General features: G+C 44.7%; 1 protein-coding gene across 1 annotated transcript; it reads left to right on the forward strand.

Annotated features, from left to right (window-relative positions):
* Positions 1-36,510: 36,510 nt before the first annotated feature.
* Positions 36,511-37,170, forward strand: DNAJB8 (DnaJ heat shock protein family (Hsp40) member B8; the record flags this gene model as incomplete). Its single annotated transcript, XM_083869267.1, has 1 exon — positions 36,511-37,170. The coding sequence occupies one exon, from the start codon at positions 36,511-36,513 to the stop codon at positions 37,168-37,170; it is 660 nt and encodes a 219-aa protein (XP_083725393.1).
* Positions 37,171-72,089: the final 34,919 nt, after the last annotated feature.

Below are 72,089 nucleotides of genomic sequence, written 5' to 3' on the forward strand. Positions count from 1 at the left end.
GGAGACAGAGGAGAAATGTGTCTACAGGCTCTCTGGATGTGACTCGGAGTGTTGAGTAGGTGGAGTTGGAGAAGAAAAGCCATTTCTATTCCAGATACCAAATAAGCTCTCAGGAAATTTCCTTCTAGAGCTTAATTAATTTAAAAAGAGAACACCTTTGCCTCCCAGCTTTCAAGAGGTTTTGGCATCCTCTACAACCAGCACAGTCAGTTGTTCCAGAATCAACAGTTTTGGTCAATGACTGACAAGGAAAGGCTGCTTTGCCTCAGTGCACCGGGAAGAAACCAGCAGAGACACGGCAGAAACCTTATTTGCACTGGTGGGACTAATGCCTTTGAGTAAGCTTGCAAAAGGTGAGCTGGCAGGATGTTAGCATACTGCACGCTTTGACAAACCCCTGGTGATGAGAGAGCTGCTGGAGACCAGAGCAATGTGGCCCAGGAGGAATGTTTGTCTCCTTTCCACCAGACCGTGCCTATTAATGGCGCAAATTCCAAAATTAAAACTACAAAAAGCACCTTCCTGTGCTCCAAGGCAGGGGTCAGAACATATGGTGCTTAAGCTCTAAAGCTGCCTGGTGCTGTCTTTAGGATGGAGAACATAAAAAGACACAGATAGTGGAGATGTGCAATGGCCCATGCTGAGGACTCTGAAACGCTGCCATTGATGGGAATCCTTGTCAAATAATTCTGATCATATGAGCAGACATGAGGCTTGTAGCTGCCCCTCATTGTTTTTCTTCTTTGCAACAAGCTGTGTTATTTCTCTTCTCTACTGCCAATTGGTATCAGAGACCAACTTATCCACAGCAAACACAAAGATTTGGGTTGTCTGAAGGCAGGCAGGACCCTCATCTAGGGAACTCTCTGGGGCTGTTTAATAAAGTTAAGAGACCAGAGAAGCATCCAAGTTTTCCCACTGTAGCAGGAGAAGATGAAATTCTTTAATTGTTTGTGTTTGAGTGAAACTCATATAAAAAGAGGATTTGAGATTCTGGGGAAGCTTTAGAGTGGAGTCTGACCTTAAGCCATGTTTCTGAACAGCATCACACGCTCTCACACTGTGCTCCCTGCACCCACTCTGGGAACTCAGCCCTCACTCACATCCCTCTTACTCAGGCGCATGGAGGGATTCAGGGAGGCAATAGATATTTTGTCCTATAGTTAGTACAAGATCTTTTGGGGCCTGTAGTCCAGGCAACTTAAAAGAAGCTGTGCCTCTCTTGGGCAGACAAACATGCAAACGCTCTGCATCCCATTACAGCTCAATTATCCAGTTATGCAGGAGTCATAAAGTGGTTTGGATCCCAGGTTGGGGTCTGTCCTTAACCCCAATTTAAGCACATATGCAACGTTTAACCTATTCTGCTCTCATTCTACTCCACACAGTCCTTATCACAGTGCTCAGACGTTTCCAAAGAGTAGTAAAAGGAATAGACAAATTAAGTTTAGCATGTGAATTTGACTTTGAATGGCAGAAATATCATAGGACAATCAGTTTTCACAATTCTGTCCTCATTTGGAATTGAAGTTCTGTGAGCCTGCTAAATTAGCTGCTATTTAGACCCAAAATCCTACCTGCTAAAATCCACCCAAATTTGGAACTAGTAGTGGTCACATGAAATCTAAGAACACAGTTACCAGCTCAGATGCATACTGGAAACAACATAGAAGGATCTGAACCTTCCTAAACCACAGACAAGGTCATTAATGCTGTCGTCAGCTTTGTGTCATCTCTTAATCTTGACAAAAACAAAGTGGGTTTTGGTGGTGTTGGTTTTTAGTTGGTTGGGTTTTTATTTGCTTTAATTGGGAGATACAGGGACCACTAAGAGCTGTTTTAACTTTTTAATCTTGAAAGTCCTTATGGGGTGGGGACTCTGCCTTCCATCTTTCACCACCTCACAAGTCACTTGTAGAGATGATGAAGAGCCTTTCCCTCACAGACTGCATGAGTTTTGTTGTCATTTGAAATATTGTAGCTTTGGCTATCATCAAAGCTGTGGCACAAGCACAGACTTGAAGGTGAAACACAGAATATTTGTTTGGCTCAAAAGATGCCAGAATACTTGCCCTCAAATGCCATCTGGCACAGTGGAAATATCACTAACAAAAAGAGCAAGTAACCAAATGGACAACAGAGGGGAAAAAAAAGCCCAGCCATAACAGCATTTACTGCTTACTGCTTTTCCTAAAAATTCCCTATTTTAACTTACCTCTATGAGGAACAACTAAAGAGACTGGGGCATTTCAGTCTGGGAAGTAAATGAGAGAGTAAATGATCACAGAGGGCTATAAAATGCTGTGTGGAACTGACAAAGGTGAATCAGGAACAATTGCTGGGCAGCTTTAATGGCAAAGGTAGGGAGCAACTGGGGAAGCTGGGAGGAGGCAGGCTCAGAAGAAACAGAAGGCAGTGTCTGGGCCCTGTATGCTACAGCCTGGCCCCACTGAGTCTCTGTTTTGAAAAATAATCCTGAGGGCTACCAGCCCTGACAAAGCCAGGCTGAACAAGCACCAAATCTCTGCACGCTCAACTGAAGGGCAGGTCTGGTTAATGACAGGGAGCCTTTGTGAGGGGTCGTCTCAACTGCAGGGAAGACAGATACTTTCAGTCAACCCTAAAAAAATAACTGTAGCTTTTTCCCCCCTGGAAGTGACATACAAGTGGATTAAGAGCCTTCCACCTTCTCATAATCCTGGATGGCAGGAATGTTTAGCAGTCAAAGCATGGCACAAGGCCAGTTCAAATTCTCATGCTGCAATCCTGGTTTAACCACCAGTTTATTGCATGGCATTACAAAACACATCTAAGGTCTTGGCATGTATATGATGGGTGTCAGTCAAGCAATAGCCAGGGTTCTGTAGTCTAAACTTTGGCTCGACTTGGGAATGTCACTCTTTGTATGCTGGTGTCTCAGGAGAGTGGGACTTCCCTTAACACTGCAAAGGTTTAAGGGTGCCCAAGTGTTAATTGTGCACATTTGAATCAAACTGAGTAAATTAACCCCAGTTTTTCAGGGTAAGTTGGCAGAAGGCAGAACCATACACAAATGGAGAAATGCAAACAAGGAGGAAAAATGTTAAGTTTTGCATCCTGAAAGAAAATGCAAATCTTAGGGTTTGAGTTTTTTGTTTCTACTTGAGTTTCAGTGCTGGTCTTCTCTGATTCCACACCTTCTGGCACAGGAATGAAACCAGTCTAATTTCAGTAACTGACCAGGGAATGCTCAGGCTTTCTGAAGTCCCCGTCTACTTGGTTAGCTCTGTTTCCGAGACAGAGAAACAGCAATCTTTCTACTTTTAACATCAATAACACCAGTTATTCTCCCCAAGAATTATTATCAACAATTCCTTTGCTATATTTACAAAGAAGCGGGGCTATTCTTAGAGAAAACATTAAAAAAGCCATTTTATTTAGCTTTCTTGGCAGTTATACAAAAATGTAAGGAATGCAGTTGAGTTAAAAACATCAAATCCCCAGCACGAGCCTATAAGAGCTTTCTAATGCATATTTACAGTATAGAAAGCAACCACTTTCCTATTCTGTAGAACAAACAGGGAACCTTCTCTTTTCCTCCTGGCTGTTCCTGAAGACCAAACATTAAGTTAGACACAGAATGTATCTTTTAATGGTGTGGGTTGTAAACTTTTAACACCTAGAAAATGGGGCTTTATGTTACAGCCTTCTTTTCCTAAAAAGGAATCGGAGGCAAATTTTACTGCTGGTTTTAGGAAAGTTCTGAATTGGCAGCCCAGGGTATCCAAAGACTCCTTTAGCCACAGCTTGGTTTGGCATAGGGAACAGCAGTGCTAACTTCTTCCATACTGGTGTTGGCATGCAAGGGCATGCACCCCAGAGAGGCGGGGACTGGGGAAAACACTGTATTCCCACAGAGACTCAGCTCAGTGTGGGGACACCGGCATTTGGAAACACCAGCAGGGGACCACTCCATTGTCTCCATCTGTGCAACAGCATCTCAGTACTTCGCTCCAGCCTCTGAATACCATTAGGAAGAATCTCTTAGAGGCATTTCTTACTGCTTAGGAAGGAGACTGTGTGGTACATCCAGATCACAGCTTTCCTGATGATGCTGAAAATAAAACAAACAAAAGACAGGGATTATTGCTTCATATTTTGGAGTGAGGGTTAATGAGTTCATCTCTTAGTTGATGAAAATGGACAAATGCCAGCAGTGTTACTTGTATTTCATGTAGCCCAAAAGATTCCCAAATAGTTGCGTCAATTCCTCCCTTGAAGAATATTCTTTCTCACTTTCTTTACGATAAAACTCAGTCATCGGGATTTCGTAAATTAACTGGTATAGACAAAATACTGCAAGGGATAATCCTCTACAGGTAAGGGTTTTTTTTTTTTTTTTTTTTTTTTTTTTTTTTTTTTATTATTATTTTTTTTTTTTTTTTTTTTTTTTTTTTTATTTTTTTTTCCCAGCTATAACTAAAAAAGCCCCCTCCATTTATCTCTTAAGCTTGCCAGTGTTGGAGACCTGCTGGTCTCCTGAGCCAGCTTGAAACTGAAGATCTGAAAAAGCTCCACATCCCATTCCCCATACATGAAATTAGCTCAGGTCTCCCAGGTTAGAAGGAGGCTGAAATCATACTGCCCTATCCCAGCCTCTGAACTGTCTCACCATTTGTTGCTATTCTGCTGCTAGAAAGCCTGTTGTTTAAGATACATTTTTCAGTGGGTCCCTCCTGAACCTTCCTCAGGATAGTGATGAAACTGCTCTGAAGTACTCTACAAGCTTTTATTTTTATAACCAATATTAATGGATTTTATTCGGATTATTATTTTTTCTTGTCTGATCCTTATGTAAGATAATGGCTGAAAAGGTCAAAATCATTCCTTGACCTACATTGAATCAGTGCCCCAATACTGGAAATGTATGTGGTTTCCTTTGCCCAAATGGAACTGGCCACAGTCCTGAGGGTTCTATCATCGTCCTCCCAACCAAGGGTGCAGTCTCCCTCTTCCCAGGCTGTCCCACTGTGCCACAGCCCTGACACTGCAGTGGAAAACAAATATATCATGCAATCATTTTGCAGAGTGACATACCAGGATCTGACAAATTAGCCCTTTACAACACCCTGCTGCTCCATTGGCATGAGCTAAAACCAGCAGGAGAGCAGCTTGGCTCTCACCACCCTGCCATGGAGCAAGGCAATGCCAGGTTGGAACAAAGCCTAATATGGCCAATAATCTCACTGCAGTGAGGGGATAGAACCTAGGAGAGTAACTACTCCTTGAAGCAGATGATGCAACTCCAGTCAGGTTTTCTATGGGCTTTTGTGATTTGTACCATAACCACATGTTTCTTTTTCTACTTCAGAGTGATCAGAACTGAGCAAGGCCTCACTCAGAGAAAACTAGACATGAAAACAACCACAGCTGAAGGCATTGAGAGGAAAGGAGAGACTCTTCAACCTCTGGCTTCCATTTGCTGTCATGTAACAGTCTCATCATTGTAAGAAGTGTCAATAAGATATCAACAGGGTAAACAATTTTCATTGAGCCAGTTGACTGGGCCATGGCTGCTTTGTACACTATGCCAATGCAGTGTCATTTCTAATGGGGGAATTTATACAGTATAATTATGTCAGAATTTGCTCCAGGCTACACACTGTTGTGTTATATAAACCTGGCCATTGCCTGTGATTAGTCAGAGCTTTAAATAACACTGAAAGTAATTATATCAAGTCAGAGGAAGAAAAGTGGTGCATTCCAATGCTTGCCACATACCAGCCCCTGAAGGGGGTTAGCTAACAACGATGTCCCCTTTATTGCTGGAAGTTTTGATACCTTAGATCACATCCTCATCACCTGGAGCACCTCACAAACCATTTAAAGACCTTAGCTTGGCCCTTGTAATTATGGAGCAGAGACCGACTTCATGCAAATGACAAGATTCCCAGATGATTGGCTGAAGATGGATGGGATTGAAATGCAAAAAGATGCAGGCTGACTCACACAGCAGCACATGGCCAAAGGGGCTTTGCCTCTGAGAGATCTCCAGGAATGTTGTAGGCATATGTAGATGTCAGGCATGCTGTCACCAGTGGCCTGAGGATTATGGGCAGGTTTGGTTGCAGCAAAAGGTCACGTTTTTGTCCTGATGGTGGTACTGGAAAAAGCAAGGCTCCTCCAGCATCACATTGCCAGTGCTCTGCAAAAGTGAATGCTCCATCTAGGAGGGACAGAAGAAGGCTCTAAAAGAGAAAGTAATCTGGGTGAATAATAATGGATGAAAGGTGAGCAGATTGCAGGGTTATGTGATACTACTATTTTGCATTTTCTGTTAAAACAGCCCTAATCATCTGGTATCTGTAGATCCCCATTGCCAAGAGAGAGAAAACAGATCCTTTGCTTTCCAAGTCATGCTAAGCTTCAGTTCTGTGATGGCGACAGAGCTAGCCGATACCTTCCTTGCTCTGGCTCTGGCCCCACAGAGCTGTTACAAGCTATTATGCTTTGAAGCAGCTCTCCTGAGGGCTATTACAATGGTTGAGAATTGCCACTAACACAGCATTTTTAGTCTCACTCAGTCCTGCCTTCATTTCTTGCTCTGTGTCACAGAGAGTGCTACCCCTTCACTTTACTTTCTCTTTCCAGTAAATGCTCATTTGAACATGATGCAATGTGTGGAGAGCTCCAGAGCTCATGGGATGAGGCATCTGAGATGTTGCAGCCAAACTGGACTGAGTCACAATCAGAAATGGTGCTATTGCTGGTGCCTTACAGTGTCTAGAAGAGGCTGAGACACTCAAGAGGGTACAGATACACTTTTAAAATCTGGTAGGATAATTAATGAGAAATCCCCACTACTTCTGCCTCTTCCTGACCTGAAGAGCTACAGCACCAACAATTACTTGTGGTATCCTGATATTTCTACTTTTGTCTGGGATGTGAATTAAACCAGGTGCTAGATTGACAACGGAAATAAGAGAGTGGTGGAAGATTAGCCAAATCTTTTTTATTTTGCTGAGATTTTAAAAGTTGCCTTTAATTTTATGACCCAGCATTCAGAATTGTTTTCATTTTTTCTGGACTGATTCACCCTTCCCCTTCCTTTGACCTAACAGGACAGTGACTGAAGCTCTAGGCTGTGCATCATGTTCCAGCTGCAGCCAAACTACGTGTGGAGGTGTCTGTCCACAGCTGCTTTTCATGGCTCTCATCCAGAGGTTGCCGCCTCTTCTGATCTGCCGGCACAACTATTTGTGCTATCAACTATTTGTGTCATTACTTCCCCAGCTCAATCAGAATAGTCCTACATACAGAAGACTGAAATTAGATGGGCTTTAAATTACAGATACCACATAGGTCTTTTCTGGGATGGGACTAAGGCAAGAACTGCTGTTAAACAGCAGGTTCTGGTCAATGTGTTGAGCAAGAACCAGAACAAGCATCCATACAAGATATATAATATACCAGCATTAAAGAAACAGGGGGTTGGAGGCAGCAGCCCTGCAGCATCCCCAGGCAATCTCTCTGCTGAGCACACTCTCCTACTTGGGCTCCTTCTTTTCTCCTACTTGGTCTCCCTCTTTTCCCCTCCTTTTCACTTGAGCCTGTAAAAAACTTCCTCAATACACTGAGCTGGCCATAAAACCTAAAGAAACCAAAAATTGCTTTCATTTTGCTGCTCAGCATCCTGAACAGGCTTAGAGCAGCATCCAGTGAGCCCCAAAGCCAGTGAGAGGAGGGAGGCTGCTCTGCAGCCACAGCCCAGATAATTGCTATAAAAAGGTATGTCTCTAGGTCTTAGTCATAAAATCTGCATTTCCAAGCTGCTGTGAAAATAAAAGATACTGTGGGCAACAGAGAGGGGGAACTGAACAGATCTAAATTTGTGTTTTATATGAGAGAAAGGGGGTGGGGTGAAGAATAAAGGGCAGTGAGAAGAAAAAAGCACCATTGTTGTATAGGACAGGGTATCTCCTGAGTTACTTGAAGTCTGATAATTTTACATCCACTTCTGGATGGTAATTCCTAATCATTTTAGCTCATGTCATCAACTGTTCTACAAGAGCCAAACTTGTAAAATTGCTGCTGTATTTATCAAAGTGCAGTCATATTATGTGCATGCATTGTATCTATCAACTCAATAAAAAACTCAATACCTCCATCAAATTTTCCATCTGAGATGCTTTATCTCAGTGTAAGCAGTTCAAAAGTATAAAATCTATATAAATATTAGGTGATAAGTAAAGGTGGTTGGTTGGCTTGCTGTGATTTACTTCCAGTACCTTCCTTGTCTGGAATACCTGGATGTTCACCTGGAACTGGTTTTCATTTTCACCTGGAAGGAGGTTTTGACAACAGGGATGCCTTCTACCAAAGGCTCCTTGTTGCTTGTTCATAAACTTGTCATATGAGTGGAAATACTATTCAGCTCTGCACTGGGAACAATGAAAGCCTGTTCTGGCTGGAGCTCTCTGTGTCTGTGCTGTTCTCACTCTGACCATCAGAGTGCTGAACTAGCAGCCCTGGTTCACAACAGTTGTGCATTTGGCTGGTTTCTTACCACAGCAGAGCATTGAGAGGTGGTGTTGGTTTAATATTGCCAGCGTCCAGGGTATCCAGCCTGTCTTGCCCAACAAAGAGGGTAAACCAAGCAAGGCTTCATTCTGAGCTGCTTTACCTCCTCCACTGTATAGAGTTTCTAAGCATGACAGGTGGGAGCTGCTTCAGTCCCAAACTGTGCTGGTGATATGTGGCTCTGAGGGCCTCTGTGCTGGCATAGTCCCTGTTCTGAGACACATCAGGAAAGATTTCAAAGACCTCTCATCTCCCCTGCTTGAAGGAGAAAGAGAAGTTAACTTTTCTTACTTCCTTAGACTTCTATTAGTAGTCACAGAAGTTGCAGTGCTACAGCAGCCTGGGGCAAAGCAAAACCCCACTGCACAGGGCCTTGTAACTGCAAGAGCAAGTAGAACAAAAGACAAGCCAAAGATATGTGTGGGCACAGATGTTCCAGTGTATAGCCCTGCATTCCTTTTCCAAACACCTCAGGAAGGTTTTGGTCATCATGGCTCCCGGATGAGAGAAGGAGGTTTTGCTTTGGGGAGTGACCCAAAGGCCTGTGAAGTCTGTCAATCAGCCCTGAGTCCCTCTTGTTCCTCCAGCAGTAATAGAAGCCTGGCACAACTTTGCTGGAGAACAAGCAGGGCCAAGCAGCCTCCGATTCTGCCTTGTGCTAAATTATTTTTGTCCCTTTGACATGCAGTTGGAAGGAACAGATCCCTGTAAATGAGAGAGTGCATGGGCTATCAGAGGTATCATTCAGTTGGTGCCAGGTAGGGAGTCAAGGACCTTAAGCCTTGGAGGCAATAGGACTTTCATCATGGGCTGCACTAGTGCTCTAAAGCTGCAGAGAAGATGGATTCAGCCAGCTATGAAAAGGACAAAATTTCCCTTTTGTTTGCCTTTCTTTAGCTGTCTGTCACCTCCCAAACACCAAATTTCTTATGTTGGAGAGATGCCTGTAATATTTGGTGATATTTGGTGGAGAAGCAGTTTTGGGGTGGGAGTCTCAGATATGCTGAGCTACAGCCTCACAGTCACTTGCACCACAGCAGGGAGGGACTGCAGGAACTGGGAGGTGGCAGTGATTCACCATGTGAAGCCCAGGTGCCAGTGAGGAGATGGATCAAGAAAAATGAAATGGAGAAAAAGAACTGGTTTATTCTTCTATACTAACATGACCTAAAAGGGTAATTGACGTGGCTTTGCCCAATCTCTTGAGCTTTTCTGAAATAAAACCCATGGTTTTCCAAGCTAAAAAGTGAAACCGTTGAAGTGATGAATGAAATGTGACGAGGTGGAACAGTTGGGGATGCACCAGGACAAGGAGGAGAGCAAGGAAAAAGGCATACCAGAGAAAAAGGAAGAAAGACTGATGGAAGGAGAAGGGTATGGTGTGGCAAAGAAACCCCTTCAGCAGCAGCGTCCCGGGAGCAGCAGCCAGGCAGAGTGGCTTGCTCCCGGCCTCAGCCTGGTCCAACTGCAACAACATCTGTTACACTTGAGCTCAGCTCCGTTAGTGGCATGTTTGTTTAATTGTGGGCCTTGGTTTGTTATTTTGCTTCCCATTAGGAAGCTGAAGAAAGAAGGAGGGTGTTTTCATTCTGGGGAGCATTTTGCCAGGACAATGAGGTTTTTTTCCATGGCACTGGGTAGTCAGTACTAGCTGTACTGCTTCACACGACAAGGCAGACGCCTCCAAAGCCCATTGTTCTACCTCATGCATTAAGGGCTCACACTTGTAATTTTGGCGCTGATCTCCTTGGCCCATTGTGTGAGGAGAATGGAGTGAAAAAGGAGAGTCTGTCCTCTTTATCTGGCAGCAAGAAAAGAAAACAGCAGTGGTGGCAGTGACTCCTCTGCTCACCAAGGTTTCAGCTCTCCTTTGGCAGTGGTGAGGAAGTGGGGCTTGATGGCTTTGAAATTTTCCCCGGTCACTCCTAGAAAAGTCACCCAGCTTTCAGTCTGCTGTAATTCCTTGGCCTCCCTCCAATTTTCCCAAATTCATCACTGTCTATTTTGGAAAAATTACTTCTTCCTGCCTGAGCATTCAAGCTTTTTTGTTTTAATAAAACAGAGAATTGTTGAAAGGGGAATTTTCTAGTGCTTAACAGCAGCCCTGAAACCAATATCTCTGCTGCTCCATGCACTGATGTCAGAGAACAGCTAACCCATGCCACTGTCCCCACTGTGTTTTCTCTCCAGATCTGACCACGGTGCAAAGGGCATCCATGACATGAACATCTCCTTCTTATGGCAGGGATGCTATCCAAGCCCCCTGAGAGATGTTGGTTTGTCAGAGGAGCTGGCATGTGCAGGAATATCCTAGTGTGTTTGTCTTGCTCAGAGGCAGAGCGGACCAGGTTTCTGACTCAGCACCAAGCACAGACCTTTCTGAATGTAGAAAGCATGTCCTAGCAGCCACTGGGACAAAAGAACTTCGGGAATGGTGATGGGACAATACAACTTTGCACAGTACAGTTCTCCTGCTCCTTCATTATTCCTCAAAACTAGAGACACCAACACAAACCACTGGACCCACTACTGCAGCAATGTGCTGAACTCACAAGGGACACTTCAGGCATCTGCTTAAAAAGCCAAGCAAGAAACCTCTTTCCTTAAAATTATGGCTGGATTAAAAAAAATGAACAGAGCATCAGAAACTTAAATATAAACTTAAATTATTAAACAGGCAATACAAACAGAGCCCTGACTTTGCAAATATTTGCATATGCAAAACCCCTGGGTACTTGGAGCTCAAGGGCAAGGATTCTGTATCTAAATAAACTTATGAGGACCAGCATCTGCCAGGACACTGTGAGTGCTTTGGGGTGTTACAGCAGGGATCCACTGCTGAACCCCAGCAAGAGCCCACATTTGACCAGAACCTCATTAGCAGAAATAAAATGTCTTGGATTTTAAGCATCCTGGATAGAAATATCAGAAAAACAGTGGGGGAAAATTTACAGTAAAGTCAAGAGAGAGATGCAGATTTTGAAGACAACTACAAAATTCTTCCCAGCTTCATTGTTACAGCCTCAAGAGTGTCCAGCCCTGCTCTGGCAGCACTGTGCTCTCTATGCCCAGTCTGTCCTCCAAGGAAGGACCCAGCCATGCCTGGTTGCATTGTGTGGATCCCAAACTTCACCCTCAAGCCTGTTGGCTCCATGTTACCTTTAGAAAAGGAATTTCCTTTACTGCATTTGTGCAACTGCAGTGGATCCCTGAAGTGCTGAAACCAGCACTTCAGTCACACCTGGAGTCTCTCTGTGCCAACTGCATTTGGAGCTTGGTATTTTGGGTGAGCTGCCCAAGCTGGTGGGGATTTGGGCAAAAGAGTCTTGTCCCTTTCACATTGTTCTGGCTGAGCATGATCTGACCTGGGGAGAGATGGGGGACACTTTGATGGGCTTCTTCCCCCAGCACCTGAAAGTCAGTTATGTGCCGGCAAACTATGGGTAGGAACTTTAAATAACTAGGAGTCTTGCTGCCAACTATTAAGACTTACTTTACTGAGCTAATTCCATCCACACAATTAGATATCTAACTTCAATTAGATGCCTTGACCATTAGAAACTACAGCTTCCAGACCCACAGATCAAGAATTATCCAGGGGCAATGGAGGACTTCTGAGTTTTTCCTGTTTCTAAATATCAATCTCTGCTGGTTTAAGCTACATTTGACAGCCATGCTGGTAGAGCAGGACTCTCTCTTCCTTCCAAATATCTGCCTCTTACATTTTACACCATCTTGCTGTGCCTGTCTCAGTGCATGACATCAAGGGACAGGAGGCATCATCATACCTGCTACCTTTGCAGAGCAGCACATCCTCCTCAATTGCATTTGACCTCCACAAGTGTCAGTTAGGAGAAAACAGCAGTGTCTTTTCTTTGCTGGAGCCACACGTGAACAGACTGACCCAATAAAAGAACTCTCCTCCACAGGGCAGAAATCCAGCCTTGCCAGCCATGGCTCACTTGACTTTTCATACAATGTGAGATGTAGTTTGCTAATCTATTCCAAGGCAGTGGAGTCTGTGGGTGCTGCCTGTATGAATGCTGTAAGCCATAGAAAGTAAATTTATTTGGGATCTGGCACTAAAATATCTTTATGGGACACACTGCAGTTCCCATGTTCTTGGGCACCAGCTTCAATCTCCAAGAAAACCATTGGCACGACAACCTGTGGTCAGAGGCTCAACAGCCCTGTAGCTTAACTTGATTGTAAAGTCTGCACGGACCAAATATTAACAAGAGGTCTCCATGCTGCAGGGCTGACTGAGCAGAGGCTCAGTTACAGAGCAAGTGTCCATTAGTGCAGGAGGCAGTGCAGATGTTATCTGGCTGCAGTATTATCCCTCACTGTCCTAACTTCGCTTTGTTAAGATCTTGATGACATTATGAGCAGGGCTAAGGGCAAACAGTGGCCACAGCCAGATTAGTGGCACACACAGGGCCTGGCTGGGGAAGCACTATCTATCTGCTGGCAGTCTCTTGCTGCTGCTGCTGTTGCTGTTTCCTTTCCTGGGCCGTCCTATTCTTGCTCTGCGGAGTAGCGCCCCGTGGCTGTACCACAGCAATTCCTTGCAAACCATCACACTCTAATAAGGTGAATTTAAATTAAACCACCAAGGAAAACACACGGGAAAACACCCAGTTACACGCCCAGCTGCAGTAAGCAACAGGCAGAGAGACATTCCCTGCTTTGCTGGGCGAAAGGTGTGATGGCAGGATAACCTCTCCCACGGGTTCAACCCAGCACCTTCCAGCAAAGCTTTTACCACCCTCAGCCCAGGGGCGGGTGATGTTTGCTTAAGCTCAGGCCCGTTTCACGTTTTCACAGTGATATGATAATTGCATTTAGATAGCCCAGTCTCTCTGCCGGGCTTTCACAGGGCTCTCCCGGCCTCCAGCAGGGCTCATTTAAAAGCGGCGTCTCAATGATATGCCACAGTGTTTTCAAAAAGAAACAACCAACAGTGTTTGTAGAAAAATAACAAAGAGACGCAATTACAAGCAAATGTGTTGAAGGGTCCCAGGGCCGTCTGTGGGCAAATTAGGGCCAATTAAAGGTCAAAATGATTTAAGGTATAAAGACAAGAGAGAGAAGGGAAACAATTGGTCAGATTCCTGCATAGAATGTGTGTCTGCTGCTAGGTTTAAATGTGTTTTAGCACCCAAATCGTGGATAAACCTCAGAGCTGAGGTTGTGTCTGATTTTTAAAGTGGATAATTTTTACTTTCGCTTCCATCCATGCTTGAGAAAGTGCCCGCTGTGCTCACACTCAGCAGTCTGCCTCTGATGAGCCCTGCTAGGACCTGGTACATGGCTGCCTGCACGGGCCCCCCGTGCAATCTCAAAACCCTTGGGGAGTGGTGAGTAGACGAGTTCCATTGTCACCCAAACGCTGTGAGGAGGGTGTGCTCTGGCTATCCCTGATATCCAGAGGGACAGAGGGGACTCAGAGCAATACTGCAGGTCTTCACTGGCCAAGTTACAGCTGGGGCTTGGACTGGCTCTTTCATCATGTTTGTTGAACTCAAAGCTGAATATTTTCTTGGGGGATTCGGGTGGCACCTCAAGGGAAATGGTTTGACAACCATGCTGCTGACAGCCCTGTCCCATCCCTCCACTTCCCCTCCCACCACACCTCTGCAGTTCTGAACTCTGCCTGTATTCCTGTTGGCTCCATGACCTCCTGGCATGTCCATGGACAAGCTGGCCATGGCTGTTTTGGGCAGATGGGCTGCTGAGCCTTTATACTCACCTTCCTGCAAAGGTAGCTTGAAATGCAGGACTGGATGTAACCCTGAGGAGTAATGCTCAATCACATAATTTATTTTTTTTTCCAGCAAATCATCTCTTTGGGATGACTGTTTGGAAATGTTTAAACAGTCATACTCAAGTGAGGTGCACAATTCTTATGAACGAAACTGTCTTCCCTCCTGCTACCCCAATATCAAAGCAAAGGGAAAAGCAGCTTTGCCCTCCCTCACTAGGATGTCTGTTTCCATTCCCTCATAGATCATCTTCACCCACTTCAAAAAGCTGAAATCTCATGCAGAAATGGTCCAGCCCATGAATCTGTAAATGAGCTGGTGATCTGACACCAAGATTCTATACAGAGTCTGTTCCTCTGTCTGCAATCACCACAAATACCCCAGATATGCAGCAACAAATACAACATGATAAATACTTTCACCAGATCTAAACCAGAGAACATGTTCAGCCTGTTTTCTGTTGAATTTCAGATGAATCCTATGCAGGAGTTGGTTTTCTCATTGTCATTTTTATCCAGAGACAAAGAAGACTGGGTAAGGTTTAAACTGATTGCTTCACCACATTTCCCCTGGTTCACAGTGGATATCTACACTGACACTTGAAGGAGTTAAATGGAAAAGCCAGGGGCACTCTGCCTGCTGCAGGGGGAGGTATGACAGGGGTGGCTGGACCCTGGGCACAGAGAAGTGGATACTGTATGATACAAACCCTCACAGGGGGATCCAGCCTCATTTCATGTTCATTTTCTCATCACTGTCTCATCTTAGTAATGGACAGAAATGTTAAGACCTAAAGCTCTAATTTTTTATTATTTTAAAAATTTTTTCTTTCTCCCCTTGTCCCTTCCCTGCCCAAGAACAGAGGAGCCATTTGAAAAAAGTACTCTGGATTTAGAATTCACAATCACATTCCTTGATGAAGAAGAGCTGAAATCTGGAGAAAGGCTCAGGGAAAAGTAGTCCTGACATAGCATTTTGAATAACCCATGATACGGGCTGGCTTTTTATAAGAAAGCAAATAAAAGCATTGATGAAGAAATCACACCACAAATGGTTTTACCCAATTATTCAATAGTCTGTGACATCTTCATCATCAGCTACCTTGGCCTTTTGGAAACAGCTTATTATCGGTGACACATTTCCATGCAGACTTGCTTAAAAAAAACCCACAAACAAACCTAAAATAATAATAAAAAAATATAATTTAAACCCATTTTACACATGCCTCTAAAACATCCAACCCTGTCCCATCTCCTCCTTCTCCCTTCCTACATTCTCCAGCTGGAAAAAAGACCATAAAGCAGTTTTGTGCAGTCACATGTAAATCCCCTGTCTCTGTTAAGGCAAGAGATTAGCCTGTTAACAAAGTCACCTTGTCACCTACTCTGTCTAATCCTTGCATTTCAAAGTGTAATTTTATTGAGCACCTTGGAGCTGAAGTCTGGTATGTGCTATTTATTTATTTTGTTCCTTACTTTTAAATTTATTTTTTAAATTCACCTGGAGCCCAAAAGTTGTGGTTTTTTTTTTTTTTTTTTTTTTTCCCCTCTGCCCTGCTGAAACCTGTGCCTTTTGGAAGGGCAGCACCTGTGTTATCTGTATTAATTTTGATACATTTATTTAACCCTTCGGGGACTGAGGTAGTGCAAAGACCCCCCTCCCCTCCTTCTCCTCTCCCCCCACCTTTCTGAGACGACAGTCAGACAGTCTCCACACGGTCCTGTACGGCTTCTGGTGCAGTGGTGTATCCTGGCCATAAATCTGTCAATACAAAGAGAACAACACACACACACAAAATGTGGCTAAAACCAAGAAATGTAGCATAATTACAGGTTCATTATTGCAAACAAAAGCATCCCCCGATCCCACCCCTTTGGCAGGGACGGGAGCAATTCAAACAGGCTCATTATGTAGTTACCTAGCCAGGGTCAGAGCCTCCTGAATAGCTGTTGTGGCTCTGCTTATTATCTGGCTCCGGACGCTGGGAATGCGCCCGTTCAAGCTGTGGAGGTACAGGAGTGCTGGGAGCAGCGAGACTCCAGGTCTGCTCTCCCCCGCCCTTCCTACCTATTGTTATCTCCATCCTCAGAAGAAGATCTGCCTCTGTACTCGCTTTAAAGAGTGTTTGACCATGGCAAAATGTGCCAGGTTGACAGCCTTGGAGACTGAAGTCTTGTGCTCCTTTGTCCAGTGGGTACTGCAGGAAAAGGGGAGATGGCCTGTTCCCAGCAACAGGCATGGGAAGGGAAACAACTTTTTCATCTCCATTGCCTGCTCCATTTCCCCTCCAAAACTGCCTGCCACAAGGCTGGATGCTGGCTGGGTGAGGCAGGCAGTTCCTGCAGGCCCTCTAGCAAACACCTCTCTGCTTGGAAACAGCTCGTACTGACCTGGGCTGGAAAAATCACAGTTTTCCAAATCATCCTCAATTTCCCAGAAGTCTGAGGGCATTCATAACATGCTAAACCAGCACACTGCCTTGGGCTAGCAGTCAAAACTTTTGCCCAAAACATCTACTCCAGCCCCGTGCCAGCCTGTGCTCTGTCCCATCACTCCTTCCCTACACCCAGCCACTGGAAGCACGAGCAGCCAGAGATGCAGCCAGTGCTTTTGGAACGTTTTCACCTGGGCTCCCTTTCTCACCAGGCCGGGAAGTTGTGTGAAGTCCCCTTTGACACCACGTGCCCCTTCCAGAGCCACAGCTTCCCTCTCTGATGGCTGAAGAATTGAGGAACTCCAAACGGCACCGCTGAATATTCAGGGAACCTGCCAGCCCCCTTCCCCTCTGCCTGCAGCAGCGGTGAGCACCACTCGCACCCACGCTGAGCCTGCCTCCATCTATAACCCAAATGTCAAAACATTTCCTCTTGCAGCCCCATTTGTCTCGTGGAAACCCGGATCCCAGGTCCCAGTCGTGCTGCTTTTGGGGTCTGCCTCGCTAAGCAATTACTGCCACTGCCCCACTGTGCGCGGATAAGAATAGGCTGCTTCTGACTCATTTAGCTAAAACAATGGAGCCACCAGAGGTCAAATTAATCCCTGGTGACTTCAGCAGAGTTACACCAGTCTAAATTTGGTCCCAAGTGTACAATTAGTACAGAGGAAAGCACAGTGTTATGTCAGTCTCGGCTCTCCCTCTAGGCTTCCTTCACCAGGCTCACCCTCTCCACAGAAGAGCTGGGTGTTCCCTCTCAGCCACCTCACTGGTCATGCCTTGCCATCTCTGGGCACTGGGGAGGGCACTCTGCAAGTGGAAAAGGCAACTTATCACCAGCAGTTTTTGCCTGGGAAGGGGAGATCATCTTTCCCTCAGTATAATAGGAATAAAAGATAGGAAGAAAAAGCTCATCTTCCTCACCTTGAGCTTGAAAGGAAATGAAACATATTCCCTGTGAAGATGTGCCTCTAGGTAACCTTCCAGCACTGGGCATCCTCCTGATGCCTGCAGCTGGCCGAAAATCTCTCTCAGGTTTAGTCTCCAGGCCCTTTTACTAGCACACCATAGGTCATTAAATTCAACCCTGAACCAGCCTTTCATCATCATTATCATCACCAGTTTTGGGCTATCAGTTTCCCTCTAGTAATAGTTAAGCCACTGAACTACTCTTTTTCAGCATATTTGCATTTCAAATGCTGAGAAAATGTCTCAGAAAAGCATACAGGAATTTTCTTTGGTTGCTCTTGGCTGACCAGGCACAAGGAGAAGTGGAGGCATTGCCTGTGTGCTCCTGCAGCCACACAGAAATGCCACACCCAAAAAATAGAAGAGGCAGAAAAAATTAATTTAAAAATATAAAAAAGGCAGCTAACCAGTATTTTTCAAACTCCCTAAACACTTCCTCAAAAAAAAATGGTTGGTGCGTCATGCATTAGCAGAGCCTGGATCACAGAGCTACTTCCACATGCTGTTCTGCAGCAAGGTGTGGGGAATGCCACAGCAGCAGTGCCATGGTGTAGGGCTGGGGCTTTGCTCAAACTGTAAGAAAATTCTTGCTGGCTTCAGAAAGTGCATGTGTGTGAGAGAGAGAAAAAAATATGAAAAGAATCTAATAATTTAAGAATAAAATAAAAGGGGAACAAAGAGCAGAGTGTGGGTCTGGAGAAGGTCTGTGCTTGATGCCTCCCTCTCCACGTCTCCCTGCCCCCTCTGGCTCCACAATCCGGAGCCTTTTTAAACATTCAGACTTCTCATTCCTTTGACAATTCTTCAAAGGCTCCAGGATTTGAGGGTACTTCCTGTTTCATCACAAACCCTCGCTTTCTTTTCCTTTTCCAGACTATTAAACTCTGCACTAACAAAGTGGTGTTTGCTGCGTGTCCCACCACCCTGCCTGCTGCGTGACATTAGAGATACACAGCTCAAGGTGTTTTGGCCATTACATACCCCTTCTGACTCCTGACTTTACTGCACAACAAAGTCTCATTAAGCTTGACACTGGAAAATATATTTCCTTCCTTGCATGCCCATAGTGGTTGTTTCAGCATTGTATAGGGTTGCCTGTATTATTTTGTTATTGTAGGGTTGCTGGCGACAACTGATCTGCACACACTGCTTTGTTATTGTAGGGTTGCTTTAAAATTCTAGAGTCACAGTCTTAGTTTTATTTATTTTAGGGAAAGGTAGTTTTTGAGGGTCAAAAAATAAACATGTTTAAAAACGTATCAAGATGTGGCAAAGAAATGGCACAGAGAGGAAATCCTGTAAAATACAGGGCCTTCCCTGCCTGATCTGTGCCCTTCCAGCATGACCACTGCTCTCACCTCTGCTGTCCTGTGGCTGTCATGATCCAGCAGCAGTGACTGACTTGGCATTTTTAGAGTGCATATTAATGTCACACTGAAAACAGCCCAGCATTAACAATTCTCAAAGGCTTGAGTTACTGTAAAAATCTGCACCAGACGTGAAGTTTAAAAGTTCAGATAAAGGAAGAGACAGAAGGGAGGAAAAGAGTGGGGAAGAAGAGAGGAGTGAATGATGGCATGTTCTGATGGCTCTCAGTTTAACAGGCAGGAATCACCCCAGGCAGGATCCTCAGTGCTGCCAGGGAGCACCTGAAAAGGCTGCTGGAATGGCTGCTGGAACTCTCTTCGTTGTCTGCTGGTGGGTGACCAGCTGTCAGAAAGGACTTTAGAAATCACAGAAATTCATCCCAGCATCCATCTCACCTACAATATCCCCAAAAACTCCTAAATTTGCTCATTTAGAACAATGTCAGAGTCCAGTCTCTGACACAACTCAAGGGCAGAGCACAGCAGTGATGGTGCAAGGGCTCAGACCCTCACCTTGCCCTGGAATCATGTCTGGGTCTCATTTTCCTCATCTGCTGAGGGAAGGGGGAAACAGATGCATTTGGGCAACACAGAGAAGAAGCAAAAACATGTGACAGTGCACCCTTCCCACAGCTCTCTTGTGAAACGGGAGACTGAGAAGACAATGAAATTAAGGGGAGAGACTCCTGTCAAGCTAAATAATTAAGTGTCCTAGGGTACCTAATTGACGGGCTCTTGATGTAGACCCTAAATCATTCACAAAGCTGGTGCACCACCCAACATGTGCAGCTCTGCATGGCAAGAGCAAGGGATGAGCACCTCCTGCAGCAGAGTGAAGCAAACAGGGCACTTCTGGTGTGGGTCACACTGCCCAGGAACACACTCCCAGGGGCTGGGCTGCCTCGGGGTGCTGCACCTGTGTGATCCCAGCTTCCCCAGCTCTGTAATCAGTACTTCACTGTCAAGCTGTCCCACCTGCCTGGCTTTATGCTGTGGTAGACAAGAGTAGCTCCCACCAGCCCGGGAAAGAGGTTCAGGTGGCAGGACAGGGAGGTATGAGGGAGATGGTGCTGTTTCTCTGTCAAGACTTTTCACCCAGCTTCAACTAAGCACAACCTCAGCTGAATCTTAAACTTAGCACAAGATACCCAGCACTACTGTAACACACAGAGAGTTTTTTTTCCACCACTAGAGTCAAACTGGAGCTCGCCTGCAGTGCATAAAAATGGTCTGCTGGATACAAACATCCCTGCCCAGCACTGCTTGGGAACAGCTCTTTTAAGTTGCTCCTTTCCCTGCAGCTATGCTGATCCATGTCCCTAACCAAGAGAGATGGAGTAATCAATACACAAACAAACTGCTGGACTAAACAAGGCCAGTGGGGACAGGGCTGTGCTGTGAACACAATCCCTGGGGTTTCTCTGCCTGGGCTGAGGAGAAGGATGCAGACACAGCAGCTGACTGCACTATCCCATAAGAAAGGCATCAATCTCGAGGGCTTTTTCCACTGTCAGTTATCTGCAATGCCCCTTCCTGTTCCATCAGTTGCAAAAGTCAAACGGCACCATGTATTCCTATTCTGGCCTGGTTATTTTCTCTTTCTTTTCTCTTTCTATACTCCATCATCAAAAAAACCTCTTTCTCTCCTTGTCATGCCTCCCTATGACCCTGCCACCTGCCTTGCAGGAGCACCAACACATGTCATGAATCTTCTGGGCATCATCAGCTGCCTGGCCTGGTGGCAAGAACATGGAGTAGGAGCACAACCCAGGGCTGTCTGCTGTCAGACAGACTGACCTGGAGAGCAGCGTATTGGCTCCATGCTGAAAAATATCACTGTCTCTCCTAGTTGCCCCCTGCTCCCAGTGTTTTGACAGTCAGCTTGATGAGCTGAGTGTGTTAACAGTCACCCAGAGCCCCCACTGGCTCCACTCCACCCTGTGCCCACCCCAGGCATGTGCTGTCTGCCTAACACTGCCTAAAAACTCTATTAGCTTTGTAATTAAAAACAGCTGTAATCTGATCAGGTGGAGATCACGGTTACAAAATGAAGGAAGCCATTAGCAGGAAATGTTGTGGTTCAGGCAGACATCAAATCAGTTTAAAGAGATTGGATTTCATTGTTTTTATACAGTTACTCCATTACTATAATGCACTGGGTCTATTTAAGCGGCTGGCTCAGAGGAGTGCTCATAAGGCAGTAGTGACATCTATGTGAAATGAACGGCATAAATGGCAAACACCGAGGAGATAGCAGTGAATTTACACCCCTGGCTCTGTGGTGAATATTAATGCACTGTGAGCTGCTGGACTGGGGCTTCTTGGGGGACTGGCTTTCTCTCCTCTTCCTCCAGCCCCCACTGGTGTTGCTGGTGCCTCTGTGGGATTGAAAGAGCCTTCCCAGCAGGGATCAGATCCAAGGACCATTCCTCTTCCCCCCCAGCCACAAACCAAACCACAGGTCCAGTTTCTCAGTAGCAAGGTGGAGTGAGAACTGAAACCACAGCAGCCACATTGCTTTGCTTCCTCCTGGCCTCTTCACCCCTGTGTAAACACAGTCACTCAGGACAAGAGTAGGAAAGTAAAATATTTAAGTTCTCACAAGGGATGTTGCCTTTTTCCTCTATTTTCCCCCACAAAAACAGGTGAAGCAATCTGTGTTTGAAAGCATCAGACTGGTCCAAGAGCATCCAGCCCAATGAAGTGTGTGAAGTGACCCAAAGGCATTGCCATCAGGAGGGGCTTTCTACAGAAGCTGCTGGCTATTCCTTTTAGTCCTGTCCTGAAGCCCATACCCAAGATAAACCTCAGGTACCTGAAGGAGAACCTACATCAAGAGACACAACATGGTCCCTGACTTCTGCAAGGCTGATGGTGGTGACTAGAGGAGTGAGCAGGGTAGAGAGTGATTTTTTTTTTACAATATTTTGGGGGTTGCACAGCACCAGTGGAGACAAGGCTAGTGAGTTGAGCTGGATGAGGTTGCTATGAAAAGGCACAGCCAGAAGTGATATGAGGGAAGGGCTGTGCTCCCCTGATTTCAGCCCATCGTTGGTGCCTGTGAGCCCTTGATGCTCCAAATATTGGTAGGACAATTGCTGCCTCTAATGTGTCTCTAGAAAAATGCCCCTTGTGGTACCACGTGGGTTCATTTGTCTCTTCCAAGCCTTGCAGCTTCCTTCCAGCAGGAAAATGGGCAGGGAAATTCATGATGGAGCTGGTAAAGTGTCTAAAATGAGGAGGGTGTTAAGGAGATGCAAACACGATGAGAGCTAGCTACCAGAAGGGAACTCTGACCATCCCATGGTCCTGCCTGAGCAGTAAAAGGGCTCTCCAGGCAATACAGAATACAAATAACCCTCTCCCCTTGCCAATCTACTAATCAGTGAAAGAGATTAAAAACACCCTGCAGACAAATGCTCAGGCTGCCTCCTGCCCACCATGACCAATCTGAGCACAGGGAGCCCTTGCTCTGGTCAAAATGTTCTTGGTATTGCTAAAGCCCTCTTGGCTAGAATACAGTTCTGTCATTTTCATACTAATCCAGTTCCCACACAAACAGGCAACCTCTTTCCTTCCCTGCCACCATTTATTGCCTTAGTTTCCTATCCTCCCCCTCCCCCTTTCCCAATTGTACCTTACCCAAACTGTATCAAATGAATCAAAGCCCAAGTAAATTATGTTCCCTTTGACCTGCTGGCAACAAGTTCAGTTCAGTACATTAAAAGAGTGGAGGCTGAAGTTTCATGGTCAGCGAAGGCAGAAGCAGAGGGAGAACTGCAAGCCTTTTTGTTGCATTGCTTTTACCTTCAGAAGTGATGTTTCCAGCCAAGTTCAGTGGGTACTCAATACCAAGGTTTGGGGCTCAGCCTGGATGGGAAAGGGAGGTACAGCTGTGAAGCTGGGAGATGATTTCTGAACAGCCCCCACAGCTGGCTGTGTGGTCTGACCCAACACAGCAATGGCATTGCTTCCCACCAACCATTTCTGGAGATAATGGGCTGGACAGAGGTTAATGGGGCACCCAGGGGAAGTGGCAAGGGCAGGAGACACAACACAGCTGGGCTGGCTGAATCCTTGCAAAGCCCTGTGCAGGTGCAGCTTTGCTCACTGGAGCTCACTGCACATGCTGGGCGGATCACAACCTTCTAAAATGCTCCCTGTCCTGATGGTTTCCCCAGGACTGTCTGTGCTTTGGAATTCATAATGTTACATGTGCAATCTGGGCATCTCCACGTGGTTTTAGGTTAGCTTGAAAATGATGCCTGCTGCTGCCTTACAGCCAGCCATACCTTTGCTGATGATGGTTCCTTAGGCTGCGCCTTGCTGCAAGGAGAAGACCCAGGGCTGGTAAGGTCAGCAGGTCATGGATTTCTTTTGGAGGAATTTTGTGGGTTCAAACTGGATAAGACAACTAGTGCCCCAAATTTCTAGCCAGTTGTTCCCAATGTGTCTGAAGTTGTAACGCAGAGGATGCTCAGCATCACTGCAAACCTTTGGCACCCTGTGCGCAATGACCTGTGTTGAGAAGGGGAATGAAACTGGAGAAAAGTGCCTGTGGCATCTCTGGCTCTTACTCACTGGCTCCAAACAAGATGATGGACATACACCAATGGTAACTATTCTGTTGCCTGTAGAGAACCAGAGATGTACAGGGACTGGCTGTCATTTCACAGCACTGAGGCAGTTTGTGCTCTCTCATCTTGGCTGCTTCTGCCCTGACTCCAGGCGTCATGCAGAGCTTGGAAGCACCCTGAAGTCGCTGTGATGGCCATGCCAATCCCCAAAGAAGCAGCATCAAATTTGGAGTCTGTGAAGACACTGCCAGCAAAATAAATATTCAGTAATATTTTTAGCCTGCTCTTGTTCAGAGAGAGTTTCTTTGTGTCCTTCTGAGGAGCTCGCCGGATCTTTCATCAGTTTGTTTTTCTCATTAGCCGGCATAGGCTTTGTTCTTATTTAATAAAGATTAGGATCTGCTGCCTCCAGCCCTCTCTTTTTGCTCCTCCATCAGGCCCATGAGGGCTCAGGCTGCAGTGACATGTTTGATGTTGGGCCACAGAAGTTGAAATGTAGGACAGAAGCTGTGCAGGGTCTCACATTTGCTTCCTCGAAAAGCCCTGTTCCACATTGCTTCACCCCCGCACCACCCTCCTCTGCAGAGAGCTGCCATGCAGCAGGAGAAGGGAGGGGGATGGGACTGATTGGGAACTGCTGCTTGGATCATCCAGAGGTTTCCAGGCTCAAGCTGGCTTGAAGCATTGGTCTTGGTCTGAGCCATCAACAGAATGGGGGAAAACCAGGGAACAACTGTTACAGCCTGTGCATGAGGCTAATAAAATAGGAGACATGCCATAAATGGGGGAATGGCTTCTTCCAGCTTCAGAGGCCAGAAGCATATAACAGATCTCCCATCCCTTTATATATCATTGAATTCTCTTAGTTATCAGTAAAGTAAAATAGCTGCTTTATTTCTTGAGCTTAATCATTCCTCAGAAAATAATTACTTAAAAAAAAGCAGGTATGAACCAGAATGAATTTTATGAACTCCCAGAAGACAGTGGGGTCTTCTGAGTTTCGAAATTCTGGTCTCTGTTGACAGCCCCTACCACTGCATGCTGCTCTGGTAGGAATATCACTACATCCAACTGGGATGGAGGCTGCTGTGTGTCAGTGTGGCTGCAGAGCACTCCAGGGGCAGGACCAATGCCACATCCCTGGCACACGGATGGCAAGGGGATGAGTTGTGCCTGTGATGAAGGCAGGACCTATGTCCCAGCTCAAGGTCCTCCTTATTGTCTCCACTGCCAACTGCACAGACAAGCTGGGCTATTGCTCTGCACCTCAGTGTAGCCATCCCTGGAGCTACAATATGTTTACCTTGTAAGAAATGCTGTGGTTATTTACTTGTGGTAACATATAGGTTTAGGTTTATACAGATCCAGTGCTATTAATATTGCTATATGTTAATATGCTTCTTTCTTGGAAATTTTTATTTAAAAAAAAAAAAAAATTCAACACTCACTCTTGGTATGGAGACTCCCATTCCAGCAGGACAGCCTGTTTTGCATATGCGTAACTTTGAAGGGGATGAATAACTTCATGGCCAATAACATTTATAGCTTTGCCTTGCACAGGGAGATAAGGGCAGAGGAACGCAGGGCTCCAGGGCAGGAGCTGTTTACTGAGAGGGGCCGGGAAAGAATCCAGTCCCCACCCTGCTGGAGCCTTACCTGCGCCCAGGTGCGCAGCTGTGGCACCGAGCCCCACCAGCCCAGCACCAGCCGCTGCAGTAGGGCTGGATACCAAACCTCCGAGCTCATAGCTGGAAGGGGAGGAGGAAGGGGGGACGAATGGGGGAGGAACAGCAGGGAAGGCAAATTTCAGAAATACTTTTTGAACAGTCACAGTTGTAAATGAACTCACCCTCACCATGTTTGTGTCACTTGTGTTTGCTGCCTGGGGCTGTGTGAGAGCACAAGTTTTCCTGGCATGACTGCTTTTGGAAAATCAGCTTCCAATCCATATATGATAGTATTCATGGAAGCCATAATTCTAATTTACATGCACAGATTTCCATGCCAGAAACCATGCTGTCGTCCAAGCTGGCCTTAAAATGCTGTCCTGTGACTTCCCTGCCCCATCACAGCCAACCAATGCACTTAAAACTCAAATATTTTCCAGGGACTGTTTGGAACTGACAGCCTAGAAAAAGAAAACTTCCCCCAAATTCATGTAGGGGCTCAGGACTATGAATGTATTCAGGAGGCTTCCCGATAGGTATTTTCCAAGTCACTACAAAGGGAATACAAACAAACCTTTGAGAATGAAATCTTTTAGGTACAAAATTTCTTAAATATTCTTCATTCCCATTTTCTCCCTTGTTTTCTCAAGCACTTTACACCATGGTATGGAGACATACTCACAGGTCACCAATGCACAGGGAAGAACCTGGCCCTTTTAAACCCCTTCTGCCCTGGCAAAAGCCGGGGAGAGGTTCTCCTTCCCCTCCCCTTGCTGAGCTCAGCCCAGGGACCTGCTTCTTCTGCTCCAGCCACTGCTGTGCTCTGTGCAATGAAGCAAAGGTTGGGGTGATGGAGACAGAGTCCTTAATAAAGATAAAATCTGTTTCTAATGTCTATAAAAACCAAACCTGAATTCCCAGTTACTTCAACGTGAGCTGTGGAGATGGGGTAATGGAGAATAGAGTTATTTATTAATAGAAGGGCATTTCAGCAGAGATGGGAGGAGGTGATATGGACCAAATGGAGGCATTTACAGAAATAATGGTCAGGAGGTTTTACCCAGGTTGGCCAGGTGTCTCACCACTGTTTCTTAAGACCAGTTGTCTCACATTCCCTGAGAAGAGAGTTTTTGGGGAGCTGCATGCTCATGAAGCCCTGCTATCATTCAACTATCATATTATTTACTCTAGACCTGGCCTTCTTTTCCATCTGGAAGTGGAACCAGAAGGACAAGCACGGAGGGGGGTCCTATTGGTGCCGGATTTTTTGGGAAGCAGTGTGATGCTGATACAACACCCAGCTCAGACCCTCCCACCCCACAGCCAGCACAGGGCAGAAGCAGCCACAGCCCCGCTGGCACACTCCTTGGCCTTTACCTGCCTGGGCAAGGAGCCCCAAGACCACGAGCCTTAAAAATTGCATGAGACCCTACTCAGATTCCTACCACTGCCCCCCACAAAACGCAAAATTTCTCTCCCTAAATTTCTTGCCTAATCCTTTTTAACACACACCTCTGTCCTCACTTGGAAAGCAAACAGTGCCAAAATTCCCACCTGCCTCTCCCTTGCAGCCCCTTCTGGAGCGGCTCATCAGCCACGTAAATAAAAAAACGCTCTGAGAACCCGATGGCCAATTCCCCCTTTGCGCTGGCAAGGAATGACAATTCACAGGGGTTTTCAGGGAGCCAGGATGGAGGGAGGGAGGGAGGGAGGAACGCGGCCTAGCGTGGCTGCAAGAGGCAACCAAGCTTTCCCACCGCCACCCGTCCCCAGGGAGCATCCCAGCTCCTGTTGTGAGCAGCCAGCGGCGTCCCTCCCCCCACCTTGTTAATCCGCTGTCCCTGCGCTCCCGGAGCGGAGCTCGCATCCCAGCCCGACCCCCGGGAGCCCTGGGAAAGCAGGACCCGGTCCTGACTGCCCCTTCCCCTTCTGCCTCATTGCACAGCAGCACAGGGAGGGACGGGAGGAGAAGGGGAAATGTGCGTTTTCTTAATTGATTTTGGTGAAAAAGGCAGTCGCAGTACTGTCAGATTAATTAGTTCCAGAGCTATTTGCAGTTATGAGGCACGTAAGATTAGTGGCCATAGCGTTTTGGTGCTGGGGAAGAAGGTTTTGTAAGTTTTTTTTGCTCTGGCGGGCTTCCTTAAAAACACAGAAGAAAATAAAAGAGAAAAGAGCCCTGGCTGCCAGCTCTGCCCTCAGGGCCAACTCCCGTCCTGCTGCAGCACAGAGGATGGGGTTGAAGTGGCCGCTTTGGTCCTTGTGACGTTCTCTGCCCCAGACTGAACAAAGCCAGTGCTTTGCTGCAGCTCTGGCCAGACTATCCCCTCCTTGTCAAGGGCTGGTCGAGCCCTAAGTGTTACCCCGGTGCCATCCCTGCCACAGTGTGGTGACACCACCAGCTCCTGCATCCCTCCCCAAGCGTGAAGCCGGGCATCCAGACACACCAGTATCACCTCCGGAGATGCTTGACCCCTTTTGTCCCGTCTTGCCCTCTCCCCTCAGAGAGCAGAGTAGGCTGAAGACTGGAGGAGAGGCTCCGAACCCCCGGGTGCGGCTCACGGGGCTCAGATCCCTGATTAGATGCGAACGCCTGCTGCAACCTGATAACGCGGCAGCGTCTGACAGGGAGGCTCCGGCAGCGCTCCTCGTGCCGAGCAGTGCCTATTGTTTCAGGAGATATTACCCTGCACTCCAGCTTACATCTGGATATCGATAAGCAAGCCTGTTTATGCATAAACACAGTACAACATGCAGCCACATACCTTTGCATTCCTCCTCCCCTTCCCCCCCTTATTTCTTTATCTCCTTCTCATCTGCTCTTGCCTGTTAAACGTTATCTCTGCTCTGCGTTCAGAACCGAGTCCCGGGAAAGGACAGTTCTGGTGGGTCATACATACAGAGTGCTGAGGAATGACAAATATTTCAGGTGAATTTCCAAAGTTTTCAAGGGTCTGGGTGGAGAAAAGCAAGGGAAGACATTTTTGCCAGACCACAACACTGCCAAATAGAGTCCAGCCGGGGTAGGAAAAGGCAGCATAGTTTGGCCAATATATGCAGTGTGTTCCTGAGTCTGCTCAGGCAGGACCTGTGCCTCTGGACTTGCGCTCCTAGCCTGGTCTGCCCAGCCATGCACACAGGCACCCACGGCCCTACATTTGCACATGGTCTTATGGCATGAGTGCTAGCTACATGTACTGCAAAAGCAAAAGAGCAGGAATGTGGATTTTACAGCGATTAAAAATGATTTTAAAAAGTACGCCCCCTCCTCCCCCCCCCCCCGCTTTTTCTGTTCCTCGTTTGGTAAAAGAAGGTCTGAGAAATGAGCAAATGCCAGGTGTACCAAACACCACTCTCAGCACCTATGGCTGTCCCCACAGACTAGAACCATCTCTGAGACAAAACATCCAAAACTCTGTGCTCTGGGCTTGGACACTGGGAGATGGGAAACATCTAGCTTAGGGAGGCCCAAGCCACCTTCTTCAGAGAAACATGTCAGGAACTTGAGGACTTAGCTTTGCTGAAAGGCTGGTGTGCAGTATTGCAGGTGCAGGCTGGCCCCTGTGCTGGACCCTGAAAGTGACCCCTGGTATGCAGAGGAGCCTCAGCACTGCCCCACACCTGTCATTGGAGTTGGGGCCTGTGCACAGGGGGCTGCAGGGCACTGTTTTTCAAAAAGCAGTCTGAGACTTACCTTGAGACATTCAAAGCACAGCCATCCCCAAGAACTGACCCCTGGGCACTTGTGCAGGGACAGGGAAACAGCTGCCAAGCCCATCCGCTTCACAATTACTGTGTGCTGAGAGCTGGTCCACTCGACCAGGAAGAAAGGCATCCTATTTTGTCTTCTGGTGTTCTCCCAGGATCTGTCCCCAGCTCTCCTTGCTCAGACTATGTCATAAGCTCTATGTCCCTCAGCAGGACAGCAGGCTGCCACTGGGTGCTACATCCCCACATTAGGGGTCCCAGACCAAAAGCTATGTCTTTTGCATGGGCTGGATGGATCCTAGAAGTAGGGTGGTTTCCAGCTCTCCATCTTCCTAGAAAAAGAGGGGAAAGCACATAATGCCAAAGGTGCTATAACACTTAGGCAATTTATCCAAGGAACTTTGTTCTGGACCAGCTCAGTGACAGCTGCAGCCCAGTTGTACAAACCTAATCACAACTCACCTCAGAATTAGCTCGACACATTAAGCATTGTTCCAAGAAGCTCTCCTCAATCCCTCTGCTCACAGGGGTCACTCAGCTCCTGGATAGGGGATAGAAGGGGGATAAGTGGAAAAACGGGGGAGGGACTTGTGCATTGGTCAAAAGCTTTATCATTCCCACTCTGGCATTCTCCATTGCAGCTCAGAAGTGATCAGTTTTGACTGATTCCACGTGTGGGACCAAGTTGCCCATGCTACTCCTGCTGCCCACACACATAGACATGGATAAGACCATGAAGCTCCTCTGCAAGCATCAAGCAAGGACACTTGGACAGCAGGATCTAATGCAAGCAAATGCCTCCTCAGTGAGGAGGGGACTGTCTCTCCTGCCATGAGCTCATCTTCAACGACCTCCATTTGTTCCCTCACTTCAGTGATTGCAAATACTGCTTCAGCACTAGTGCTGGTTTCTGGGCTGAAGCACTGTCAGGGTGTCTGTACATAAGCAGCAAACTCCCAGTATGCACAGGCAGGACAGTATCCAGTGTGTGTTTGTTTCCAAGCATCTGTGCACACACATGCACATGCAATGTTTTGGGAACCAGGAAGGGCAGAAGGGCTTTCTGCAGGACATGGGTTTGAGCAATGGGACCAAGGGCAGTGTGGCTGCACTGCATACAAGCTCTCTGGAATGGGGCTGTATACTGAATTTATGAGCTCTTAAGTCATCACATTTACAATTTGTATTTTCCAGTCTTTTAATTTCATCAATAAACTCAGACTAAACCTTTGCTGAGGCAGTGTGGAAATTTCACTGTTCCCATCAGCCCTATGTACAAAGTGCTGATGGGTAGGACCAGAACGCATTTCCTGATGGCTTCGGTGTTCTTATCTAGTTCCCCACTCCCCTTAAAGTAATTGGTCAGTCCCTCACCTGCTACCTGTGTTGTCTGGGCCTCCCTTGTTGGATGTAGGTGTAACACGTTAGAAAATATGGGGGCACAAACACTTACCATCCCTCCTGCATGTCTGTGTGCACATCATGGGGAACCTCACCTAAGTTCTGTACCACTTAGGACTCCCTCCTTGCTCTGCAAACCACACCACTCATGCATTTTTTACCTGTACAGAGTTGCTTTACTTCAGAGTCCACATCAGTAAAACATCTCCAGGAGGTTTCCTGCTAGAGAGCTGGCTCTCAACAGGGAGTAGTCTTCAAAGTGAGCACCTTCTTCATTAATAGGCCTTAAACTGAGATTAAATAAGCACTGATAAACCTACTGATAGAGTCAGGCCTTCCCTGCTTGGATGAACCCCACACTTTCAGAGGAGGGTGGCATCATTTCTGCAGAATGCTAGAGTGGCCTCAAATAACACACTGAACTGTCAGGCACAAGCCCAAGTGATGGTGTGAGCCAGCACTGAAATAATGAGAAGCTGATCTACAGCTTTCCCCCTCTGGTTTATTAAATGAATGCTCCACATACCACTTCCCACTGACTGGAAACAGGGAGAAAATCCCAGAACAGTAACTCATCATCCTTTCTTTCCCTACGAAGATTCAAGGCTATGGCTATGTATGGATGTTGTGAAGTGATAAAGTTGCTGTGGCTTCACAAGTTACCACACATCAGCTGAACTGTGCCATTCTGACCATGCTCCCGGCTCCCTGCAACCGGGTGGTAAAACATGTTTGCTCATGATGGGGCTGGAGCAGGTACACTGGCGGGCTTCAGATAAGCATGCTTTGCTGATAAGCAGTACCTCATTAAGCCCCAGGACTCAACGGCTTGCAATGCAATCCTTGCCCCAGAAGCCCCTCCTCTTCTGAATTTATAGCCCTCAGTCATGGAACAAGCAGCAGGAAACCCCTCAGGGAAAGTGGTCAATACTGGATTAATTCCTGTGCATTACATGGGGAGGATTTAGGGCTAGAGACCATGCCAAAGAGGAATGGTAGAAGGATTGGCCAACCGTGTTGCTGAGTACAACTTCACCAGAGCTGTGTCTGGAGAGGATACTGCAAATGACACGTGGAGATGATCCAGTCAGTGAAACCAAAGTGCTCTGAACTCTGCTGGGGTCAGAGTCCATGGACATGAGTTACAATAGCATTTGAACTTTCCAAGATTGAAGCAAGGTCCAGCCCTAGGTATAGGGCATGATCTAACATAAAAAAAAACATGTCAGGCTCATTCTTGACTCCACTAAGTAGGACCAGGCCTCTTTGTCTTCAGATCTCAAAAAAGAATGTTTGTTTGAGGTTCCTGCCCTTCCCCACTACCACTCAGAGGTGATGGTTGTCTTCTTGCCTGAACCTTGGTTTAGTCTTAAGCTTCAGCCCGAGTCCCAGAGAAGCTGGAAACAGACACAGCCCTGTGTCCTAGCCTCTGAAGGTCTCTTCCAGTCAGAACTCCTCAGAGCCACTCCATCTCCCACCCCACATCCAACCTCCGTGCTGAGCCAGACACATGGGATGAATGCACAGGACTTGCTGATGCTCCCTCCTGTACAGAGTGGGGAATCTACATGGTTTAAGCCTTTTCTGCTCAACATTCACAGCTGCAAAAACAGCAGGCAAACTCCTGACCTCCCAAAACTGAGCACCAGGCACCTACCCTTCTCCACTGCTCCACCCAGATGCTCTTGGGATGGGAGCTACACACATTCAGGATGGGTTCTCCTTATCTAAGTGTCGCATTTGGATTTTGAGATGTGAGGAGACATTCTTCAGGGCAAATTTTCTATTTATTTTTCAATCTTGTTCTGAAGTCAGGCAGGTTCTTCTGTTCCACCCCAGTAGGAAGTCAGCCCAGTGTGCCCATCCCCGACCATCATCCCCAGAAATGTCACACCAAGGCCAAGCACAGCATCCCCCCAAAAAAAGGATGACCCATGGGGAGGCATCTAATGACAGTGACTGGTGGAACAAAGCACGACTCATGTTTGTTTGGATAGTCTAAGGACTTGGAACAAATGTCTCTGACTTGTGTTGGTTTAGATAAAAGGACCCCAGCCGTGTCACAGAATCAACAGGGTGATGAGAAATCACTTGCATAGACCTCCTCTGCCCTCAGATGCTTTTAAAACAGAAAAAAAAAAACAAACCATGATAACAACAATTATTATTTTTTAGGTTGGAAAAGACCTTTAAAATCACTAAGTCCAACCATTAAACCAAGTGCTGCCAATCCCACCACTAACCCAGCACAACTAGATGGCTTTTAAATACCTTGGGGAATGGTGACTCAACTGCTGCCATGGACAGCCTGATCCAATTTTTGACAGTCCTTTCCCTGAAGAAACTTTTCCTAATATTAATCTAATCAAAATAATAATAGGTGGGTTTTTTTTTTCCACAACTTGGAGGCACTTAATGCTTTCTGGACCAAGGCTCACTGGGGTGCCAAGCGCAGGATCAGGGATTGGGGCTGCATGGTTGGGGTCACCTGTCATCTGGGTGACAAAAAGTTTGGGACATTTTGCTGTGTGGTGCCTTATGTTTTGTTCTCCATCCTGACCTGGCTGACAATCCCTGCCCTTACAGACCCAATACCTGGCTGGGAGGGAAGAGAAGGCTGGACATGGCATGCCTGGAGTGGGGAACTGAGGGGGGACAGGGATCTGAGGGAGACAGGACTACATCCACATCCATCTGACATACTGAAACAGGGAATGAAGGAAAAGGAAAAAGGGGGTGGGTAGGAAAGAAAATCCCTAAGATCCTCGGATAATAAGCGCCATTAAGGTTAGTCTGTCTCATGATTGTTTCTTATTAAAAATAGACTGTACTTTATCTGTGCAGGATATGCTGTTTGGATGAGGGAATTAGCAGAGTGACTGCCTCCATATCATCTAATTAGCAAAAATGTTGATAAGCAGATACAATCACATATGATTAGGATCCTTTTAAAAAGCCACTCCATTAATTAAATAGACAGAAAGGCTGCCTACAGCCCTCGCGTGCCACTGATTAGAATACAAATATTTACACTAATCTTGCCTCCATCAGCCATGGGACACTTTTGAGTATTTTTAATGACATCAGATTACTATTGATTTTCATCCCCAATGTCAGACCATTTTGTTAGTATCTGAAAGTGCTGCCTTCAGTTTCGGATGCTTTAAATCATGTTGAGGGTTTATCTTAATGACGCTGCTGATAACCACTGTTCAGGTCACTCGTACTTTCTCTTCAAAGAACACAGTCTGGGCCAGCTTTTATTGTTTGTACTTGAGATTTAAGATACGAAAAACATTTCTCATTTCAAAGCCTTGGTTTCTAGGGATGGGTCTGCCAGGCCAGTTTGGGTCTAGTTACTTGATGTGTGCATGTCTCATTTCCCTTTCTCCCTGCCTCTCCTTGACCCTTCCTTTTTTCCTTGCAAACCCTTTTGGCTCACAGCAGTGGCCTGAATGGTTGCTAATCACTGATGCCTGCTGCAGGCAGCAGACAGGCAGTGAGCATCTTCTGTTCAGGGATGACAGGAGAAAAACACTCCCTACTTTTCAGCTGGGTGGGATGTGCTTAATCCAAGACAGATAACCCAGTGGGCCAGTCTGAGATGGGCTCTCCACATTAAAGGCAAGTAGGGGAAGAGACGCTTTGCAAAGACAGAGCAAAAAGCAGTCATTTCCTTTCCATGTATAGTCCCACTCCTAGAAGTTGATAACTGGCCTGGGACCCTCTCCAACAGACTTTTCTGATGTCCAGTTTTCCCTTCTGGGTAATAGAGAGTAGGAACAGCAATTCTTCTTGAAATTTCTGCCAAGCATCTGCAAGAGGACTGTGCTGGCAGTGGCTAGGAGCTGTCGGCACCTTCTGGGGACTTACAGGAGGTAAGCTTGGATCACCCTCAAGTCCAATGGACAATCCTTAAAAAATCTAGTCCCTTTCATGAAGATTTCAAGCATAAGACTATAATCTGAGTGAGCCATCAAGTCTTAGCTCTCCTTTCAGTGTAGAAGACCACTTAAGAGTGTTTTGGGAATGCTCCTCTGAGCTCAAATGGCCAGCAGCAGTTTGCTGTTGGGCCCAGGTTACTTTTGCCATTTCGACAGGACAAACAACATCCAGCAGAAAAATAAATCATGTGGCACAACCACCCTGTAATTAAGAAGACTTCTGTGCCAAAGGAGGCAAAAGCTGAGATCTCTCCAGTGAGGTGAGCCCACAGGACCTCATGAGCTCGTTTGCTTTGCAGTTCCTTCAGCTCCAGCCCCCAGACCTGCACTGTCCTGCGGCAACTTTTACTGCTCAAATCTGACAAGCACCTCCATGCTACTGTCCCATCACTGACCAGTGAGAACACTAGCAGTATAAATATCTTTCCCAATACTGTCAGCTCAGTTGCCTTCCTACTTCTGTCTCCATTGCTGCCTCCAGGCTGACATGACTGCCCCTTGCTTTCACAGCCCCCTCCCCAGCCTCCCCCCCCCAGGCTGTGTGTTAGGACAGCAGCCAGCTCATATGCTGTGCACATGCTCTTTTTGGTCTGGCTGGCTCTTGTCTTCTTCCCAAAGTGTGGGATAATGGAAAAGAGGGCAGTGATCTGCAACATATGCTGCTATTAGTAGGTGTTTATGACACTGTGTTACAGACAGATGAATTCTCATTATTGGCACTTCCTTGGAGACCTTCTTCATGCAATATTTCCCTCTGAGGATATTGTATTTCTCACCAGAATGGCAAATCCAAGGAACAGAAACAGATGCAAGATAACCCTAGATTTGATTGCCTGTGTCGAGTTCCTGGGCCATCCCTGTTGTACTTGCATACACACCTTGGGACAAGTACCCAAAAAGGCGCATAGAAAAGAGGCTAAGGTTGGTAATTCTGGGAATTTAATTTACTACCAACATGAAAATGAGGCTCTTCTGAAAGTGTTAGGCTTGTCTATGAATTCAGAAAGATTATGATATCCATCTAATAATGATTTTAGGAAAAATTCCCACTCAGGGTTTAAAAATGGCCACATGGGGAAGTTCCAGTGATTTGCTACCTTCATAAAGAAGGATGTGTGATGTATTTTGAATTTAAATTTGACTAATGATATCTTCCAGCTGCTTTGTGTGGCAGCCTCAAGATCCCTATGGCACTGAATTTCTGTTCCCATGCAGGTTCTTGCTGACTATGATGTAGCTGGCATTGAACTTCCTCCTTCCCCAACTCTCTCACTCAGAGTGTATTTTCCAATCCCTTAGTCACATTTTATGGCCTTCCCCTGGGCTTTCTCTTATTTATCAACACTCTTTCTGAACTATGGGTAGCCAGACTGCAGTTTCTCTAGAGCTGCTACCATAGGGAATTATGTCCCATCAGATAGTATGACCTGACTACACCACACTTCCCTGGATTGCACATGGATCCACTGAGTATCTGAGAATCCCACTGTAAGGCAGATTCAGGCAAAAAGTAGTCTGACAAAGTCATGAGGATGGTAAAACAGTGAAAGACATTGCCCAGGGAAGCTATGGATGATGTCCCACCCCTGGAAGTGTTCAAGGCCAGTTTGGTTGGGGCATTAAGCAACCAGTTCTAGTGGAAGGAGACCCTGCCCATTGCAGGGGGCAGGGATTAGATGACCTTTGAAAAATGTCACTTCCCACCCAAACCATTTTATGATACTATGGTAGTTCTACATCACAGCTGTGTCAGCACAGTTACATCCAGCAGCTACAACATCATGTGCATGGCCTACATGTAGAAACACAAAGGCCAGTGACAACCAACTCCACCCTAGAACGTGGTCAGGACAACTGAATCAGGATTGGCTGAAACCCTCTCTGAGGTCACAATCTCATGGTTTGTGAGCAACAGGTTTGAAAAGAATGTCTATGGTCAAACAGCTCTTGGTGGCCTTGCACTGCAGCAGGACAGAGCAGCTCATGGAGCAGACTGAACATCTCCCCACCTGTGAGGAACACAGTGTCACTGGCTGTCCAGGAGTATCTGCATGCTGATCAGCCTTGGTGGGAGAGAGATAACCAGGCATCTTCCAGAAAAACCCAGCTTTCCTCTGAGATGGTAGATTACTACAAGGTCCTTGGACTGCAAAAAAATGCCTCACAGGATGATATTAAGAAATCCTACCACAAACTGGCACTAAAATGGCATCCTGATAAGAATCCCAGAAACAAGGAGGAAGCTGAGAAGAAATTCAAAGAAATTGTTGAAGCGTACGAGATTTTGTCCGACCCTCAGAAGCGATCACTGTATGACAAGTCTCTTGAGGAGAGCAGAACTCTCAGAGAAAGGGCTGCATCGGGTTATAACAGCTTCTTTGGTTCCCGTCATGGATTCTCCCATGAAGAAGAGGCCTTTGGAGGGACGTATCCATTTACGTGTATTTTATTGAACCCTTTTGACATCAGAATCAATGGTGAAACCTGGCACAGCAGAAGTGGAAGAGGAGGAAGGTCCAGGGAGCCATTTGTGCAATGGAGTTCCTTCTGTCCCAGCGGGCACCCCACCTCCTTCTTTGCTGAAAACACATCTGGGCCATACGGTGTCAGAACAGTGATAACCTCTACTGAAGTGATCAATGGCAAGACCATCACCACCCGGAACATCATTGAGGATGGTCAGGAGACAAAAGAAGTGGAAGAAGATGGCCAGCTAAAGTCTGTAATAATCAATGGGAGAGACTACCTGAATTCTGAATGTCACCAGCAGAAGCATTAACTGCAAGCTGTGGGATGTGCTCTGATAGCTCAACTGATGGGATCTGCTACAAGCATATCAATAAATACTGAGTTCATGAGACAACAGATGCAGACTTCTCAATAGTTGGGAACAAAATATTTCACAGGTAAAGATATGGTTATACTAAATGAAAGAGTGTGAGTCCACAAAGCCTGAATGAGGTGATACATAGTGATTATTCAGTAAATATGTATTGCAGATACATGTGAAACAACCTTGCTGGCTTGCAAAAGAGACAAAGTCGATTAATACAGCAATAGGAGACAAGCTGGTTTGTAGGCACATAAGAGACCCCTAAACAAGCTATAGGTTCCCTTCCCACTCCCTGAGATGTCAGTATTAAAGTCTATCAGCTGGATGAATAAAGCCTTGTGTGAGTCTCATACACAACCCTGACACTAAGCGAAGAATACCCTTCCTACTTTTGGTGCATGAGAAGATGCATATCCATTGAAAAATGTTTTTATACATGGGCAAGAAGGTTGGGAGGGGGAAGTGGGACATGGAGAGCCTAGAGAATGGCATAGGAAAAAACAAAGAAAGGAAGAAAATGTCATTCCTCCAACTGTAAAAGAAAATTGGGCTTTCTTGAGAATGCCCTGCAAATTATGACCAGAGACCCTGATGGAAGTACTGCATAGCTCAGAGGCTGAAAGTGAGCAGGGAGAAGGTGAATTTGGCTCTCTGACTGGGACAATCTATATTCCCTCTCTGCCTGGAGTCATTCAAACATGAAAAGCTAAATTCAAACCATAAGCCAACAGATTCCAAGGGACTGAGTTTAGCTCCCTCTTTGTGCAAAGTTGGATGTGAAGACTTAGATGGTGCTTTAGCATCATTATTGTCTTGCTCACAGCTGCAAGAGCCAGTTCACAATGCATTTCTTGCACAGTCTGCCAACACGCTTGTTCTCCACTGAGCTACAGAATGTGCTCCCCATGTTTCAGCCCTCCCCTGAGCTGACATGAATAGCTGAACCTTGCCTGGCCAGATCACCTTAAGCATTTAAAATCTTACACACCTCTTAATTTTTGGTCCCACACTACATCCTCTTGAGTTTCCCAGCTTTCCCTGCCCAGTGATGTCTCCCTGAAGACTGAAACTAGTTTTCAGGGACATTTTCACTCTAATCCAGATTGCAATTGCTGCCTGTGTTTGGGCAGGTCTTTGCATCTGTTTCCTCTGCTGTAAAATGGGAATAACAGACTCCTGTGTTTTGAAGGAGACTGAGGTAGTGTTGCTAGAAAAAGACTCTGAACATTAACCAATAAGTTAAATTAGCCAGAATGCTGCCACCCCTTATTCAAAGCCTTTTTCTCTTGCAAAGACAAATGTACTTTAAATCACCATCCTTAGCAATTGATACCATGTCTGGCTTGGAAAAACAGACAAAAACTGCATTTGTTATGCTAAGGGCTGATAAGCCCCTCTCCCAGTGAGAAAAAGACAGTGCTGGGCAGCAAGTGGAAGCTTAACTGCATTCTGGGAGGCCAGTGGCAATGGGAGCAGGGAAAACCTCCATGCAGGGACAAACTGTGTCTGCTGCTACTCCACAGTTTGGAAGCCATCAACAATCCTGCTGGCATTGGGACTCTGAGAACTGCAAATATTTAAGGGGTTTGATACAGAAAGATTATTTTGGTGAGAGCAAACATGAGTCAATATTTCTACCGACACTTCTCCTGTGGACACTGTACTCACGAGAGATGGCTTCTTGAATTTACGTTATGCTGCCTCAGAGGAAGTCCAAGGTAAAAAAAAAAACCCAAAACAAACAAAAAAGCCAGTAACAACAACAACAACAAAAATCAAACTGCATGTTTTGAATTGGAAACTGAAATGGTCTTTGATCAAAATAACATGTTTGGAAATCTGGACCAGAGTTGAATTCCCAGCACCTCAAACATTTTAGCTTCCTAGGGCTAAAACTTTCCTTCAGTATTGTCTCTAATGGGATATTTATGCACATCAGTATTTCTTGATCTGAGGCAAAGGTACTCAAGTCTATATGCATGTGAGACCTTTCTTGCCTTGAGTCAGTAATTCCTTCTCCTGTGTTGGTATCTAAAGCAGCACCTAAGAGAAAGTCCTTCCTTTTTCCATCCCTGTGTCTATTGCTACTTGCAGGATCTCCTGGGGTAGCTCTGGTGGCTGCACATACCAAAGCCTACTGGAAGGAATAAGGGAACACAGACCAGGAAGGGACCAGCTCATCCAGAAAATGTCAAGTCCAGGAGGGCCTGCAGATGCTCTTCCATTTCTTCCTGTGCACACCACAGAACGCCTTGCAGCACTTTCTGTGAGCTAAATATGAGAGATTAAAAACAACCAAAACAAGACCAAGATCATAAAGGTCTGGTGGCAAGAGAGGAGATCAAACTGCATTAGCAAAGTCCTGCATTCTTGCCATATCAAGAAATCTGCCAGGTGTGCCCAAATGACCCCTGGAATGGGTTGTGTCTCTGTTAGAGTAAGTAACAGAGATACAACCCATTCTCTAAGTTCTGCAAGTGAACCCCAACACACCTTGCCTTGGAAGCAAAGCCTTTTCTGTCCCAGAACATTGGATCAGACTAACACTGAGCTGGCCAAAAAACCGTCAACATCTCAAGGAGTTTTAAATTTTTTTTTTCTCATGCCATTTAGCAGCCACAGCACCAGAGGAGGCAGCACCAGATGTCCAACCAGCCGCAGCAAAAATTTGTAAGTCTTTGCCTTGCCTAATGCCAGTTCTCTGTTCCTCTTCCAAAAATGCCTCTTCCCTCAAAAAACCTGTATTTTGGGACCTTGTCTGGTCAGTGCTGAGTCTTTCAGGTGTGTTCATGGCTGAAGGTGCTTGCATGTCTTGTGCTTAGCTGCTGATGGAAACCAGCCCATCATCCTTCCAGTCACTGCTGGGATTGATGGGTTTATTTCCGGCACCAGCTCTGCTTGAAGATGTCACACTTGGGAGCAGCTGGAAGCCTCCTTTCTGGCTGCAGCTCCGGACCCAAGTGTCTGTGGCTGCCTGTGGCACCAGGCAGAGCAGAGAGCGAGGGTGGCTCGAGCTCCATCACCGAGTGCAGCCAGCAGCTTGTGCTGAGAGGCTGAGTCATTATTTTATTAGCAGGGCCCACAACTACTTTAATGTGGGCTTAGGCTGCAAAAGCAAAAACATACATAAAACAATTTGGAATTACTTCATAAAATACTAAATCATGATATTAACCAACTGACCTTTGCTCTATGCTGACCTGCTAATTTTAGCAATTACAGCCAACAACTTGAACATATCAAGTGGGCAACTGTTTAACAATAATGACATCTGCTTGGAAAATCAAATTATGTCTAAACATCTTTAAATCCCCACTAGGGGATACCTGCTTTTTTTTGCAACTGTTAGTCCCCGTTTAATAGGATTTTAAACTCGCAGCCGGCTGCACACTCTGGTGGCACCGACCCCTCTCCCTGGAGTGACAACAGGACAGACATCCCATTAAGCAGAGAGTGAGTCTCTCCTCAGACAGTGATGGAAGTGGTTTGGGTTTTGACAGCTTAATCTGATAGACAGGTGCATTAGCTGGATCCCTTTGCTCGTCCATGCCCCTGCAGATATTACTCCCCTCCACAGTGCCCCAAGGTTACATGTGCTGGACATATCCAGGGCTGATCTCCTCCGGATGTTTCTTGGGAAGAATGGAACCTTGCTACCACGATGGGCTTTGCAGCTTTCAGTGCTGTTTGTGGAGCAACTGACATGAGATTTCCTCCTGCAATGTCCTCAGACACAATCTAGTTTTATTTTTGGTGATGAATTCTGTTTCTTCCCTCTCTTTTCTCTCTTCTCTCTCCTGTGTCCCCAGCCACTTAAATTCCTCCGTGCTGTTCTCTGCTTCATGGGCAAAACTCTGACGCTGAGATCTGTTCTTCCCTATAATGGCCTAAAATATGACTACGACAGCCTGCAGTTGCTGTTGTAGCCACATTTCAGATCTGTAGGTTTTTCTTGCCAAGAAAAGTGACATTAGAAGCAAATGGGACCAGTGAGGAAGGGTGAGCACAAGACCACCTAAATCTCCACTGAAGCACATCAATAGAGACCAAGACCCTCCACCATAAAATTAAGGTCCTTATTCAGCCTCCAGTTAGGTTGCTGCAGTGTCCTGAGCTCTGCTGATCTGTGAACAGTCTCAGCTCCATGGTCCTACTCCTGATCACTCAGCACCCTGGGCTGCAGGGCTGTTGTCAGATATTTGAATTGAGATACAAGAACAGAATATTTCCACCCCTTCTCCTCTCCCCCTCTCTCTCTCTCCCCGGCCAGTCTGGCACTTCTCTGATGGAGTGTGCAGCAAAATCACAATCACATGTTTGCAGCAGTAGGAGGCCATTGGCATGGAAGTGGCAGTGATGTCACTACAAACACTTCCCCCTATCCCATTTCTCCAGAACAGTCTCCATTTTTATGACCCTGTCCTGAGATCTGCAGGAAATCAAATTGTCCTGATGCTATTTTGAGCCCTGGTGTCATGGCATCAGTATATAACACCATGGTGTCAAGCTGGAGAGGCTGGAGCACTCTGTCACGGTGCTGCTGCCGGTTAGTTTTGTGCAGCTCAAGGACTGGATTGCAGCCCTGCAGATCCCATACTTGCTGTGCTGGGACCCTCACAGTGTGTGTGCTAAGCCAAGGGGGTGAGCTGAGCAGGCACGCCACAGGGCAGGCCTGGCTTCTGTCCATCAGCAGCTCCCGCACCCCATTGGAGGTTAACCAGACCCTGGGGCAGCACAGTACCGGGGGGCAGAGCAAACCCACAGGCTCGTGGCATGTGGTTCCTACAGCCTGGCACGCTGGATGCCAACCACCCTGGGGGCTGCACGCAAGGGAGGAGCGTGATTACAAGACATTCGTGAATGGCAAGGGGAGATTTGGAGAAAGACAGACGCTGGCAGGGTGCCTAGGACATGAAACCAAATGACAATCTGACCAAAATGAGGAGAAACAGCACCCAGCAGCTACGAATGCTTGTCTGAACTAGGATTGCCATCTAAACAGAATGAGCTGTGGGTTAGATACCCCTGTCTATCAAACTGAGATTTAAACAGCTGTTTAGATTCCACTGTGCTCACAAACTGTCCTCTGATGCTTCCCGCCAACACATGAACCCCTGCAGACTGGAGCTCTCCCTCGTGCCTGTGCCTCAGAGGAAAGATTCAGGTCATGCAATATCTCTTGCCAATTAAGCTCCAGTGGCATCCCTACCTGATTCATCTCCGGCACCCAAATCTTATCTTCTACTCAAAGAACATCAGATTTAACACGTGGCATACCCAAAACACTCCTGAACTGAGATCTCAAACAGAAGAAACAACATCTGCAGCAAAATTTTATCTATTGGACAAAGCTTATCCTGGAAGAACTTAAGAACCCACAGAGTCCCCTGCAGCAGAGCAGGAACAAGTACCAGTTTGACTAAAAAGAAGCAGTGGGAAAGACATGGTGGTGGCCCAGAGTTCTTAGTGAGTAAGAAAATATGAACTGCTTTTCAGAAGGTGTAGTGGGAGCTTCTCTGTTACTTCTTTTAATGGAAGGGACAGGACAATCCCATATCTTTAAAGTTTTTGCAGAAGGGTACATGTTTGAATCCTGCATTAAGAGCAGCTTCTCCAGGAGAAACATTTTTATCAGACTGTGTTATGAAAAGCTATTGCCTCCTTGTGAAGGCAGAAGAGAGCCTGGTGACAGAATATGAGTGACTCAAGGCTGACACAATGCATGCCAAGTGCTCATGTGTGCTTGCTCTCCACAGTACCAGAAAATACCATGCTACAGTTCCAGAGAGGAAGGGGTTTTAACCCTTGAGGCACTTTGTTTCTGATTTTGCTTTCACACACATGGTGTCATGGTTGGAGTGCCCTGTGCAGAGCCAGGAGTTGGACTCGATAAGCCTGGGGTCCCTTCCAACTCAGTGTATTCTGTGATTCTATGATAAAACTTCATCATCTCATCTGAACCTCACCAAGACCGAATGTGACTATTTGCCTTTAGCTGTAACTGCTAAACTCACTGCATCCACAGGAGTCAGTGCTGAGACCAGACAACCACTTTGTAACCTCCTGTATGGGTATCATTAGTAATTGGAGATAGCATCCAGCAGCCCTCCAGCCTGAGATAACACTTAAGTTTCCATGAAATTGAACTGACCCATGAATTGGGTCATTAGTCATCTCCTCCAGCTTTCATTTTCCAGCCCTCCTTTATCTTTGGCTACAATTAGCACTCGATTGTATTCACCTTTGGTCACCCTCCAAAAAGCACCAGGCAAAGGAGCTCATGGGACCTGAATACCACCCACTTCTCAAGCATTCAAGAAAGTTCTTTACTGTTTGACTTCAGTATCTGCTTTCCCATCTTCCATAGGGCTGTGCCCTGTAACTCTCTCTTTGTGGCTGGCAGAACTTAGTTCCCTTCCTTCCCCAGGCTCAGACCTCCCTGGTGCCACTACAGACAGCTCCTCACTTTCCCATGCCCTTGATCACTCAGCATCTTGACTCAGTGATGCCATCCAACCTTTCCAGCTCCACTGTTTCCTCATTTTACCCTGAATTCCTCTCACCTCCCTCCAATGCCTTCCAGGAGCTGCTTTCTTGCCTTCCTTCTGCTGCTTGCAAATTCTTTCCTTCCCACTTTGGACACTACATTCCTGTAAATAAATAGTTGCTTGAACTGCTCATTTCTGAACCTGGCCTCTTCCCACTACACAAGGCATGAGGAGAACCCTCAATGATATTTAAGCAGCTGCAGAATGAGGCCCAGCAGCATCAAGTGACTTGGCAAGGAGTGACATTGGTGTTAGAGACACACGTTCCAGCGTGGTCTAAGTGAGGAGACCATGTAGGGTGATAACATTTTCTTAATCTAATTTTTTATTTTATTATTCCCTCTCTTGTGGTCCCTTCCATTCCCACAATGAACAGGGGTTTTATTGCTGGGGTTAAAAAACATGAATTTGCATTACATCCTGGCTCCCGCTGTAATACTTTAGTCTTGTTTCTCTCTCGTCCCCTCTCCAGAACAACTGATGCTATCACAGCCTGATTTAATTTCAAAGACGGATTGTGATTTGGCAGTCGAGGGGGGGAAAAAAAAAGGCCAAGTTAATCAAAAGTCACCATCTGCTGTGTTGCCATGGGGATATTCCTCCCCAATAAATGTGCTCTTTGCCAAAATCACAGATAACAGCACTATAAAGGGTGGGAGGTGGAGGGGGGGTAAATCAAAGAAAGAAGTTCCAAGACTAGGGGGGGAAAATGAAAGAGATACAAGAGACAGAGAAGAAGTGGGAGAGGAAGGAGCATGGACTACTGAGGAAAAATGACAAATGGACCAACTAGTGACAAGGAAGAAAACAGATTTACAAGCAACTGAGGGTGACAGAGTGACGGAGGAAGACAGACAACTGGAAAGGAGGAAAGGCGAAAGACACCTCAAGACACTCTGCCACATAATATACCAAAACAAAACAAGCAGAGATAAGAGAATTGCCCTCAAAGCCTTGTCTCAGGGGAAGGGGAGAAAACTGAAGCATCAGTGAGAATTCTCAGGGATGTTGGTTGGAGCACAAGAAGAGATCTCACACTGCAGTTACCAAAAATAAATCTCTGGATGAGATGGATGATAACATGTGGGCATGACCAGGGTCAGGTCCCTGGTGTTTCAGTAGCCTGGATGCTGTCAGGGCCCTGTGGTGAGCTGTAAAGGGTTGCTGTGCTGCAACACAGCACCAGGATCTGGTGGGATAAAATACAAATTATCTAGAAATTAGTGTCTTCAAGCACCTTGAGATGGCAGAGAGATGGGGGCTGATCACTCAACAGCTTCTCTTACTTTTCATTTCCCCTTATGATATTGGGTGGCAAATTGGGATATGGAATATAACGCCAAAGAGTGTATCTGTGCAAGGACCAGGGACCAGCCAGGCTTCTGCTCCACTGTGCACCCCAGGCACAGGCACTAGGCAAGGCAGTTGCCCAAAGAGAAGTGGGGTCACCTAACATGAAATGAGTAAAAGCTGTCAAATTTTAGGTCACAATGTGTTGGCTGCCCTCTGACTCTGCTTAGAGTGTGCTTGTGTGTGTTGAGTGCCCCTATTAACCCCAGCAGCTAACAGAGACATGGGAGGCATCCCACCCTCCTCCCGAGCCCTAGTAGGGGCCAACCAAAGGGGTCACTTAGCACCCATGCTGGTAGGATGGAATGAATTATTCACAACAGAGGCACCACTAGCCTTTTTCTTCCTCCTTCCCTGTTGGGGAATAATCCCAGAATAGATCACAGGTTGTATGAATTCTTCATTCAAAAAAATAAGTGAATGACTTCAGGATGAACTTGGTTTGCAATTCAACACTAGCACTGATAAGAAATGGTCACTGCACAGTGACTGGAGGAGCACAACACCATGTTGCTCATATCCAGCAGTCAAAAATGTGAATCAGCTCTTCACTCTTCCTTTTGCTCCCACCTCCTCCCCGCACTAAGAGGTGCTGTATAAATCATAAGTCTGAAGACACAGTGTTGGACAGCTTTTTCTGTATAATCATTTCAGGGCACTGAAGTCATGCTTCCATCCTTCTCGGCTCAACTACATAAATGTTTTGTTTTGAGGGAAAGTTAAAGAGGCTCCCATCACACACTTCTGGGAACTGGGGTTTAGAACTGTGCACTAGGTATGTCCCACTATCATGGGTTAACAAGAGCATTAATGCCACTTTAACCTATGTACATGGGAAGAGTGAATTGATTTAAGAATTACAATGGGAGGTATTGAGTAATATTTTTCAGAGTAGCTTTAGTGAAGACTTGAAGGCATTTGGACCTCTGAGCTCAAATGGCCTCACCTGTGCAAACAGACCCAGATGGGCTGTCACAGCAGCAGAGTTTCTGTATTCCACATCCCATCCTCCCCCCATGACATAACTCAAGGCTCCCAAAATACTGTTCCCAACACAGGCAATGTCTAGGGAAGCAGAGATGGCCATGGAAGTAATGGGGTTCTCCCAGACCCAGCATCTTCTCTCCGTTGGCACAGTGTAACTCACCTCTGTCTGGAGCTGAAAAAAAGTTCAACAGTTGTCTAAAATCCTCTTTATCCTCTGCAGAGGCAGAATGGTGCCCTTAAGGAGCCCCATGGGGCTTCTCTGTCATGCCTCCTCCTTTCCTCTCACTGGACTGTTATAACATTTTACAGTGCTGGAAGAATGGTAGTTTCAGCAAGACAAGGGACAAAAATAGGAAACAATGTAGATTTTTTTGAAATTAGAGAATTTTGTTAAACAAAAACTTTTCCTATGCAGTCACGCTATCACTACTACCAGTTTTCTACATCCCCTCCCTCCCCAATTAAACAGAAATTATACTTATCAAAGAAAAGAAGGTAAAGAGAAATCTGAAAGACTCTGTGAAATCTTTAATTATTAGTATAGTGGCATGAAAAGCTGTTGATCCCCTTAGAAACATACATGGCCAATTATCAAAAAATATAAGAGATGCAGAAAGAAAGGTTTGTCTAATAAGTATGAATCACAGGGCCATTTAGAACATCAGTGTTAAAGTATTAGAGTTAAATGGAAAAGTAAAAAGGGGCTGATGGTTTCAACTGTTTCACAGGAGGACAAGAGGTTGATACTGATAAGACAAGCAGTATAGTGAAGTTAATTATCTGTGGCCCTTGGTGCACAAAGCTTTTTGAGCTGGTGATTAATAGAGATAAACCATTCAAACTTCACATTTCTAAGGTGAATGAAGATGGCAGAGGAGCTGCACAGCCCAGCATACTAACAGCGTACTCAGAGCATACTGACAGCACACTGTCTCCTCTGACAGTGACAGGCTGGCTGCTGCAGGGGGCACTGGGTGGGTTTATCAAAACTGATCTGCTTGTGCTCCTCTAATGGCAGAGAGGGTTGGGAAGTATGGAGAAGGGGTGGCCACATCCCCAATGCCTCTGGGTGTTGCTTCATTGGAGATGGCTGGGGCAGCTTCCCTTTAACCAATACAAATCATCTTTACAAATACTCCAGCATTACCTCTCTGACAGTAACACACTCTGGAGGATGTTTCTATGCAAGTATTTAAGGCCATGCACTGCATTTGCTCTTTGTACAAGGCCTTCTTGCTGCTGGGTATGTCCAGATGACCCTTGAGCCTCATCCACCCTTTTTAGCTCAGGAAGAACTATTGCAGCCTCCCTGGACCAGTGTCAGCAGAGCAGGCAGGACTTGGAAGCTTGAAAGAAGCACAAGTCCTAGATAATAGTTCTGCAGGGTACCTGCATGGAGGATAGGATTAAATTAAGTGGTCTGGCACTTTGGTGAGAGCTGAGAAAAAAAGACATGGAGGCTGACTCAGCCCTTGGTCTTTCTGAGACAGATAAATCAGGCACCAGGGGGTTTATCATGCTTGAGTCTGGCAGATAAGACCTAAAAACTGGAGAGCCCGGATGGAAAGTCAAGAGAGACAGATTTTAGAAGATTTCTAGCCATGTCTCCAGACCAAAGTAGTTTAGACATGCTCCTAAGACAGTCCTAACCCCTAAACTCTGGGATTTGGGTCAAATATATCTCCAAATCTCCTGTAACTGAAAAATTCCCAGAAGATTTCTGATACTTCCTGCTGTGCCCCCCTAGATGCTGTAAGGACTGGTTTTCTTATGATACTTGAGTGTTTCTATCTAGAGACCAGTTAGAACAATGGAGTTCAGAGGCAGCAGCAAAAATGGATCAGGAAAAATGAACTTCATTTCTAAGCTTCACAAACTGCTTGGTGCGTAGGTTTCCAGTTCAATTTGAATTCTAGGATGACTCTGGGCTTGGCTGTTATTTTGTCCAAAGTGGTTGGTTGGCTGTTATTTTCTCCAAAGTGGTTCTCTTGTCCTTGATAAGTTTGGAAAGGCATCTAAACTTCAGCATCTGCAAACAAAAGAATCTTATATTTTTGGCCAAACTAAATTGAACAAAATTTGTGTTTGTTAATTTCATCCAGGCCAAGCCTGTGCAGGGCCAAGTTTCAGCCCAGTGGGATTTGCACATGGACTGGATACAAGCTATTGTAAATGGGGATCCCTGAAGGAAAAGCTGACAGATGGTGATTCTAAAAATGTTTGCCAGAGCCAGCCTTTGTGACACAGAATACCCATAGCCAAGGGGGTCCCTGAGTTGGAGAGAGGGTTCTGAAATATGTAGAAGGCCAGGGGAGATTGTTGGTACTGGAGAAATTTGATTGAGCCTCCTCATTGCTTGCCAAACCTGTTTCCCTTAGAACCCCTTCTCTAAGGTCTGGTTATTTGGATAAAATGAAAATTGGATCAATGCTGCACCTGGTTTTCCATCTACATATTCCAAACCCCCTCTTATTGCCATGCTATAAAATAAGACCAAGATGGACAGTTTTTCCAAGCTGTATGGAAACCCTCCTCAGCCAGTACTACGAGCAGAGTTACAGGCTGGCTTGTGCATCAGTTTTTTGGTGATGGGAACAACACCAAAACTCCTTGGTGTATCTCCCCATTAGTACCACTTTTCTTCTGACTAAATGGTGCATCAAAGGTCTGGACAAGGAAAGGTCCAGCACATAAAAGCAATTCACAAGGAAAAAATTCTCCTTGTGATTTCCTTGTCAACACTTCAGATTCAAAAGTTTCCAGACAAGGAAAATAAAATCCAAAAAGGAATTTCCAAGTTGGCCCCATTCATAACAGCAGCATCCTAAGACACCAGCAGCTTTCCCAAAGTGCTCTGCAGCAAGCATCAAGCTTTTGCCATTAAGATTCACTCTTGGAACCAACAGGTCTCTGCCTTCTCTTGCTCATCATAATCAGCGTCAAGTTTCAGTGGCTGCCAAATAAATGGGCTTTAGTAGGTACATGCAAAGCAGTGGTTAGAGGAGTTAAAACAGTATAAAGGTGCTGTGAGTCATCTCTGCCCGATAATTCCTGGAATGAGGAGCTGGAGGTGCCTGGAGTGCCGAGCACAGAGCACCTGGACACCTGGGGGAGAGGGGAGGTGGCTCCAGGGCAGCAGCACCAGCTCCAAGAGAGGGTTACAAGGCCCTCACAATCAAGTTCAAATTACAATTCAGACACACACTCCCACAAACAGACTCCAGACACCAGCTGCTTATTTTTAGACTGGAAAAGCCTTTTCTTACCAACACAGGTGGTGAGACTGGAGCATGCAGAGCACCGGCAGAGCCAGCAACCCTATGTCCAGCCATCCCCAAAGGGACAGTGCCAACAACCCTCTGGACATCCCCTAGATGACTTTCTAGTCATCTCTGCACTTTTACGGTGGAAAAGGATGAGAGATTTCTGAATTGCATCAGAGGGGACCAGGAGAAGCTCTCCTGACACCCATGCACAGGGTGTGAACAGCCCCAGTGTAGCTTGTCTGCTGTGGTGACCAGCCTTGAGCTCTCTGCTGAGCTCATCAGTCACAATGTTCAGCAACACTCATTCAGAAACTTAAAGAAAACAATATAGCGTCTTGGGAATTGCTTCTAAAAACCCTTTAGCTTTTCTGCATTGCATTCCTCATCATCATAGCTGTAACCAAACTACTTCACAAGTCCTGACATCCTGCTAGCTCCTTCAGCAACTGGACAAATCATTTGGATCAAATTATTTATTTAATGAAGTCTGCTTTCTCCCTGCAAACAGCAAGTAAAGAGTTGGCAGTTGTTTTGGAAACATTTTTTTTCATTTTCTGCTGCTAATTTTTGTTACTTGCATCATTCATTGCAGCATTTGTCATCTGATAACTGAAATTTAAATCCTTCATCTGGCTCCTAGCAAACATACCTGTTACATGCCCATTGAGGTGGTCAAAAAATTTAGGAAAACACATTAAAAAGAGTTTAAAGCTGTGCCTCAACCCTCAACATTCTCTGCCATTAGCTTATTTTATCTGTTGCCAGTCATATTCATATACATATATATGCATGTGTATGCCAGGATATATTAATGGAAAGCCAATAAATATAGGAAACAAGTAGAGCAAATACATTTACCATAACTTCATGTCATATAGCTGCTCTGTGAAAATGCACATTCTTTCACTTACGTCTCTGCAATTATACATGGAAAATGCAAGAAACAAGAACTTATCTAAGAGATACCCTTTACAGGGATGGGAAAGCGAAGTTCACAAAATATTTCAGACATGAAGATAAACATTTTCAGAAAAAAACCAAAACAACAAAAAGAGAAATGGGCTATTCAAATCTCTAAGTTTAAACAAGAGACAGCATTAAACAAGAAAACCAGTCATTCCCTCTCAGGGGAACTCACCTTTTTGAACTCTGACTACAACACAAGGCTCTGCAGAGCCTGTTGGCTCCTGCCATCTTACAAGATCCTACAAAAGAGCATATTTTTCTAAAAATCCATATGGATTTACTGAGGTTTAAGAAAGTGTTTCTCCACGATTAAAAAAAAAAAAAAAAGAGAAAAAAAGAAAAAAAAAAAAGAAAGAAAGAAAAAAAAAAAAGGCTCCTTCTAGAAGCTTACATTTTATTTTATGCTCTTTCTGCACAAGACACTCCTTCTGGAGACTTTGACAAGGAAGGCTTGAGATCTGTGCAGCCCTGTAGTGATGGTCACTGCTGTGTCCAAACTACACATTTGGGGTTTGCATCCACATGGAGAGGCCTCAGAAGGGCATAGGGCTTAGCAGCAGCTTACACATGGCAGGCACAACAAGGATATGGAACCCTGGAGTTCAGCTTCACTAGGAACAGCCATTTCTGCATGGATATTGAAAAATAATATCTAAATTTTGGGAGATGTATCCAGGCCAGAATATTTTTTTTCCTTTTGAGCAAGAATAACTATGGTAGGATTTTAGCAGCAATGGAAGAGTGTAGCAAGAGCCAGGCTAAGTGTCTATCAGAGGTATTCTGCTACAAATACCAACAAGATTTTTATCGATGGTAACTGCAGGCACTCCAAAAAAATCCAGTGTGTCAAGTTTGCTCCCATCTACCTTAATGCCTGGTTATGCCCTTCTGGCAGGACACAGCTCATGAACAAACTCTTACCTCACATATCATTTTTTTGGTGGACTTAACTCTATCACACTATTGCAAAGGTCATTTATTAGCTCTTCTCTCTGTGTTACACCTCCTGCTCCAAATCTTTGTGCTGTTATGGCTGATGACACCCCCAAGGCAACCATGAAAAATATCCCAGTTTCTTGTGCTGTCCCATTATGGGAAGGTCTTGTTCTTTCATGGCCATACCTGGGGAGGAAATGATATAACAGAGTAGTGACATCTCAGCGAAGATAAAGTGTTGCTCAAAGTAAAGCCAGGCTGCTTCAGGTTTCTGCTCTGTGTCTTCCCTGCCAGCTATTTGTCAGGAATTTATGCATGGTGTTTAGTCACTGTTGACTCACCTTCTCTCCTTTGCTTTTAATCACTCTTCAAATAGCACAGGAGAGGTGAAGCTCTGCTCACTTCCTTGGTTAGGAAATCAAATGTTTGGAAAACACTGGGTGCATCTTTCTCCCTCAAGCCACAGCTTATGCATCCTCCTTCCTGGGATTGCAGAAGAACCTTCATCCCCCCTCTCTCCCATCTAATTTTTCTAATGACTCATTTATGGTAGTGCAGCAGGGGCTTTCCAGTTTTTCAAAGTAGAATAATCCCGAAGTACTAAGGCAGTCTGGAGAACCCCCTCTCAAGCATGTTTTTGTTACAATAAAAGCTCTTAACCCAAAGGAAAGACCTGGGCATCCAAAGGGCAGGTTTGGAGCACACTGACTCAGTCAACACCAATGAGCTGTGTGGTTTCCCAGTACCCTTCAGGATGAAAGGCTTTCAAAGAGCAATTCATAGATTTTTTTGGAAGTTATGGAAGGCTGTAAATTAGCAACAGGAAGACACATGAAAGGTCTATTCCGTCATGAAGTCTCCGCTATGGAATCTTTTTAGTTGTATTTTAGTACAATTAGTGATGATAACTAACTATAAAGCCCCAATAAATTTGCCAAATGGCATATTTTTATTTATTTATTTCACCTAGGAGCCACGCAGCCATATGCTCAATTCCACTCCTTTTTGCATAAGTTAGGCACGTACTTGGCATCTCCAGACTCTCAGTCTGAATTCAGATATGACAAAATACAAATGTGCATGTAACTGCACAAATGGGTAAGTGCCTGCTGGAAAAAAGGAAGGCGGACATCAAACAGATTATACAGTTACATGGCAAATGCTGGGAGATATTCTGGTGAATTTTTCATATGAAGAAATAGAAATCTTAGTTACAACTTAGTGGGATATTTTAAGAAATAAAGTTTAAGAAAGGGAGAACTTTAAAACAGCAACTCCAACGTTTTTCTGACAGAGAAAACCATTATTGACCATTATTTAAGGTTGTAAAACACATAGATTGGAAAGATGGGGATCACAGCATGAATGATTTGCTAGTTAATGTTGGGTTTCAAATTATGATAGAGATTCACTTAACCACTATTTGGGAGGGATATGATGGGATGACCTCAAACTGCAATGATTAACTGCTTAATTATTTCTAAAGCATGTAAAGGCAAATTACTTTTTGCTCTAGGTCTTCATTTTCTGAGATGAAATTAGAATGATCAGACTTCTTTTGCTTCATGATACTGTTTCTGTTGCCAAAACCTAAAGTATATGTCCAGGCTATAATAAAGCCAATTTGGTTCTTGCTAACACCATGAACTTGCATTGAGTTTATAAAAAAGATGAATTTTGTCGTATTTACTTGGAACCAACAACTACTCTCTCTCATGCTCATAATGACTATTTTTACCTATATGTCTACATTCATTACATAAACTTACATATGTATACAAGTATAACATCCTCTTCATGCCCAAATCAAGTAGGCAGCTCATTGAATTTAAACAGTTTCTGCTTGCAAAGTTCTCCCATAAAATCCAACAATGCATTTCAGAATAAGAGTAAAAAGGAGAGACAAAAGAGAGAGAAAGAAACCAGCACTGTTGAATGTATATGGAGCCTGGACTACTTCATTTCTCTGTGTTGAAACTAATTTGTTTCATTATGTTTCTATCTCTTGCATGTCCACGTTGCCACAAGCTCTTATTTTCACAAAACAGACCCATCATTCTTTCCCACAGGATGAAAACACGGCTAAATACTTGCTGTAAAAAAACCATTATGTGATGTGCTAGCCAAATGATACACTAATACTCCGACGTAAGTGCTTTTTTGGCAACTACTCAAAGGAGCAAAACTTACATCGTTTTCAATCCCAGTGATGATAAGATTACACAAAAGAAAGCAAAATATACAAAACGGGTTGATGATAAATATTGTACAATAAATGGAGAATAAGCCGGTTTTCTTGCTGTCACACTCTTTGCAGTTTTCTGCAATTTTTCCATCACTTGAGGCAGCCCTATGAATTATTTCCATTGTATTGGGTGTCCCCTGTAAAAAAATGGACAAAAATAAGGATTTGAAAGATTCCTTTTCAGGAACTTCCTCCACCAACTATTTCCTCCTTTTCAAATGGGACTTTCAGAGAGGAAGTGGTGGCCAGCAGTAACATTCCCCACGGGACGGACTCATCTTCTCTTCACATGTGGAGAAGCGAGAATATGCTCTTAAGAGGCAGAGCAGGAAAAGAAATCATCCTTTCATCGGCAGTGTATTCTGCCCAGATAGGTGTCTGGTGCCGTGTCCGTGATGGTACCTTCTGGGGAGTCACTGCCAGCTGGCTTCAAGCCCCACATTGCAGAAGGACAATCAAGAGCCCATTGGTTTATTCTCTACCCTACTTATTTTGGTTGGAAACAAATCAAGACATTAACAACCAAATAAAAACAACCCTTGATCTTCACTCAGATCCTCCACCATGAAAAGATTTTCTTACATCCTCAGCGAGGTGCTTAAATATTTCTCCTTGTTGCTAGCAGACACAGGGTTGGTGGGAAATGTTTCTTGCAGCCTTTCACCTTTTTTCCCCCACAAGTTTGCAACCCAATGTCCTGCCTTCTGAGTATCCCTTTGCTCTTTATGAGTGTTTACTAGGTAGGTGAAAGGAACCAAATGCCAAGGTTGCAGAGGAGCTGAGTGTTTTAAATATACTTTTTTGTATTTAGGTATGTTAATCACAGCCGAGCTCCCTAGGTAAGTTTTTAAACAGAAGGGAAAAAAATAAAGGACTACAGCTAGGATGAGGCATAGACTCAGTGGATGGTAGAGGGGGAAGTCTGCAGCAAAGAAAGCATCACTTCCCTTGATCATTTTCATTCGATGCAGTGTGTTTATTGCAATCTCCAAATGTCCAGTATCCCACAGGAGCAGCAGCCGGTGGACCACAGCACCACAGCATCTGATGGCACCCACCACACTCCCAGAAAGCATCCAGATCACTGGGAAGCCCCAAGCACCCACTGCTGTCCCGGGCTGCACGATGCAGCCGCACAGCCACCACATGTGGCCGGGAGCTGGGGCTGCCCCGGGAGCCAGACGAAAAGCAGGCGCTCGCTGGTGGCCTTGTGCACAGATGTTTGGAAAGGCGAGCTCAGGGGGGCCACGGAGCAGGGCAGCGTCCCAGAGGTGTGATAGCACCAGGAATGTTTGCAAACACCATTTAGCAGAAGTCAGATGCTTAGTTATCGCTTTCAAAGGGAGACGAGATCGGCTGTTAGTGCTCGCAGGATCAAATGGGTAAATTAGAGGCAGAAAAGATCGCCATTCAGGCTAATAGGATTTACACTCTCAAATCAAGTTATGTGGATGCATTATAGGGAGTTCACTTTGAGGGGAGCCAATTACCCCATTAGCACTAATAGGAATTGCACTAAGGCATCATGTGAGAAGCCACATGCGAAAAGATCGCAGCTTTCCCTTACTTTTGCAGGGTTGTTTTGCTGAAACAAGGCAATAACCGATGGACCTCTCTCCCCTAAACACTGGCCAGTGTTTAGATGTTAAGTGCTTCATCCAGCCCCTTCATGCATAAAGCTGGGAAGAACCTTCTTCCCAGAGAGCATTTACAAGGAGGGCTAACCTCTCCTCTACCTGTTAGTATGCAACAAGGGCATAAACCTGTGGACTCGATATTTTTTGAGCTTGAAAAGAGCTAGCTCTTCTCAAGGAAAACTTTTAACAGTTTTTTTTCCCCCAAAACCATCTTGTGTAAACAATATTTCTTTCCCATAACAACAGGTGTATTTCTGTTACTTAGCCAATGAGAGAAGTCTCAGCCCTATAGACCAGTAACATGCCTTTTTAGTGCAGCATGTTATAAAAGGGCTGAATGAATTGTAAATAAATCCTTCTGATTTCTACTACCTTCTGACTGGAGTGAAGCATCTTTATTTCATGTCCTATTGCGACATAAACCCAAGTCCTTCTGCTGCTAAGAAAGCTGCATCCAAGGTTGTGCCATTTATCTGTAGTTCCTTCGGACTCTCTGAAGCTGCTTGCTGGCTTTGTCTCCAGTTGCTGCTGCTTATCACCATTTCTTCACTGGCAAGTGCCCAGTGGACACATTTATTCCCTCTCCAGTGCATGGAAGCATCTTATACACATACCTATAAACCTAATGACAGTTCTGTAATGAAGAAAAGGCAGTAAAATTAAATGCGACTGACACATTACAACACTTGTTTTAAATTGATATTTAATTAAAAAGTTAATTATTAATTAAGTTTATCAATGGCGCATCAGTTGTTCAATAGAAAAGGGCTCATTCATTTAATCATCTGTGTGCAACTGATAGTATATGCTTTTTAGCCAGGCAAGGTTATCTCTGCATCTGTTCTAATTTAGATCAGTTTAGCTTCTAATCTATCGAGAGTGCTTCCTTTTGCGAGCTTTTGATTTGATCTATAAATGTTTACTCACAGAACTGTTAGGTTTTAGAAGCTGATCGAATAAAGGAAAGAGCTAGTTGGAGACACATTGAGCTCACCAAAGGGCTGTGACGCTTTCTTGCAAAGACCTGCTTGGGCTTTGCTTTAACAATGTGCTTGCTGTAAAGTTTCAAAAAAGATAAACATCCACCCCGAAAGTATGTTAATAGCCCAAACAATGAGGAATCTTCAAAGGGCGGGAGAGGCCTAAGAGCAGAATACAGCGACAGACGGCCACCACCACCTGGGGAACTCCTCACAGCTCCTGCTGCTGAAAGGACTGCGGGGCACAGACCGCAGGGAGGGCTGTACAGAGGTTCCAGTTTCAGGCCAGGGTGCCAGGGAAACACCAGTGTCCTACAAAGAACTAGGCCTCCAGCTTTCTTTTTTCTTCAAAATTATTCCTAGGTGCAAATCAAAAGCTTTTTATAGAGGATTTTTGGATGCCACATAGTATAAAACTTGTACTAAGTACTTGGATAAGTACTTCCAGTACTTGTATAGTATAACAGAGAAAGATGCCCTGTGGAGGCTGTGACTCCAATGGTGTATTCTAATAAATGATCTTGTATTTATTTTAATTGTAAATCACAGTCCTGTTAAGTTTCTAGTAAGAGTAGCATTCAGTGCATATATTAAAAATATTAAAGGGTCCTGGTACATTAGTGCATGATTGAGAACCAGACCTGCCTGGTGCTGAGGGTGCTGAACATCAGTAAAGTTGATAAGAAACTGAGGGTAACAAGACCTGTGAGCATTGTAGAAAGCAATAGATGGCTGCTGTGTAATGAATCAGAAACAGCCCCCAGCTCAAGCTTTCAGGCTTCAGCCCCAAAATGGGCTTCAGCTCTTGCATATCCCTAAATGAGTCTCATATCCATGGCAGGATAGGTGCCTTTCCATAGGCAACCACCACAGCACAGTCCCTGCCCCAGGAGTTCAACTCAAATCATGAATGTGTGACAAAAAAAGGCAGCAAACTACAGAGGGTAAGGCAAGGAAAAGCTGAGAGAAAAAGATGCTACAAAACAGAGGGTGGAGGGACTGCCTTGAGGAGGCAATGCTGAAACAGGGCTTAGTTTGTCAAGAAAAGGAAGTGTATCACAACAAGTAAATAGCTGCAGCACAGAGGTTCATATAATTCAGGTGAATACCCAGAGTCTGCAGCTTGCATTTGATCTGAAGACAACAAACCCAGGGCTGTCTCCCATCTCCTGAGTGAAAAGCACTAAGGGGAAAGGGCTTTTAAAAGGAAGGTAATTTACAATGCAGTATTGCCAGGGGTGGTGGTGCTGGTTTGTTTGTACAACTGGAAACATGATAAAAGAAATCTCCATGAATAGTAAGTTTATGTTTATAGATGGGTGCCTCTTTGCCAACACTGCATGCAATGTGTATTCATCTTCACCAGATATTCATGTGGCAGGACTTTTTCAAGCAACAGTGTTTGTAGAAAATGACTGTTTTGAAGCTTTACACACTAGAATTTGAGGAAACTTAAAATTTACATTTATAAACATCATCAGTCACCCTATCTGATAAATCAGAACAGAGGAATCTGGCTTAACTACTATAGATGGGCAGCAAACAGCAGTCAGTTTCTCTAGAGATTTGCTATTATGGGTTAATATATGAAATGCAGGCTCACAGATACTCTGGGAAAAAAAAAAAAAAAAAAAAAAAAAAAAAAAAAAAAAAAAAAAAAAAAAAAAAAAAAAAAAAGCCAAGCATATCAAAGCACCGATTTGTGAGGAATTGTTTACACCAGTGCTTTTTCTTGACTAGGGGATAAAACTGGAAAATTTCCCTTCTATTGTATCACCCCATTTGATGTAGCATTGAGCCACAGGATGCTCCTTTCCTCCAGTGACAGGAGTAAGGTGAAAATAAAGAACTTCCAAATCATCACAATCAGTCAACAAAAGTGCTGTATAAGCCAACAGATCTGAGAGAAGGGGGTCAGGGGAAAAAACAAAGCCAATTTGTTTGCTCTTTAAGGTGGCACTGCACAAGAAGATAGTTGATAAAGTGAGAGTGTTTTTGACTGGAGTTTTTCCACAGCTGGGGGACACCAGAGTGCCCTTCGCCTCCCCCTTGACTCATCCTCTGCTTAGGATCCTCTGCTGTATGATAAGGAGTGAATTAACACTGCAACTGTTTCCTAACAGGAGTGCTAATTTAGTCTGTCATCCCCAGTTGACCAGCTTTTCTCACAAAGCCTGTAAGAATTTCCTATGTCTGAGCTCTTTAGGCTTTGTGGCCAAGTTTGAAGAAGTCACTTGAGAAATGATTGAGAGATGTTGACCTGATGCAGGATGTCACAGCATTTGTCTTTGAATTCTTGCATTGAAAAAAGACACCTTGGATAAATGAAACAATTTCTGCACGTATTGAGCAGTAGGGCTTTTAGGATCAGACCATTTCTTTATAAGTTATGAGAAACCAATAAACAACTTCCTTCTATCACCTGCAGAAATTAGTTAAAAAGAACTAGGTTCCTCTAAACTTATGGCCCAAGAGGGTCAGTGCTTACCTGAGTATTAACTCTCTCTTTCTGCCCCAAAGGCTGAACCTTTTCAGCTGTCAGTAAGCAGTAAGCAAGCCATCAATCAAGGAAGAACCAGGTCTTCACACAACACTTTGATTAAACCTTTGGTTTCAAAGCTGAATCTCCTGTGTCCCTTCTGTAGTCCCAGGCTCCACTGGCAAACAAACCCAGAAATGCCGCTGGGGAAAGCATGTTTGTGTGAGATTTCCAACTCAATTTTGCAGACTCAGATGTTAGGCAGTTTAGATAAGGGGATGATTAGAGGTCTAAGCCTAAGGTTTGAAATACCCAGACTTCCTGGAACCACTGGTGCAAATCCCAGCAGGGCTGACTCAGCCTCCACCTCTCAATGAAGATAAAGTGAGCTCCATGCACAAGTGTGACTTGTGAGGCTCCACCAGCCAAGACCCCACTGGGGCAGAGATAACGATGGTGTCAACAGTGTAGAAGAAGATTCCTTACATGGCAGAAGTGCCCTGGATCTGTCCCCATCACAGCTGGTGTTCCCATTCCAGGTTTCTGCCACAAGTGATCTATGAATCCTAAACTTTTCTAGAATTTCACTCCTGCTTATCCTGGTGTGTATGTCCAGAGTCTTGCAGTGTTCCTGGCAAAACTATGGCACTTCTTATCTTTCTGTTGAGCTACATATTGACCCCTTCAGAGGAGCTCTGTATCAGCACAGTTTGTGACTCATTCAGAGAAAAACCCTACAGAATCATATTACATCACTTTTCTATCAATCAGTGCTGTGATCCAATAATTTTTATTTCAGAAAACAAACAAAGTCCCAAATCTCTGGTATGATGTTCACACAACCCTTTAGTTTGCCAAGTGCAACTACCCAAATTTATCAGTAAAAACCTTTCAATAAATCAGAATTAATTGATTTATCCTTTCTTTTCCTTTCAGCTATTGGACAATTAGCCAACATGACAAAAAATACTAGCATGTATTTCCTCTTTGAAGTTATTCATAATGTTGTCCTTTAATAATTCACAGAGTACTTGCAATTTATTCTTTTGTGCCATGTTCTGAAAATTAAGTCATCTGATCAGGGGCTTCTCAGGAAAAAAGATAAAACCACACAGTTTCTGTAACCATCAAACACAGCATTGATGACTGATTTCACAATGAAGCATATCATTTGAAATGCACTTTAGGAAAGTATTGAAACAGCAGAGCTAATTAAACTTTTGCTTTCCAGTAACATTCACCTCATTACAGCTCAGACATTCACAGGGCAGCAAATCTGCATGGAATGCACATACTTGAATATTCTCAAATGAAACAGCAAAAATGACAGAACCAGATGCACATTTTGTCATTCCTCCTCCCATACCAAGACCAACAGTTTGATCACATTGACCAAACCATGTAACAGATACTCATTTTATTACTCAGCCCAACATAAAAACAGCAGTAAGAAAATCCTCTCTCTGTCTACTGTTTTCACTCTGGCCAATTGGATGATGAATCATCAGCACCTCCACCCCCAAAATGTTCTCCAAGAGGGGCAGGACATAATGTGCTGATTCGTGGTTCTTTGAGCCACAAGATGCATCTCCAGACTGCCAATCATCCAAGCTAATTTGAAACAAACAGGTAACTTCAAAGGGGTTGAAATATGGACCCTGTTTTCCTGAAATCCATGTTCCCATGGTTGAATTACCGTGTCTTAAAATGTACAAATCTCATGTAGGTGTTGTGACAGAAACATCTCCAATGCCTGCAGCCACAATGGCTGCAAGACAATACTTTACCCTTCTCTTCCTCTTCCTCTCTCTTTTAATACTAATTCTACTGCTTCTGCATGTGCAAAAGCTTTTCTTTGAAATAATTGCTGTGTTGCCTCTTCTCCTCCTAGTGTTTTATTTTTACAAAATAGGAACACAGTATTTTTGAGACCTCTAGCCTTCTGCCATCTTTCACTGAATCTTGCACATAGACTCCAGTGTTACTGAGGGAAGGAGTGAAACGTATTTCTTTTAAGCCAAGACTAAAAGTTATCACAGAAGACATGCATGCACACAAGAAAAACTAAATTACTTAGTGGAATCTTTGGCTTTCCAAATAGAACTGTCCACCTTCTGGTTTTTAATACAATGCAGCCAGCATTTTCACTCTGCTTTGGTCTGGCTTAAATTTGAACTCCCTTGGGGCAGTGTCTTTGCCTTTCTATTTACTTTTAAAAAGCCCCATGTGCCCAGCAGCTCCAAATATAAAATAATCTCCATAGCTGCAAGGAAAAAAGTCTTCAAGAAGACGTGCCTTAATTTTGGAATGAAGTTGTCTCCATGTTGAGATGTCCTGGTGCAGAAAAATTTCTTTGGCAGGGTTTCGCTGGCACAAATATTTGCTTTTTGTCATTTCACGTTAGAATACACATGAACACTGCATCTGAACTTGGGTAAGCATCCACATCAGAGCAGCTTTGTAAGTGAAATTCCCGCCCAGAAAACAGAAAGAGTGATTTTTCTTGACCCATCCCAATTCGGCAATAAAATTCAAATGTGCCAAACCAGACCATCCAGGCTTTTTATTTTTCCTTTCTTTCTTTTCTCAATCCCTCACCCCTCCTTTTTTCTCAAAGCAACAAACATTTTGCTGAATTGTTCTAAATAATGACAACATTTGAAACCACTTCAGTCTGTTTAAGACCTCAAGGGGAAAATTTGGTGAATAAATGACTGGGGATAAATCAAATAATTTTGTTCTAATAACTGTGTCTCTCACTTTTCTTATCTCAATTGCTGTCCCTACTTCTATGTGCTCCCAACTCCTGGGCATCACCCTTTGTTGTTTGTAGTCCCAGCTGCACTTGTATCCAGCTCTGCAGTGGTCTTCATCCCACCTCCTCTCATCGAGCTCTCAGCTTTCTCCTGTCTCATCTTCCCTTGCAACTCTTCTCCATGGAGTTCCCAGCCTCCATCCACAAGTCCCACTCACCTGCCAGTGCCTGCTCTCCCTCCCCGCCTATCAAGCCTGCTGCACAGCTCTCTCTGTTGTTGTCTGCCTGCTCTTGTCCCCTCAAATCAACTTTCACACAGGCACAACCCCACCTGGAGCAGATTCTGGTACTTCTCTAAGCCTCACTGCAAAACCAAGCCAACACACGCTGCTTCTCCCCTCCCTCACCTGCCACCCCCTCCCCGTGCTGCTGTTCACCGTTTGACACAGTGGCTATAAAGCTGACAGGGTCCTTTTCCACAGCCTTTGGGGTGCCCAGTGACCCTGAGCTGCCCCCCGTGCCCAGGTGTATGGCAGGGTCAGGAGAGTCGGGCTTCACCTCCCGAGCCCATCTTCCTCCCCGCAAGTGAAGACACACGCTCTAAACATGGATTATCTTTTCAGGACATTTGTTTCAGGAGCGAGTTGTGCTAAGCAAAGGTACGTCAGTCGATAATAAACCTGCTCCACGCTGTCATTTGTGGGCGATTTGAGGAAAACCAGACCACGTAATCAGGTCTAAGGGGTCCCTAATACCAGAGACGCTGGTGCTGTCAGCTATAGAAAATAATTAGAACGTTATCCCTGTGGCAAGGAGAATGTAAATACATCTAAAATACGACATAATGTCATTGTCCTCTGTAAGCCAGGGGATCTGCTTCAAATAAAAGGGCCATTAACACAACAATTAAAGCCGAGGGGGCCGGTGAAGTAGGGAGCTGGCCTGGTGCAGGGCGAGGCGAGCGAACGCCCGGCGTAAATCTTTTGCCATCCCAGCCAGGAATGTGACTATTAGCCCTCTCATGACCCGAGGGCTTCCCAATAATGCATCTGCTCTCTGTCAGGGCCAAGATTTCGTAACGTCCTCCAGAGCGAGCCCAGGGCTGACTCCACGCCGGAGCGCCAAAGCGGGAGCCGGCGGGAGCGGGAGGCTCCGCGCTGGACCTTGGCCCCAGTTCAGCAAAGCACTTAAACCGCTGGCCCCTGGATAGATCTCCTCCCGAGGATGTCCGGGCACTGGGAGATTAGCGATGGGTGGGCTTCACTCAGTCGCTTTCCCAGAGCAGAGCTGGAGCTGTGGTCATCCTGAGCAGTCCATCTCTCCATTCCCCCTGTGGGGATGTGCCCAAGGAATGGGGAACGGCCTCGTAAAACTCCAGCTCGGGGAACCTGCAAGAACCAAGACACGGAGAGCACCATGGAAATTAAGGCATTTTTTCAAGGGAAATAATGTCATTGCTTTCACCATCTCAACAGTAAACACTCTGAACAGGCTCCAGGCAACATAGAGATAATATTATCTATAAGCTCTTTAGCAAACTTTTGGAAATGATGGACAAGTGCCTGGAGAGGCCAGCAGTTCCCACCTTTCATCCAGTCTGAAATATGTGATGATAAAAGTCCCAAACATATCAGGAGCTTTGATTCCAAGACAAAATGCATCCAGCACATCCCTGCAGGTTGTTGGCAAAGGAAAAATATCACTGAACTGGCAAAATCAGCTTCCACAATAATATCAGGCTCAGGCGTAAGTTTCCTTAAAGCTGACAAGTTAGGTCACAAAAATTTTATTTGCTTCCTTGTAGAGTTGAAAGTCTCATCAGATTTAAAAGACTTCTTCATTTTTTTTTTCTCTGTTTTTGGTTTTTAGTTTTGTGACTTCTTGTGGTAAATGCAAAATGTTATATGTCTGGTGGAAATATATAAATGCCAGAAAGCAGGAAATGGTTGAGCCTTGCAGGAAGAGAACAGCACCAAATCCAGCTCTTTGGGGAAAATCTGTCAAAAGCCAGTTTTATTGCACCTATCCTCTTTTTCAATTCTAATGATGCTTCTAAGAGTATGACATAGCAGGGTCTTCAAAACAAAACAAAATCCTCAGAATTGTACTTTTAAGCCTCAGTGTTTCAAAATCCAAAGGTAACATGCTACCCATGTCTTGTTTTGGGCATACGGACATTTCCACTTTCCACTCCAAATGAATGAATTTAAATAGTTGCAGGACATACAGAAACTTGTAAAGCTAGTGAAAAATGAATGCTAATTTTTAAAAAGAAGATAATTCATATCCTCTCAACATTTATAAGTAAGGAAGATCTGAAAATAACAACTACAGAAGTCACATTTCCTTTACAAAATCATACCTAACATCCAGAAGACACACAGATAATTTCTCTCTACATTAATGATTTTCACAAAAGAAGCCCTTGTTTAATAACTGAGAAGCAGAATAACTCAAGGTACACTAACTGAAAATCAGAACTTGATATCCAGAAATATTTGCATCTCATGAAATGAAGCTGGGCTCTAGTAGCCAAGAAATTCAGACCCAATTTTGGGGCAAAGCAAAAATATCTCATGCAGTCTGGGCTGTGTAGGGACTCAATCCATCCATCACTGATGGATACAGGATCAACACCCTCTAGAGGATGGACAGCTGAGGTAAGAGAGAATTATGTATGTCAAGGTAGAGCTTGCAGCACAGTAGGATCTCAATATGGAAAAAAATACATAAGCAAAAGATTATCTGCATGTCCAATATAGAATAATCTTTGAAGATTCTCATTACAAGTAAACACAGGATAATAACTAATGGATAAGCTAATTAGCCATGCAAATCTGATGGATTTTCACTGCCTCCTTCCAGCCATTTACTTCTTTAGAAGGCATTTCATTTTCTGAGTAGTGCACAGTTTAACATCCAATTCATATTAGTTGGGCAAAAAGACAGTCCTTTAATCTTCTGACACTTGGGTCCTCAGTGTGAGACACAAGGAAACTGTCCAATGGAGAAGCAAAATGAGTCATAATATAAAAGAAAATTTTATCAAAAGCTCCTACGGAACAAAATGAGGTGATGTTCTCTGGCAGATCTCATGCCTGAGCATTGTAGACAATAGTAACTTACAACCTGCAATTGCAGAGACAGCAGCCGACACGTGTCCCTTTCAATTATGTGAGCTGCCTTATATATAATAAAGCTGGTAAAAAGCATCTGAAATAAACCACAGCCAGCCTTTATAGCTAAGGTCACACTGTCCAAAAGGGTTGTGAAAGTTCCAGCAAGCTAGGAACAAGTTTCTAGACAGCTGGAGATATTTTGAGCAAACATGGGCCAAATTAAACTGATGTGGGAAGCCAAAGTGAAACCAGTAAAAGCTTGCTTACTCAGATGACTTTTGTTTGAGCTGGAAGCTAAATTCAAACAAAATTCCTGGGATGATACTGCTTTGACTGTGACAGCTGACACCTGAGTCATGTGATAAGCACTTTGCTTTAAAAATTCCATCATGTCACTCCTGAGAACACCAGCATTTCAGGTCCATGAGAAGTGAAGACAAAGCGGGGGAAAAAAAGAAAAACAAGAGCTTTTGTACAAACTCTATGAACCAAGTCCTCTATGTCTCTTTCCTTCCAGACATTTGTGAAAAAACAGCTCACTGGAATCACAAAAAACAACTAAGCGGCATTCTAATATGGGATATCCTGCTGGACCAGAGTAAGCTGAAGGAATAAAGAAAGCCGCAATTGTCAGAACTCAAATTGGACACTCAAACCTAAAGCCGTACATTTTGATGCATTTTTTTTCAATTTAGACTAGTGTAATCAATTGGTCACCATAACAGAGGCTTCAAGCAGCTGGCTCAGTTATGTCCATCTGTGACGAACTCTGGAACCAAAGCCATGCATTCAAAGTACACAAGCTTGGAAACACAAATAAATTATCAACTATTGTGTCTTAAAATATCTACAGTTGACTTTGTGCATCATCACTAATAAGTATCACAGCACACTGTGTAGTCCTAATGTTGTTTGTGGAGTTTCCAATCAGTTTCCTAGAAATACAATTTATACAGCATTAAGTCCTAGGGACAGATTTCCCTTCATATTGACTTGAAAACCATGAATGAAGTTTTATCAAGGGTCATTGCCTTGTGCTAACGACCCTATCTTGGGAAAGGCTGCAGTTCAGAGGGCATGAGAAATAGTATGAAGAGATTATCAAGAAAAGAAAGACTATAAAACAAGATAGTAACATGGGAAAAGTGGGGCGTTTTTCTCAGGAAGCAGTAAATAACTGGAAAACTGGAAGGTAAAAATCCTCCCTATTTAACTTAAAAGAATTCTTTAAAAGCAGGACCCCTAAAAGAAGTGTAGTGACAAGGTCCACAAGTAGGTCTTATCCACTTCTGTCTACAAGTTGGTTTCTACTTTGCTTCCTTCTTGCCAGCTGGGCATCAAGACTTCATGGCTCCCCTGAGTAGAGCAGGGCACTGTCACATACCCTATGCACTGGTCCCCCAGTGCCACCAGCCTGGAGAAAAAAGGCCACAAGAGATGAAGCAAAACTGAGCCCAGTCCCAGCATGGTGTCAGATCATGGCTGGACCATGACTCCCAGCCAGAGTCCAGCTTGGACCAAAGAGCTGGAAAATGCTCCTTGGACTCAATTCCACCTCTGGGATGTTTTTAAAAATTGAACCAGCTGCAGAGCCAAGGTCTGATAAAATGGAACCTGGAACTCAACCAGGCCTGCTTTTTGGATTTACAACCCCAAAATCCAACAGCCAAGACACCACAAATCCAATAGGATGCTGGACAAGTTGGGCTGCTTCAGGCCCCATGCTTTTAAGGTCCACATTTGGGTTTACCATATGTTCCAATATGGTGCAACTCTCCCTTTCATGGCCTTTTACATCAAATAGGACCGACACATGCTCAGTTTTGCTGTATCTACCTTCTTCACCTCCACTTTCTCTCTACCCTCCACTACCTCTGCCTTTTTCCATATTTAGCAGCCTCAAAGATAAACTCAGTAAGTAAATGGCCAAGGGATGTTGAGGCTGCTGCAAGAACAAAACCAACCCCTGAATCTCTTTTTATCTATTAAAGCAAAGGCTTAAATTCTCCTAAAAATAAACTGGGTTTTGTTGCAAAAGAAAGAAAAATTCCTAGCAACAACAAGAACAGAGATAAATGTCCTAAGAGAATATAACTGAACTGGAGTAAATTACTTTAAAAGAAAAAATCCAGGGTGATGGGGAAACTCCCCAAAAGTGAACAAGTGCTTTTCACATCTTAAATAAGGAAAAGATTCCTTCCCATCCTCCCTTTCTTTTTTTTCCTTCCTTTCTTTCCAGCAGCTAGAAGTCCCATCTGGTTCCTGTTTCTATTCGTCTGATCTCCCAGAAATTTCTAAAAGCCATAAGCATAAGCCAAAAATTCCCCAGGCATGGACTCCTTTCCAAAATAGCCCACAAAACAGCATTTTTTAGGTGGGTTGGTTTGGAAGGAGCAGAAAGGGGGAATGTTGATTTCCGTAACATTCCTAGGAATTTCTTGCATCTATTCTCCCCTGTAGAATTTCTTCTCTGCCTGAATTCCCCTTCCACTTTCCACTGTCATGTTGGTCAGCACCAGGACTGCCCACTCTCTTGTGGCAGGACTCAGCTCTTCTTGTGGCAGCTCACAAGATGATGAGAGGCTTTGATCCCCAAGGAAGGCAAATGAAGTTGGAATTCCCTTGCAGCTGAGATCTCCTCTGCTGGGCTGGTCTCTGTGCCATTTGGAGGCCACATAACTGGCAGAGGCAGAGTTTTGTGGCACCATCAGCTCTCATGGCTAAAGAGAACTGTGACTCTGAAGAGCAACCAGTGTATCCAATTTCTGTACGCTTTAGGATCTGATCCAAGCAAGTTTTTTAAAGGTGATTATCTCTCACTGACCTTGGCATGTGCTTAAGAGCTTCCCTGGACACTTTACATAACTAAGACCAAACAAGAGCTGCCCCATTTAATTCATTATGGGTACACCTCTTGATTGCACCCATGCTTCTTGTAAAGGTGCACAGACCTGTCATGGAGACTCCAACCTTCTTGGTCTCCTCTGCTTTTGAAGCCTCATGATCCTCACTGAGTCATACAAACTTTTAGACAAAGATTCAGAAACACAGGGAGAATAGGGCAGCTCCAGAGATGGGACCTGGACTCTAGAGGTCTGTCTCCCACAAAAAATCAGACCAGGTCACTGATGACTGCTACTTTTAGACATATGAATTAATGAAATTATTTTAACCTCACAAAAAACCCAGCAGCCTCACTGGACCCATCCAGTATTTATAGAGTAACAGAATAATCTAAAAGGTCACAGCCTTATCTCTACACCCTGCACTTGCTTGTGCTTGCTTAAGAAAATAAGCTAGAGGCATAAGAGAGAGCAGGCAGGCTCTAAGGCTCTGTGGCACAGCTCCAGAACAAAATGCCATGCTGTGCAGAGTTCAGCACATCCTCCTGTGTTGTCAAAACACATCCACTCAACAAGTCTTGGGTCATCTTAGCATCTAGTCCTGTTAGAGAAGATATCACTGGAGTTCCCTGGCTCTCCTGGCACAACTGTTGTGGCATGTCACCAAAAATCCCATGGGATCCCTTTGGCCTTCCCATTTACAAAATATTTAACCTAGCCTGTTTTTATGTACCAAAGACTAAATGGCATTTTTAGTCCATGCACATTCTGAGATGCTGCTAAGAACATCTCTCAAACCCTCTGTACAATTAAATACTTCATCAATAAAAAGTAAACACACTTCATTTTCTATTATAAAAGAATCTCTCCCTTCCCCCACAATGTTTTATTTTAGCAAGTGCACTCAACCATGTTCTCAATCTGCACTTCATTTCCTCCTATTCAGTTTTCTGTGGTTCACAGACAAAAATACCTGGGGGAAAAAAACAAAAAAAGCACAATACCAGATCCCAGGGGGCTCTGATTTACCACAGGAGAAAAATTTGTAGCACTGTACAACAGGAGCCTGCTGCCCAGGATGGGAGCTGGAGACACAATGGGTGAAACAGAGAGAATTAAGCTCAGGAACAGCAGTGCCAAGAGCTTCTCAAGTCCTCTTCCAGCCAAGGGTATCCCAAAGAGGGTATCCCTGTCTTCGTCATCTATCATTATCACTGTAGTAAAGAAAGAAATGGGGTCTTTCTGTGCAGGGCATTCCACCAGCCCAAGAAAAAGAAAAGCTTTAGTCCCTGTTCCTGCCAGACCAGGCCCTTTCATCATTATAGAGTAAATACAGAGAAATGCATTTCTGCAGCCACTTCCATCCATGAGGATCCTAGAGAGCAGAGTCTTCTGCAGGTGTGGTTGCAGTAAGATATGAAAGCAGACAGAACCTGACAGCAGATTGCCATGGAGTTTATAGAGCAAGATGTACAGCAAGATGACATGGCCATTCTCTTTGCAATTTAGGAGGTTTGGGAAGAGAGGTTTGGTGTTCTTGGCAATGAGGGTCTTCCCACCCACTGCAGCACAGACTTTCCTCACCAAACAGATGCTTCTGGTGCTGCTCCCTGTCAGAGAGAAAACAGGGTACACAGGTGAATCAAGCCCAAAGAATAATCCACCAAAAGAGAGCCAGCAGATCCACCTTCTCCACTGCAGCAAGTCAGGGCAGCCAAGGGATAGCAGATAAGGCTGGAGATGGAATTGTGTCCATTCCAGCTGGCATGGTCCCACCCCACCCATTCCACTGGTCACAGTGGTGATGGAAACCACAGCAGGGAGTTCATTCACGTGTTTTATCACATCACTTCACCACAAGTAATGTGCAACTAGGCACTAAATAGGTGACGCAGCATTACAGACATCAAGCCTTGTCTCTGTGCTCCAGCTTTCCCTGCCATCCCAAGCAAAGAATTGCAAATTACAGGTTTTGCTGGAGTTGATGCAGCAAAGAGGAAGGAGAGGGACAGAGCAAGGCTAGAGAAGAAAAAGATGAAGAAAGGAAAGACTGGAGGAAGGAGGGGACTTGGGGCTAAATACAAGTGTTAGGGAACAGGGAAGAGTTTGTAAGCACAAGGATGGGAAGGCAGAGAGGAAGAGCCAAGGATAAATTGTTTCGATGAGTGTTTCAATGCTATATTTATTGAAATAAATATAACCACCCAAGGGGGCCGTGTGACTCAGTCTGACATTTTGGCTTTTTTTTTTCATGCCACCAGATGTAATCAATTTAGCTGGGGGGCGAGGGGGGAAGCATATGCATATTTTTATTGCATTCTAATATCCGCAAAAAAAAAAGTTTTGTTTTGTTTGGGTTTTTTTCTAGTCATATTATATGGCATTTCTTGCAGAACCAAGCACAAGCAGAACTTTCACCTGCCCTTCACCATCAGAGAAATTGCAGTTTTGGGGTCTGGGTACAGATCAACCCCCTCATCTCCAGTGCAGCAGGGAGAAAACCCCCAAGCTGAAGGGGAATGTAAGGGGTAGCTGTGCAACTTTGTTCACATTTGCCTCAATACGCACAAGGGAAAAAATATGGCCAATAACATCCGAAGATATTGTCGTGCTGAAATTCTTTGTTTACCAAGAAATGACATGTTGAAAGCCCTTGGCATTTATGAAGCAGATGATTTCTATTCATTCAATTGAAGCATTTTACAGTACTTACCCAGACACTTGGAGCGATTAACTTGCCAGATCTCATGTGGAGGACTAGGGCAGATGGGTGAGCTCCAGAAAAATCTCTTAGTGTCCTAGAGGAAGTGGTGTGGTACTCGGGTGGGTGGTGCTCATCCTTCCATCCAGGACCAAGGTAAGGGAGGGGGCCTGTACTGCTGGTTTCTTTCAGTTGTAGCTTCAACTGAGCATTCAGAAACTGTCGACTCCTGTCCAAAACTTTGGGGAAATGTTCTTGCACACTGTTAAACAGCTCCTGCATTCCACCCAGGGGCTGATGCTGTTCTGTGGTAGGTGAATAATTCCCATATTTACTCTTTGCAAAATATTTTGGACTCCAGAGTTTTTGCTCAGGCAGACTCCTGAATTAATAACAGCTTTGCCTGAGCAACAGCTAAGAAATGAGAAGACAGTATTGCAGAAATTAATATTTTTTAATTAATCTTGGTTATAGGCTCTGCACGTTAGCATGCTGGTGGGAAATACACATTCCTGTCTTTCTGTTATACAGCTGCCCTCCTCTATCTCCTGCCCATGTAGCTTTGAGGAACTCACAGGATATAGGATCACACATCCAATAACTAAGCTGAATTCACTGAATTGGTTGCCAAGCCTCCATCCAATGACCAGCATAATGTCCATTGCATCCAACATCTAATCCATAACTGGACCTGCATTTTATTTCAAAGTCTGCAAAGATGCAGCCGTCCTCAAGAGTTACTTCCACCATGACTAAATTTTTGGGCATCTTCTCCTTGGATGGCTATTGGCATGGAAAAGAAGCCCTAAACTTTCCCTTATAGGGCCTCTGCTTTTCATCTCTCATTAAATTAATCCCCCTCCCATTTCCTAGGAGCTCTGTGCTGAAGGCCATCAGAAAAAACAGGGGAGTTCTGTGGGGCTGCTTAGTTTTTAAAGATGGTCTCATATATCCTAATTTTCAGCTCTGAGCACACAAATTTTTTTCTGTCTTGAACACATCCCCAGAAACTCTATTTCAAAATCAAATCTACTGCATTTATTTAAAATGTCACAGTTGCTTTATCTGTCAGGCTAATTATAAAGACTTTTTTCCCTTTAAGTGGGTGTTATTTAAATATATATAAGTGATTCCATAATGTGACTTCTTACCACCTATTCTAATGTTTAAAATCAAGTCATCCACTGTGATACATCCTGAGTATTTTGCAAATTAGCCATTTTGAATGCATTTTGTGTGCAAGGAGTTATGCTTTGTGCTCTGTGCACAGTCTACACTGATTGTGTACATGTATGTACATGTCAGAAAGTACCAAGTTTATATCTACTAGGGAGAATCTCTAAACATTCAAGAAGTTGCCCCATCACAATAGGGTAGAGAAGGAGATAGAGAACATTCTACAGGTGCACAATGAGCTTGTCTTAACTCTGTAATGTCATTAAACCTTGGACTGGAAATTGCTAACTTATGAAGATTTAATTAGTTAAATGTATTTGGTTATCCCAGCTTTCTAAGAAAAGGAAGGTTGTCTAAGAAAAACAATATTTAAGTTTGAAAATCCTAAGGAAAAACATGTATTAAAACCACAAGACTCCTGTAAGTGATAAATTCAACCCTGGAATCTGTTTCAGAATCACCATGAATGCAGGTCTCCCAGTTCCCAGAGGTAATTTTTAGCCCTGCAGTCCTGAACAAATTTTTCTGTATTTCAGCTGTCTTTAAAAACACCAAAAAAATCCAAACAAACCCCCCCACCACAAACCAAAAGCCCTCTACCAGAGATACCCTTAACTAAGTTAAGACCAGGTTTTTAAGTCTGGCATCCTCGACCTAGATAGGAGGAAAAGCAAGCTGCAAATCCAATACTTGCACTAAGATATCCATTTAAAATTTCCACAACTTTATAACTGATAAAATGCTTTTCCTTAAGCTTAATAATTTTTTTTAGCTTCCTTGCTAAGGAGATTGAATTGAAGTCATGATTAAAAAAAAAAAAAGTTGATACATTAGACATAGGAAGTTTTTGCCTTTATGTTTTTAAATCATCCTGAAA

Source organism: Zosterops lateralis (assembly GCF_965231275.1).
Source record: "Zosterops lateralis genome assembly, chromosome: 11".
Taxonomy (NCBI): domain Eukaryota; kingdom Metazoa; phylum Chordata; class Aves; order Passeriformes; family Zosteropidae; genus Zosterops; species Zosterops lateralis.